At 39.8% G+C, this 72,089-nt stretch overlaps 5 protein-coding genes, 1 non-coding gene and 1 pseudogene across 6 annotated transcripts; 3 read left to right on the top strand and 4 right to left on the bottom strand.

Moving 5' to 3' along the window:
- Positions 1–33,905: 33,905 nt before the first annotated feature.
- LOC139197770 (uncharacterized mitochondrial protein AtMg00810-like) lies at positions 33,906–34,442 on the bottom strand. Its single transcript, XM_070825731.1, has one exon. It carries the CDS (start codon positions 34,440–34,442, stop codon positions 33,906–33,908), a length of 537 nt encoding a protein of 178 aa, XP_070681832.1.
- A 4,184-nt stretch (positions 34,443–38,626) lies between these two features.
- Positions 38,627–46,553, top strand: LOC103410224 (conserved oligomeric Golgi complex subunit 4). The gene is given in 5 exon segments (XM_008348966.4): positions 38,627–38,990; positions 38,993–39,257; positions 39,259–39,925; positions 43,230–44,801; positions 45,758–46,553. Coding segments are annotated over 5 exon segments (3,483 nt in total). The 5' UTR covers positions 38,627–38,641; the 3' UTR covers positions 46,388–46,553.
- LOC103439440 (29 kDa ribonucleoprotein A, chloroplastic) lies at positions 40,505–42,038 on the bottom strand. Its single transcript, XM_008378003.4, has 3 exons — positions 41,465–42,038; positions 40,976–41,281; positions 40,505–40,885 (listed from the first exon to the last, which is right to left on the bottom strand). The coding sequence occupies exons 1-3, from the start codon at positions 41,933–41,935 to the stop codon at positions 40,817–40,819; spliced, it is 846 nt and encodes a 281-aa protein (XP_008376225.3). The 5' UTR covers positions 41,936–42,038; the 3' UTR covers positions 40,505–40,816.
- Positions 46,554–48,379: 1,826 nt separating the features above from the next.
- LOC103439433 (pyruvate dehydrogenase E1 component subunit alpha-3, chloroplastic) lies at positions 48,380–51,106 on the bottom strand. The gene is made up of 3 exons (XM_008377997.4): positions 50,509–51,106; positions 49,204–49,984; positions 48,380–48,827 (listed from the first exon to the last, which is right to left on the bottom strand). Exons 1-3 carry the CDS (start codon positions 50,746–50,748, stop codon positions 48,550–48,552), a joined length of 1,299 nt encoding a protein of 432 aa, XP_008376219.3. The 5' UTR covers positions 50,749–51,106; the 3' UTR covers positions 48,380–48,549.
- Positions 51,107–55,423: 4,317 nt separating this feature from the next.
- TRNAC-GCA (transfer RNA cysteine (anticodon GCA)) lies at positions 55,424–55,496 on the top strand. Its single transcript has one exon. It is a non-coding gene; the product is annotated as a tRNA-Cys (tRNA).
- Positions 55,497–55,560: 64 nt separating this feature from the next.
- Positions 55,561–57,880, top strand: LOC139197558 (mediator of RNA polymerase II transcription subunit 4-like; annotated as a pseudogene).
- A 10-nt stretch (positions 57,881–57,890) lies between these two features.
- LOC103439435 (uncharacterized) lies at positions 57,891–68,177 on the bottom strand. The gene is made up of 19 exons (XM_008377999.4): positions 66,398–68,177; positions 65,997–66,308; positions 65,631–65,870; positions 65,379–65,505; positions 65,150–65,307; positions 64,362–64,995; positions 62,985–63,049; positions 62,799–62,900; positions 62,556–62,698; positions 62,248–62,303; positions 61,307–61,956; positions 61,031–61,221; positions 60,610–60,901; positions 60,130–60,405; positions 59,909–60,018; positions 59,158–59,491; positions 58,600–59,004; positions 58,242–58,488; positions 57,891–58,154 (listed from the first exon to the last, which is right to left on the bottom strand). The coding sequence occupies exons 1-19, from the start codon at positions 67,823–67,825 to the stop codon at positions 58,129–58,131; spliced, it is 5,796 nt and encodes a 1,931-aa protein (XP_008376221.3). The 5' UTR covers positions 67,826–68,177; the 3' UTR covers positions 57,891–58,128.
- Between the last annotated feature and the right edge of the window lie 3,912 nt (positions 68,178–72,089).

Here is a 72,089-nt window from a genome sequence, read left to right as displayed (position 1 = left end):
TGTGTTTGGTCTTGTTGCCCTTGATGAATCCTTCCTTCATTTGGGCAACACAGGCTACATTATCTTCATGTATGACAGTTGGAGTGTCTGTCCTTGAAGGTAGACCACATGAATTTCGAATGGGATGGATCATTGATCTTAACCAAGAACATTCACAACTTGCTTCATGTAAAGCAATTATTTCGAGTGATTGGAAGATATAGCAACTAGCGTTTGCTTCGTTGATCGCCATGAAATTGCAGTATCTCCATTAGTGAACACATATCCATTTTGTGAGCGGGTTTTATGCGGATCGGAGAGAAAACCAGCATCTGCGTATCCAACAAGGATATGTTCATTTGTGGGCTTATCTGAGTAGAAGAGACCCATATCTGTTGTCCCACGAAGGTATCATAGAATATCTTTGACTCCCTTCCAATGACGAATTGTTGGAGCAGAGTTGTACCTGGCTAACAAGTTAACTGAAAAAGTTATATCTAGTCTAATACATTGTGCTAAATACAATAAAACACCTATTACGCTCAAATATGGTACTTTGAGACCAAGGACCAGTTCATCATCTTCTTTTGGACGGAATGGATCTTTCTTAATGTCTAAAAAATGAACGACCAATGGGGTGCTAAGCGGATAAGCCTTGTCCATGCCAAATCGCTTCAGTATTTTTTCAATATAAGCTGATTGATGGACCAAAATTTCATTAACACAATGCTCGATCTGTAGGTCGAGACAATATTTTGTTTTCCCAAGGTCTTTCATTTCAAATTCACTTTTCAGATATTCAGCAGTTTTATTGAGCTCTTCAGGGGTTCCAACTAGGTTCATATCATCGACATATACTGCCACTATAACAAATCCAGTATTTGATTTCTTAATGAACACACAAGGGCAGATGACATTGTTGGCATATCCTTCTTTAATCAAATACTCACTGAGACGATTATACCACATTCGCCCAGATTGTTTCAGCCCATATAGTGATCGCCTTAATTTGATTGAGAACATACCTCATGGTTTGTTAGTTGCTTCAGGCAACTTAAGTCCTTCTGGGACTTTCATATATATGTCAATACCTAATTCTCCATATAGATATGCGGTGATGACATCCATAAGTCGCATGTCAAGTTTTCCTGAAATCACCAAACTTATTAAGTAACGGAACGTAATTGCGTCCATTACAGGAGAGTATGTCTCTTCATCATCAATTCCAGGTCTTTATGAAAAACCTTGCGCAACGAGTCGTGCTTTATATCTTGCAATCTCGTTTTTCTCATTGCGTTTCCTTGTGAATACCCATTTGTAACCTACGGGGTTCACACCAGGCAGGGTTTAGACTATTGGTCCAAAAACACTTCGTTTTTCCAAGGAATTTAATTCTGCCTAGATTGCATCTTTCCACTTAGACCAATCTTGTCACTGTCTGCATTCATCAACAGAGCGGGGCTCAATATCATCACCTAATATAATTTCAATGGCTATTGCAAATGCAAACATGTCGTCGATGATTATTTCATTTCGATCCCACAATTCATTAGTACATGCATAATTTATGGATATTTCTTTGTTTTCTTGTACTTCTGTCTCTTCAAGGACATGTATCTCATCAAGGACATTTTCTTTTTCTGGAAATACAGAATCATGAATTGTTGATTTATCATTCATTTTCTTTTCTTGAATGATTTCATTTAGGTTCAACTTTGCCCTCATCTTTCTCTTTCGAGTGGCTGAATCTTTTGAACCTAGGGGTCTACCACGCTTTAGGCGTGCACTGGATGAATCACTCGTTGCCACTTTATTTTGTCCAACAGGGACATCAATTCTTGCAGGTGCGTGATGCGAAAATTGCTTAACACACAAATTAAACCCTCTTGTTGTCAAATTGTAGTAAAAATGCAAGTAGGGATCGTTCTAAACTGGGGATTAAGAGGGCTTATTAAAACCTCTAAACTAACTCAAAAACATAAAAACAAAGTTAAAAACGTTTGAATAGACTCAAAGGACTCAAAATAGATTCTAAAGACACAAAACAACTTTAAAACACTCAAAATTGCCTAAAAACACTTACTGGGCAGATTTGACTTTAACACAACTTTAGATGAATTTAGTGTTTTGGTTTGAATCAAAAACTCAAAAACACTAACGAAATAGATATTTAACACTTTGAAACAACAAAGTAAAAGGGAGATTTTAGTTTTGACGAATTCGAAATAAACAAACAACTTATAAAATTAGACAGATTGTAAAGCGAATTTAAGAAATGAGATGATGGATGGATTAGTTAGAGGTCCGTTCTTCGCACATGACACACTTGTACATGAATTGATTTACAATTGCTTTTCAATAAACTATGATGCTCAACACCCCAGATTAACCGTGATGCACAAATTAACCCTTAGATTTTCCTTTACTCATTGAGCTGGATGAATGCATGCAACAACCCAAATCATTCTTAAAAGTCCCCTATATGACTGCATAATAGAGATACAATCAGAGATCATTACATTCAATGAAAATCATAAGTGTTGACGAGGCAATTATAACTATGAATGCATGATACAATTGCCAAGAATTCAATTAACGCGATTGTGATAAACAACCTTCACTACTCATGAATATAAACGTGTAACGATTAGGTGAAACTCATTTATATTCTAGCATCTAATTCATACATGAAAACTAAGTATGCATCCTTAATAAACATACAAGAATCATTTATGAATAAAATAGATAGTTGAATTGCAATCACAACTTATCAAATCACAATTGGAAGAAATCAATTTATATCTCAAGCATGTTCATGGCTTCAAACTTCCCCCTAACTAAATAAGGGTTTAGCCACTCATAATTGCAACAAAATTAGAAAATAACAAAGTAGACATTGAAAGCAAGAACGAAGTACACCTAAAACGCTCCAAAGTTCCAAGCTTGAAACGCCAAGGACCTTTGTTTTCTCTTTGTTATGGCACAAGGTGTGGTTTGATGGATGAGTAGTAAATTATGGTGGTGGATAGATATAGGTGAGTTATGGTGAAGGGTGGATGGGTGGATTGTGTTCTATTTTTGGTTGGATGAGTGCCATGGCAAGGAAATGGAATTGTATGTGTTTGTGGGATGTGGGAATATATGGATGAATGTAAGGTCTTTTTAATGGATCCTTTTTTCTGATTTTCTCCTCCTTCTTTCTTTCTTTGTTATGGTGAAGGGTGGATGTATTTATAGGCTAGGGAGAGGAGTGTATAGAGTTATAATGAGTGGATGTAATGGGTATAGTGGGTGGATGAATGTGTAGGTCACGACAAGGGGAAGGGAATAATGGCTGATTTGTGTAAGTGAATGTGGGAATGAATGTGTGAATGTGGCTGTCCATGTTTCCCTTTACAAATGCACACACATGTTCTTCATCATTTCAGCCACAAATGCACCCATTTTCTGCCCTCCAAGCTATCAATGTCGTGTGTTTGCATGTGTGTTTGTTGTCATCTAATCATCATTTCCATATGTACAAGCTGTTACACTCACACACACACATGCTCTTCATCATTTCATCCACAAATCAACCCATTTTCTGCCCATGCCAAACTGTCCATACCGTGCCTTTCTCTTTGCCCATGTGTGTGCCTTTCCTTTGCCCATGTGTGTGTGTTTTTCCTTTTCATTTGCACACACATGTTCTTCATTATTTCAGCCAACAATCCACCCATTTTCTGCCCATGCCAATCCCTTCATGCTGTGCCTTTCTTGCTGTGTGTGTGTTGTCCATGTTTCTTCCATGTGCCTTGCTCATCTTCATCATTTTAGCTAGCAATCAACACATTTTCTGTCATCACATGGCAGCTATGATGTTTGTGGTTGTAGGTCAATACACTTGCACACACACATTCTGATTTCTAGCCTTCTAATCTTCAAAAACGTCCATCCTTATGTCTCCATTGTGCACTATCCAATCTTGGCTAAAAAATGCTCCAAAATGCACTTTCTTGCCAACTTTGTTATTAGGACCTACAAAAACACGAAAATAGCTTAAAATACATAAATAACAACATAAATGCACAAGAACAAGCTAACTAAGTCACATAAATATGCTCCTATCAAATTCCCCCACACTTAGCTTTTGCTAGTCCTCGAGCAAAACAAAAGAAACAAAACAAAACAAAACACAACCTAACCTTCCAACATTTGCCTCAGGGATTTTCAATGAAATATGACATGCCAAAGATCACCACTTACATAGATTTAAGCATTTCTTACCCTCGAGCATACTTAATCATAGTCACCATTCACTAGCTCACATTTAATCAATTAAAACAACATTTTGAATATAGTAACATGCCTTAGAGAATTTCCTCAATTCCTTACTAGATACACTCTTATTTTCACACAAGAATTTCTGACTACACTCCCTATACTAAGTATATGTGAGAAGATTGATGTAAACATGAAAGACTAGGACTCACATATGTTATAACAAAGAAAGCAATTTTCTGGAGTTATTAAGCATGTTTAGATATGATCTCATGAATGGAATGCTACTACTTAGATATGAAAACCAGTGACACCATATGCTCATACCAATTTCGAACTTCATAAATTCAAACACACAACACTCAAGATTGAAGTCAAGGGTTGTAACAGGGCTTGGGGGAAATGGCTAATAAAGAATGGATAGGAATAACAAATGTTCTTAAAGCGATAGCAAACAAAGCAATGAAATGGACACTTTGGAATTCACTTTAGAATGCAGAATCAACTTTTAAATACAAAGGGAAGAGTCATGCAACACTTAGGGCCGAATTCAATGTTTTGGACCCTTTTTTAACAAACTTTTTTTTTCTTTTCACTCTTTTTATTTTTCTCTTTTCTACCCGTGCCTTATTAAGGACTTTGGCGCACACACACACACACACACACACAAGAATCACTTCCTCCACACTTGCTTTCTGCAATACATTGATAAAAAAGGAGTTCATTTTAAGTCATGCTTTACTATGCTTCAAGAACAAGGGTATGGATGGTCCTAAAACTAGGCTAGGTAAGGATAGTGTGGGTAACAAAGAACATAGGCAACACAAGGCTCAACAGGGTTAAACTTAAACACATAATGAACGGGATAGGCTTTTTGGCTCTTGGCTCACTAAACAACTTCATCTTGAATATGTGCTATGCAAATCAATAACATGCTTTGAATGGAATAGGCATGAGTTCTAGCATTTGGAACTAAATGATGAAACGCCTTCTAAGTAGCAACCAAGCAAAGAATAATGAGATCATGCAACGACTTTAGAAAACAATATGCACAGATTATTAACTCTCCAAATAAACGTTTAGGCTCAAGTCTCACAAGGTTGTAGCATACATTTGAGTTCCTTCTTTCAAGCATGTTACAAAACTGATTTTTCCTTTATGATTGCATGTGAATTCATAAATTATAACCACAAACAAGCATACACCAAAGAGTAAATCAAATTTTCATCCATGTTTATAACTCTCTTTAACAGTCATGTAATTAAAAACCAAATCATCATCATTGTGTTGGAAGGTACCCTAAGACACAAATAAACAAACAAAAACAACTCTTTTTGGGTTTTTCAAAACAATTTTTCAAAATTTTATGAGAATTTCGGATTTTTATGTCAAAACACACTGAAACACTCCAAAAAAGCTTAAAACACTTAAAACAACAAGGAACAACACTAGAAGTAAGGGGTGATAAACTCCTATGAATTTCATACAAAACAATGGTTACCCCCCCCCCCCCACACTTAAATCAAACATTGTCCTCAATGTTTCAAGCATAAACTCACACAAAAAACAAGCAAACAAACAAACAACGAATAAACATGACAAGTATGGCAAAGTAAAAACTAAACAGAGTAGAGTTTAAGAACGCAAATATGGTTTTGGAGATAGATGATCTTGTTGTCTTTCCACAGCTTTGATCTCAAACTGGTTTGGAATTCTGAGCGAGGAATATGAGAGTTCCTTGGTTTCAAATCACACTCCTTCTGCTGGGTTGATTTGATTATGCAGTCTACATTCTTCTCTGCTTGTTTCTTCTGCATGGCAGGCAGGCACGAGGTAGAGGTGTTGGTCTGTTTCTTTCTTCAATCTTTCTAAGTGCCCACCTCTTGCTTTCTTTCTCCTTGTCCCTAGCTGAGGATGAATTGGCAAATTGTCTCCACATGCTTCGAGGTATCATTTTCACTTCCCTTATCTATTCCCCAAGCAGATGTGGTAGACGAAGAGGAAGCATAAAATGATGAAGATGAGTACTCGAGAGCAAGGCTAGGTAAGCAATCAGGAAGGGGTTCCAGGCAGTCGGTTCCAAATCGGAAGATTGATACCAAGTGCTGGCTGATTACTCTCTTCCTCCTTGTCCCAAAACAACGACAAGGAGAAAGACAGGGAGAAAGCATGATATGAGATACTCTTGCTTTCAACCTTCATGATATGAAATACTTTTTCTTTGGATGAGTTGTTTGCAGAGGTACCCCAAGGAATAAGGAACACTGAGTGACTCGAGAGGGTTTGTTGGAAAGGCATTCTCGGATAAGAAGAAGGGTTATGTATGTCTACCTTGCAATGGAGGGTGAAGGGTGACATTTATAGGAATTAATAACCGGTACTATTCTTTCACTCTTGTCAGCAACCGTTGGATGATTTAATAGTAAACTTCACGTGTTTTCTTCTTCACACGAGATCTTCGACAGATTGCCTGTAATTTTCGCAAGGCTGAGTATGTATGTGACAGGCGCTGATACGTCTGGAAAAGTAAGTGCCTCTTCGATATCTGGAATCGGCGCTTCGATAAACTGCCCGTGATTTCCGCAAAGCTAACTCTGCATGTGACAGATGCTGACACGTCTGGAAAAGAAAATGCCTCTCCAATATATGTGCTTGCCTCTTCGATCTCTGAAATCCTGTTGAGTGCAGAGGTTGCATGTGACAAGTGCAAACAAATCTGGAAAAGACGATTGGCTGTGGTTTTTGAGCAAGCCCAACTTTTGAGAAAGCTAGCGCCTCTTCGATTTTTGAGTTGGCCTCTTCGATTTTTAAGCTCGCCTCTTCGATCTCTGAAATCCCGTCGAGTGCTGATTTTTATAGAGGTACGCAGGACGTTCAAAGCACACTTGAATTTCTGCCTGTAGAAACTCCCTTCTTGCACTTCTACGATCCTGACTTGTCCGACCTCTTCTTTCTTTAACACCTCTGAAAATGTCTGGCCCCTCCGACTGTTGTTTTGACTTGAACCTTGGTGAAGAGGCAGTCTCGCCTTCTCCAGACAACATATGGCGCCCATCCTTCATATCCCCTACTGGTCCCCTTACCGTTGGGGATTCGGTGATGAAGAATGATATGACAGCTGCGGTGGTGGCCAAGAACCTTGTCACTCCCAAAGATAACAGACTACTTGCCAAACGATCTGATGAGTTGGCTATTAAGGATTCTTTGGCTCTCAATGTGCAATGCGCAGGTTCTGTGTCTAATATGGCCCAACGCCCATTTGCTCGAACCCGTCAAGTTGAATCATTGGCGGCTGAAGTGATGAGTCTCAAACAGGAAATTAGAGGGCTCAAGCATGAGAATAACCAGTTGCACAGGCTCGCACATAACTATGCTACAAACATGAAGAGGAAGATTGACCAGATGCAGGAATCTGATGGTCAAATTTTACTTGATCATCAGAGGTTTGTAGGTTTGTTCCAACAGCATTTGCTTTCGTCTTCTGGGGCTATACCGCGTAATAAAGCTCCAAATGATCAACCTCTGATGCTTCCTCCTTCTGGGGCTCTGCCAACTGCTGAGGCTCCGCCGACTACTGAGACTTCTCCTAAGTAGCCTTTGTGAAGGCTCCCTCTTGTATTTATCTGCTTAATGTTCCTTTCTTTTTTATGAATGTAAAAATATCTTGCATAACTGTCAGTGTTTCAAAAATAAACCCACACCCAAAACAATTAAACAAGCAACAAATAAAAATGACAATCATGGCAAAATAAAACTACAGAAAAGGGAAGGTTTTTAGGAAAGCAAAACCAATCATGGAGCAATTCAAAAATCTTCCTTATTTGAATACATGGGTTGCCTCTCAATAAGCAATTTCTTTAACGTCTTGCAGCCGAACGATACCTCTTTTTAAACTCCATTAGGGCTCACGGCATGGAGGGGTATTTCCTTCACCATATGCTTATCAAACAGGTCGTAATAGGGCTTCAAACGATGCCCATTCACCTTAAATTCATGACCGGTTTTTATGCTTTGGACTTGGACTACACCATGGGTAAAAACATTAGTAATAACAAATGGTCCAATCCACATAGAGCGTAACTTACCGGGGAATAACCGAAGGCGAGAATCAAATAGAAGCATTTTCTGCCCCTTGGAAAATGTCTTTGTACGAAGCATCTTGTCATGATACGCCTTGGTCTTATCTTTGTAAATCCGAGCATTCTCGTATGCCTCGTGCTTAATCTCCTCGAGTTCATTTAATTGGAGCTTTCTATACACCCCGGCGGCATCTATATCCATGTTGAAGGTCTTTACAGCCCAATGTGCCTTATGCTCTAACTCGATGGGCAAATGACATGGCTTACCATAAATGAGCCGAAAATGGGACATGCCAAGGGGAGTTTTGTAAGCCGTACGATAATCCCACAATGTATCGTCTAAGCACAAGCTCCAATCCTTCCTTGTTGGCCCCATAGTTTTCTCAAAGATTTGCTTGATCTCTCTGTTTGAAACCTCGGTTTGCCCATTGGTCTGAGGATGATAAGGTGTTGAAACCTTATGTGTAACGTTGTACTTTTTGAGCAAAGCCTCAATGGTTCGATTACAAAAGTGGGAGCCTCCATCACTAATGAGAACTCTAGGCATTCCAAACGTAGCAAAAACGTTAGTTTTCACAAAATCTGTAACAACCTTATAATCGTTAGTACGAGTGGCTTTTGCTTCCACCCATTTTGAAACGTAATCAACAGCTAGCAAGATATAAGTGAAACCATAAGATGGAGGGAAATGACCCATGAAATCAATACCCCAAACGTAAAAAATTTCAACAAATGATAGGGGTTGCTGCGGCATTTGATCCTTGGTACCTATGTTTCCCATTCTTTGGCACCGATCACACGTTAGACAATAAGTTCTAGCATCTTTAAACAACGTGGGCCAATAAAATCCACATTCAAGAACCTTTAATGTCGTTCTTTGAGTGCCAAAATGTCCACCACAAGCATAAGTGTGACAAAATCTTAGGATCGAAATAAATTCACAACCATGCACACATCTACGCAAAATCCGATCAGAGCAATACTTCCACAAATAGGGATCATCCCAAACATAGAAACGTGCATCTTTTCGAAGTTTATCACATTGGTGCTTAGTGAGAGTGCTAGGAACTTGTTTAGACACTAAGTAATTCACTAGATCGGCATACCATGGTTCACTCACCTCAATGGACAGTAGCTGCTCATCGGGGAAAGTTTCAGGGATAGGCACGTCATGCTCATGCTCCTCATGGACCATTTGGCTTAAGTGGTCAGCCACCACATTCTTGCTTCCTTTCTTGTCTCGGATTTCGATGTCAAACTCTTAAAGAATAAGCATCCAACGAATGAGCCTCGGTTTTGCTTCCTTTTTCGTTAGTAAGTACTTTAAAGCTGCACGATCAGTATAAACAATCATTTTAGTTCCAATTAAGAAAGATCAAAATTTATCTAAAGCAAATACAACATCTAGAAGTTCTTTTTCCGTTGTGGAGTTGTTCAATTGGGCATCATTGAGAGTCCGAGAGGCATAGTATATAACATGCGGCTGCTTATCTTTTCTTTGCCCCAAAACAGCACCTAATGCATAGTTGGATGCATCGCACATAAGCTCAAAAGAAAGGCTCCAATTGGGAGGAGCAATGATAGGGGCCGAAGTGAGCTTCTCCTTGAGCTGCTTGAATGCTGATTCACACTCCTCATCAAACTGGAAGGGCACATCTTTTTGAAGTAATCGGCAAAGGGGGTTGGACATCTTGGAAAAATCCTTAATGAAACGCCTATAGAACCCTGCATGGCCAAGAAATGAACGAACCTCTCTAACCAAAGTAGGAGAGGGTAAGTGATGTACAAGGTCTATTTTTGATTTATCTACTTCAATTCCTTTTTCTGAAACAATATGGCCTAAAACTATACCTTGTTTAACCATAAAGTGGCACTTTTCCCAATTCAACACAAGGTTAGTTTTAACACATCGTTTCAAGATCAAGGTCAGATTATCCAAACAATTATCAAAAGACTCCCCAAATACACTGAAATCATCCATAAATACCTCAATTATATTCTCAACATAATCTGAGAATATACTTACCATACACCTTTGAAAAGTGGCAGGTGCGTTGCATAGGCCGAATGGCATGCGACGATAGGCAAAAGTTTCAAAGGGACATGTGAATGTGGTCTTCTCTTGGTCATTCGGTGCTATCACAATTTGGTTATATCCAGAATATCCATCAAGAAAACAATAAAACGCACGACCGGTTAACCTTTCAAGCATTTGGTCGATAAATGGCAAAGGAAAGTGATCTTTCCTTGTTGTAGCGTTTAGCTTCCTATAGTCCATACAAACACGCCATCCGGTTTGAATTCGTGTAAGTACCAACTCGTTCTCATCATTCTTGACAACGGTAACTCCAAACTTCTTGGGAACGACTTGAACTGGTGAAACCCAATGGCTATCAGAGATAGGATAGATCACGCCACAATCTAAGAGCTTGATTATTTCCTTCTTCACAACTTCCATCATAGGAGGGTTGAGACGGCGTTGAGCCTCTCGGGATGGTTTAGTCCCCTCTTCAAGAAGTATGCGGTGCATGCAAGTGGTGGGGCTAATTCCCCTAATGTCGGCCAAGGTCCACCCTATGGCTGTTTTGTACTCTCGTAGCACCCTCATAAGCTTTTCTTCCTCATGTTCTGTGAGACTTGAAGAAACAATGACGGGTAATGTCTCGTCATCTCCCAAAAACACATACTTCAAATGGTCCGACAACAGCTTAAGTTCAAGAGTAGGTGCCTGAACAATAAAAGGTAACATCTTAGTAGAAACTGAACTTGAAATTGAGAGGGGAACCTTACCATATTGTCGTGGAAGTGACTCAAGGGCAGGCACAACCTCCATAACTTCCTCATTAAAGGGCACGGCATTAGTATCCTAAATCTGGCCGTGGGTTTGCATTGCCCCAAGTTCTTGGTTTTTGAGTTTTATGCCCTTTGTAATGGCTATTTCAAGGGCATCCTTGTTCAATTCCTCCAGATACTCCTGCGCTAAAGAATCAACATCAATAGAAAAGCAAGAGTGATCATCAACGGGATATCTCATAGTTTCAGAAATATTAAAATCGATAACTTCCCCATCGAATTCCATCATCAAAGTTCCCTTGAATACATCAATCTTTGTACGGGCTGTCTTCATGAATGGCCTACCAAGGAGAATCGACAAAGAGGTGGAATGGACTAAATCTTCCATGTCTAAAACGTAAAAATCAGTCGGAAAGATCAAATGGTTCACCTGCACTAAAACATCTTCCAAAACACCTTTTGGGTATGCATTAGAACGATCAGCCAATTGTATAATCACACCATCATTTTTCAATTCACCCAAGTTCATAGATGCATAAATAGAGTAAGGCATGACATTTATAGATGCACCTAAATCTAGCATTGCATTTTCAAATCGAGTATTGCCAATCACACAGGGAATCATAAAACTTCCTGGGTCTTTGCATTTAGTGGGCAGTTTACATTGTAATACGGCTGAAACATTTTCACTTACCTTAACTACCTCTTTGTTTGACATTCTTCTCTTGGTTGTGCACAACTCTTTGAGAAATTTGGCATATTTTGGGACTTGTTTAATTGCCTCAAAGAGTGGAATGTTTACTTGCACTTTCCAGAATGTTTTAAGAATGTCCTTTTCACTCTCGTCCTTCTTCAATTGCATGAACCTACGAGGAAAAGCAACATGGGTCAAATTAGTATTAAGTGAATTTGAACTCAACTTACCTTGTTTGGCCGATTTAGGAATGATAAGGGCCTGGGGCAACGGTTGATTCACCCTTTCCGTGGGTGTGCTAGTGTTCTCCTCCTCATTTTGCAGCTTTTCATCCTCTTTTTGGGCAGATTTGGGAGTGTCGGACTCACTTCCAACTTCTTTTCCACTACGCAACATGATGGCTTTGGCAGATTCGAATCCGCCCTTCAGATTCACAACGGTTAAACTAGGTAACTTACCTTGCTCTCTAAATTGTCCTACAAACTCCGCAATCTGCCCAATTTGCTTCTCTATTTGGTCCACCCTTTTGTCTTGGTTTTGCATTGCTTTAGCTTGATTTTCTTGCCCATGAGACAAATTGGTGAGTAACTTAAGAAGTGTCTCATTATCTAAAGATGTACCTGAGGTATTTTGGGCAGGTTGTTATGGGGCTTGTGTTGGTGCGTATTGCTTGGTATAGAAGCCCAGAGGTTGCTGCCTAAAGCCTCCTTGTTGTTGGGGTTGTTGGGGCTCCCTCCACATAAAATTTGGATGGTCTCTCCAACCTGGATTGTACGTATTAGAATATGGATCGTTCATTGGCTGGTTTTGGCCTTGAAATCCAATTGCATTGGCACTTTCCCATCCACCATTTTCAATCAATTACGGGCACTTTTCAGAGGCATGTCCTTGGATAGAACACATACCACATACACTTGGTTCTTTCATCCTCATTCCTTTGGCCATCTGAGACACAATGAAAGTAAGATTAGCTAATTGCGATTGAATGTCGGATGTGGAACTTACCTCATTCACTTGCTGTCGTGGGGTGTCCCTTTGACCAACGCCTTCATATTGTTGAGCATTCAATGCTCGGTTAGCAATTAAGGTCTTGGCAGCCATGGGTGTTTTGTCCACCAAAGCTCCTCCAGCTGAGGCGTCTAGCATTTGACGTTCAATTGGTAGAAGCCTTTCGTAGAAATATTGAAGAAGAAGCTCCTCATTCATCTGGTGTTGTGGACATGAAGCAACAAGGGTTTTAAAACGCTCATAGTAAGTGGGAAATGATTCATCTTGGTTTTGCTGAATGCCACTAATCCTTTTGCGTAGTAGAATGACTCGAGAAGTTGGGAAAAACTTCTCCAAAAATGCTCGTTTCATACTTTCCCATGATGTGACAGTTCCGGGGGCTAGCTCATACAACCAATCTTTAGCCTTCTCTAAGAGAGAAAAAGGAAAAGCCTTCATTTTCAGAATGCTCCCATCAACGTTTACAGGGGTCATGCTCGAGCAAACAACCTCGAACTCTTTCAAGTGTTTATTAGGATCTTCCATAGACATCCCATGAAACTTAGGAATGTGATGCAACAAACTTGATTTCAATTCGAACTCGTCCGTCTTCCCTAGGGCAGTTATGGGGTATTGGATGCATAGGGGAGCGGCATTGTCCAATCCTGAAGTGGAAAGCTCCTTGATTGTTCGATTGTCCGCTGCCATGTTGGGATCTTCCTCTACAACCTGTGCCGTGAGCTCCTCTTGCCCTTCTACTTTGTCTTCTCCAAGATCTGGTGTAGGTTGAGATGGTTGGGGTTCTTGTTGATTCCTTGCTCGTCTCAAAGTTCATTCAAAATCGTCGTCAAAGTCACGGATGTGCTTATGAATAGGTTGAGAACTTCGAGTCATAAACCACCTAAAACAAGAAAACAAGTAAAGTCATCAACTAGGAACAAAAACACATGAAAATAAACAAAAACAAATAACAAGGGATTAGCAAAATTGCTAATCCCCGGCAACGGCGCCAAAATTTGATGCGAAAATTGCTTAACACACAAATTAAACCCTCTTGTTGTCAAATTGTAGTAAAAAAGCAAGTAGGGATCTTTCTAAACCGGGGATTAAGAGGGCTTGCTAAAACCTCTAAACTAACTCAAAAACATAAAAACAAAGTTAAAAACGTTTGAATAGACTCAAATGACTCAAAACAGATTCTAAAGAGGCAAAACAACTTTAAAACACTCAAAATTGCCTAAAAACACTTACTGGGCAGATTTGACTCCAACACAACTTTGGATGAATTTAGTGTTTTGGTTTGAATCAAAACACTCAAAAACACTAACGAAATAGATATTTAACACTTTGAAACAACAAAGTAAAAGGGGGATTTTGGTTTTGACGAATTCGAAACAAACAAACAACTTATAAAATTAGACAGATTGTAAAGCGAATTTAAGAAATGAGATGATGGATGGATTAGTTAGAGGTCCGTTCTTCGCACATGACACACTTGTACATGAATTGATTTCCAATTGCTTTTCAATAAACTATGATGCTCAATGCCCCAGATTAACCGTGATGTACAACTTAACCCTTAGATTTTCCTTTACTCATTGAGCTGGATGAATGCATGCAACAACCCAAATCATTCTCTAAAAGTCCCCTATATGAATGCATAATAGAGATACAATCAGAGATCATTACGTTCAATGAAAATCATAAGTGTTGACGAGGCAATTATAACTATGAATGCATGATACAATTGCCAAGAATTCAATTAACGCGATTGTGATAAACAACCTTCACTACTCATGAATATAAACGTGTAATGATTAGGTGAAACTCATTTATATTCTAGCATCTAATTCATGCATGAAAACTAAGTATGCATCCTTAATAAACATACAAGAATCATTTATGAATAAAATAGATAATTGAATTACAATCACAACTTATCAAATCACAATTGGAAGAAATCAATTCATATCTCAAGCATGTTCATGGCTTCAAACTTCCCCCTAACTAAATAAGGGTTTAGCCACTCATAATTGCAACAAAATTAGAAAATAACAAAGTAGACATTGAAAGCAAGAACGAAGTACACCTAAAACGCTCCAAAGTTCCAAGCTTGAAACGCCAAGGACCTTTGTTTTCTCTTTGTTGCGGCACAAGGTGTGGTTTGATGGATAAGTGGTAAATTATGGTGGTGGATAGATATAGGTGAGTTATGGTGAAGGGTGGATGGGTGGATTGTGTTCTATTTTTGGTTGGATGAGTGCCACGGCAAGGAAATGGAATTGTATGTGTTTGTGGGATGTGGGAATATATGGATGAATGTAAGGTCTTTTTAATGGATCATTTTTCTGATTTTCTCCTCCTTCTTTCTTTCTTTGTTATGGTGAATGGTGGATGTATTTATAGGCTAGGGAAAGGAGTGTATGGAATTGTAATGAGTGGATGTAATGGGTGTAGTGGGTGAGTGTTGTGGTAATGAGTGGATGTAATAGGTATAGTGGGTGAGTGTTGTGGTAATGAGTGGATGTAATAGGTATAGTGGGTGGATGAATGTGTAGGTCACGACAAGGGGAAGGGAATAATGGCTGATTTGTGTAAGTGAATGTGGGAATGAATGTGTGAATGTGGCTGTCGATGTTTCCCTTTACAAATGCACACACATATTGTTCATCATTTCAGCCACAAATCCACCCATTTTCTGCCCTCCAAGCTGTCCATGTCGTGTGTTTGTATGTGTGTTTGTTGTCATCTAATCATCATTTCCATATGTACAAGCTGTTACACTCACACACACACACATGTTCTTCATCATTTCAGCCACAAATCAACCCATTTTCTACCCATGCTAAACTGTCTATGTCGTGCCTTTCTCTTTGCCCATGTATGTGTCTTTCCTTTGCCCATGTGTGTGTGTTTTTCCTTTTCATTTGCACACACATGTTCTTCATTATTTCAGCCAACAATCCACCCATTTTCTGCCCATGCCAAGCCCTCCATGTCGTGCCTTTCTTGCTGTGTGTGTGTTGTCCATGTTTCTTCCATGTGCCTTGTTCATCTTCATCATTTTAGCTAGCAATCAACACATTTTCTGTCATCACATGGCAGCTATGATGTTTGTGGTTGTAGGTCAATACACTTGCACACACACATGCTGATTTCTAGCCTTCTAATCTTCAAAAACGTCCATCCTCATGTCTCCATGCTTGCACTATCCAATCTTGGCTCAAAAATGCTTCAAAATGCACCAAAATGCACTTTCTTGCCAACTTTGTTATTAGGACCTACAAACACACGAAAATAGCTTAAAATACATAATTAACTAAGAAATAACAACATAAATGCACAAGAACAAGCTAACTAAGTCGCATAAATATGCTCCTATCAATGCGTTTGCAGCTGGTATATATGACTTTGTCATTTTCGAAGCATCATTAAATGCATCTGGCTTTTGATTAGCAATACCTTGAAGATGAACGATCCTTTTCACTTCATTTTCACATTCAGTGCTTCGTGGATCAAAATGAGATAAGGTGGGAACAACCCATGTCAGCTCTTGCCATTCTTCTAGAATGGTCTTTTCTCCCCCTAATAACGGGAAGAATGTCTCATCAAAATGACAATCAGCAAAACGAGCTTAAAAATATCACCAGTCAAAGGTTCCAAATATCTAATGATAGATGGTGAATAAAAACCCACATAAATTCCCAGTTTGCATTGAGGTCCCATTTTAGTTCATTGTGGCAGTGCAATAGGCATATAAACAGAACAACCAAAAACTCGTAAATGTGAAATGTTTGGCTGATGTCCAAACACGAGTTGTATTAATGAGTATTAGTGGTTGGCTATGGGTCTTAGTCGAACCAATGATTCTGCATGTAAGATGGCATGTCCCTATGCAGAGACTGGCAATTTCATTTTCATGAGCAAAGTGTGGGCTATTAATTGAAGCCACTTGATAAATGCCTCTGCTAAACCATTTTGAGTATGGACATGAGGAACAGGATGTTCAAAATCAATGCCCAGTGCCATGCAGTAATCATCAAAGGTTTGAGACGTAAATTCACCAGCGTTATCAAGTCGAATTGACTTAATGGGATGATCCAGGAACTGTGCTCGCAACTTAATTATCTAAGCAAGAAGTCTCGCAAAAGCTTCATTTCGAGTAGACAATAGGCAAACATGTGACCATCGGGTAGATGCATCAACCAAAACCATAAAATATCGAAATGGTCCATAAGTTGGTTGAATGGGTCCACAAATATCCCCTTGAATTCTTTGCAAAAATGATGGGGATTCATCCTCAACCTTTAGTTGTAATGGTCTAATTACCAACTTCCCTTGGGAACAAGCCTTGCAAGGGTTATCATTTGAGACATCAATGTGTCTGCTCAATAATGGATGTTTATTAGAGTTGGTAATGATTCTACGCATCATGGTAGATCCTAGATGACCAGACGGTCATGCCAAAGCATGTAAACCTTTGAATCCATGAACTTCTGATTCATGACAGCATGTGTCTCAACTGTCTTTATGTATGTATAATACAATCCACTCGATAAACCATACAACTTCTCCAATATACGCTTCTGGGTATCATTGGAGGTAATGCATAAATAATTCCACATTTTCTACACTTTTAGTTTCAATGTGGTATCCATTTAGACATATGTCTTTAAAACTTAACAAATTTTGAATGGATCGAGTAGCGTATAATGCATTATGTATGGACAATATTGTTCCATTTGGTAACATAATCTGGGCTTTTCCTGAGCCTTCAATTACATCTGATTGCCTTGATATTATTGTTACCTTTACTTTTGCAAGTACGAAATTCGAGAAATACTTTTGATCTCGAAGTATTGAATGCGTGGTTGCGCTGTCTGCAAGATAAAAGTCTCTACCATTGCTCTTGTTCTGAGAATAACCATAATTTTTATCCATGTTCTCTGAGTAAAGAAATTACAGTTAAAAAGCAGTTTATTCATACTGGAATACTGCTTTTATTGAATTGAAAATGCGAGCATTAAACGACAAGTACAAATAACAAGAGTACATTAAACATAAATGATTCAATTGGACTCATAAACTTCATTCCCTCTTTTAATAATAAAGTATGAAGCATCCAGGTGAGTTATGTTCAACTGTCCTGATAAATTGGTCACTGGATCAAGTGTTTCCATTGGTTAAGCCTGGTCGAGGAAATTGATCTCGACACCCTTTTCCTTGAAGGATGCTTGATACAGATCCACCAGATGCTTTGGGGTGCGACAAGTACGCGCCCAATGTCCGTTGCCACCACACCTATGGCAAGCTCTTGCAGGATTTCTATGAGTGTTCATATGAGCTTTGCTTTTTTAGCGATTTGCATTTTTAAAGCTCGGGTCTGGATTATACTTGGAACCTGGTTGTGAAACTAGACACCATGGTTCTTGCCTTTCCCATTCCACCGGCCTCGTTTGTGACCACGTCCTCGTTTGTAAGTATTGCCTCGAGAGGATATGGTATTCCCTTCAAGGGAAGCAGCATTCACTTCTGGGAATGGTGCTGATCTGGTAGGTCGGGACTGATGATTTTTCATCAGGAGCTCATTGTTTTGTTCAGCTACCAAGAGCACATATATCAGCTAGTTGTATTCAATGAAGCCTCGCACTCTATACTGCTACTGCAGGAGCACATTAGAGGCATGAAATGTGTTGAAAGTCTTTTCCAGCATATCTTCCTCAGTAATGGTATCCCCACTGAGCTTCATCTGAGAGGTAATTCTGAACAACGCAGAATTGTACTCAGCCACTGATTTGAAATCCTGGATCCTTAGGTGAGTCCACTCATAGCGAGCCCTTGGAAGAATCATCCTTGTCTGGTGATTGTATCTGTTTCTCAATGCCTTCTAGAGAGCTAACGGATCTTCAACCGTTAAGTACTCACTCTTTAGTCCCTCATCAAAATGGTGACGAATAAAGATCATAGCCTTCGCCCGATCTTGAGAGGATGAGATGTTTTCTTCCCTAATGGTATCTCCAAGATTCGCTGCTTCCAGATGGATCTTGGTATCCAATACCCAGGTAAGGTAATTCTTCGCAGTAATGTCCAAGGCAGCAAAATCAAGTTTTGCCAAGTTTGCCATTTTCTTTTCTGAAAGAAAAATGAGGTGTGTAAGAACTTGCAATAATATGTGTTCTTGAGGAATATATTGTTAGAACTTCTGGTTTTTACAAATTTTGATCTTCATGCCAAAATGATAAGTACTCGAAACTTCAGGCTCAAGATTTACATGATTAATGAGAAGAGTGATTGTACCATACCATTCTCATCGAAACAAGTAAAGGATGGGCGATTATTCCGCACCACTTTAAACAGCAAGAAAATTTAAATATACATAGCAGGGTGGACAATTATACCGCACCACCTAAAAATTGCGATAAAATTTAAATATGCAGAGCAGGGTGGACGATTATACTGCACCACCTAAAATTGCGATAAAATTTAAATATGCAGAGTAGGGTGGACGATTATACCGCACCACCTAAAATTGCTATAAAATTAGATATGCAGTTCAAGATAGGTGATGATACCACACTATCTTGGATTGCATAAATAAACACTGGGTTAGTAGTCAAGAGTTACACCAAACAAGAAATCAAAAATATAAGTAACTGTTAGGTTGAGAACTAGAAGTAAACATGGTGCAAATGGTTCTTCGCGAGGGTATATCCAACAATTGAGGCAGAGTAAGAAGAAGAACAATAAAAACCTTAGAGGAAATATTTTTTTTCTTTTTTCGATGAAGGGAAATGAGAAATGATTAGAGAGTCGTGCTGATAACGTGTTATAAATAGGCAAAATTTAGAGAGATAACATTTACTATGGACAGGAGCGAAACAGTTGCAAAATATTATACCAACACAATCTATTGCAGAGGAAGTGATGTATATTATAGTTATTAGTTGTTTCTTCCAAGTCTAATTTGATCAAATGTAGTGCTCTATTTATAATCTCATAGAAAACAAACAAATGACACTATTAAACTGGTGAAAAAGTTATTATATACATGTGGGCAAATATACCCACTATTTTACAACAAATTGCAACCAACTTGAATTATTAGTGAGGCATTTAGATTGAGATGCCTCATTTACTATTTCTTTTATTAAACATTTGGGTCTTTTAGACCTTTGATCAAACTACCTCCTTAAAATATGGCGCCATTTAGATTATCAGAGCCCATTTTTCTTTATAAAATTACGTTAGATGCCATTGCATTTAAATAAAGGAAACTTTAACAAAAAGCTCGGTACTATTCACTTTAACGAAAAATCATATTTTTACACTAGAAAGTCAATCTTGGTACTATTCATTTTACCCTTTATTTTGTCCTTATTGTTAAAACTCAAAGTTTTCAAGCTTTTTTCATTAGTTTTCCTATAAATAAATGGACCACAATTCTTGAAAAACAGTGATTGATATTTCTATGTTTCTGGAAATTAACTGTTTAAGTCATCGATATTTTTTAAGGAAAACTAATGAAAATGGCTTGAAAACTTTGAGTTTTAATGATAAGGACAAAATAAAGGGTAAAGTGAATAGTACCAGGATTGACTTTTTAGTGTAAAAATGTGGTTTTTCGTTAAAGTGAACAGTACCGGGTGCTTTTCGTTAAAGTTCCCTATTTTTTAATGTTGTGTTTGGTTTTGTACGTACATGTTAATAATTGTTCATGCAATTTTCTCTCTATTTTTTTTTTCAATTTTATTCTCACATCTTACCATATAAATCAATGTAAAAATGTCAACAAAATTATGAAAATGTACCCATAGTACCTGTAAAGCAAATGTACATAATTTATTTGTAATACCCTATGTACTTTTAGATGTATGATTTGGTTATTCATTTTTGTATGATTATGTGGAACTCGTTGGAAAACAAATAAGATGGTGGGTAATTTCATCTTTTGTGGGACGTTCGAGTTCAAGTGACACACCCCGACCTAGATCAAGGCTTTCTAGCCATCACGTGAGGGTGACGTAGCCATGTGCACAGTGCGGAAGCAATAAAGATATAAAGAATTACGGATAAACAAAAACCAAATCAACTAGAGTACTAGCTAAGTGTGAAATACACAACCAAAGCATAAATATCCTAAGTGCAGTCAAGCAGGACAAGTACTAATTATTCAACATCCAAAGGTGATCCTACATTAATGATATTTTGTCAGAACCCCTGCCGAAATCCTCATGATCCACCAAGCACTTCTACCTAAAACTTGGAGGGACGCAAAACAGAAAGTGTGAGTGGGCAAACACAAAGCTTTTCAAATCATTTCATTTCTCAAAAGTTCTAACCCCTCGCTGTAAAACTTGTATAATTTCCCAGAAAATAATAGTAATAATAACCTGTATCATAAATCATACTCAAGATGAAAATCCATAAAAGTATACCATGTCAAAGTATCTCAATGCAATGCCATAAGAAATCCAGACAAATATATCAATGCCTGATATCGCATTAGCCAAATCCCTCTAACTCAATCTGCACGGCTGAATATATATATAGCTCATAACCAATCTTAATCATATCAAATCAAATCCTGCACACGAGTCAGAACCACCTAAAGTGGTATGTATGACAAGACTAGGTGTAAAGTAAATATGTTTTAGTGCTACGATCACATGAAGGCAGTGCGAATAATCGTGGTCACCTACGAGTCGGAACCACCTAAAGTGGAATGTACGACAAGCGTATGCACCTAACTTGGATCCAAGGTGAGCATATGGTGTGGGAGGTGAACATCACGTGAAGGACTGTACCCTAACTCTGGGCGGGAGCACTAACACCGGGTGCAAGTTTATGAGCCCTCAATACATCACATCATATCTCACATAAATGAAGTAACCTCAACCGTTAATTTATTAACTTACCTGTGCGTCCCCAGCACTAATCATAAATATATGCAACTACTAATGCATAAATAAAATAGGCAGATACTTTGCATGGCATTTCAAAACGTATAATCATTTAATTTTATTTTTCTGGGAAAAATCTCAAGTATATTTATACGGAAAATCAAAAGCCCACTCACTGACATGTTGAAGGGTCATAGCCCCCGAGCCTCGATTAATGGGGCTCGTCCTCAGGATAGGTCTCACCTATATGCGAAATAATTGAATAAACGTTATTTAAAGCACATACACAAAACTAGGAAATAACTTCTCATACAACGCTCAAATGGGGTATTTGAATATACCACATTGATCTACTCAACCTCAGGAACATCCCTATATTTTAGAAAAATATTTCATGACCCCACTTGTCATCATACGCCGGCCAAGGCACAGCCAGACACGTGGCCCACTCACAGGCACGTGCCTGGAACACCAAACGGATTCCCTAACGGCGGTAGGGAATATTCCGTTAAAAATCAGAATATGCCGTTAAAGTTACCTGACGGCGTTAGAATATTCCGTCAACTTTGACGGAATATTCTCCTCTTTCTTCCTTGGTTCGCCGGAGTCCGGCGCCGGTAACCGCTGCACTCGCCAGTTTCTGGAAAAATTTAAAATCTTCATATCTCCTTCAATTCTTCACCAAAATTCATGAAATTTGAACCAAATTGAAGCTTAGAACTAGAAGAAAAAAATCTTACCACTTTCAAGCCTTGAAATCCACAGAATTTCATAAGAGAACCCTTGATAATCCGGCCAAAATTTGAAACTCACGAACTGGGACTTCCCGACGTCCAAAACATTTCAACTTTCTTCCCCGAGCTTCGTGAAGATGTTTTAAGGCTTCTTACAACCTTAAAACTCCATGAAAACTTCTAAATCACGAGTGCATGAACAGTACACAAAATCGGGGTTCTTGGGTTTTCGAGGGTTTCACGTCCAAAACCTCGATCCGTGACTGGAAGTGAAGGTTCGAAGGTTCTCCATACCGTTGTACGGAAATGGAAGAAAATCCAAGAGAGGGAGGAGAGAGAAAGGTCAACGGGAGTTTGGTTGTGTGTGTGTGTGGTCCAGTTTTAAGTCACTAATCACAACCAAAGCCACTAACGTTAAGTTCCAAAAACTTAGGAACTAACTAATTTAGTTTAAAACCCAAACTCAAGCCCCAACACCACATAACGTACTCGACATCCAAAGGCAAATTAATCATTTCACGCCATTGATAACAATAATTTGGGACGGGCTGTGACAACCTACCCCCTTAAGAAAATTTCATCTCTGAAATTCACACACAATAATTTCAATCCACTAATAATCATAAAACAACCTTGGATGCATCTTTTTCATACGCTCATCCGTCTCTCAGGTGGCTTCTTCCACCGAGTGATTTATCCACAAAACCTTCACTAGGCGTAATGTCTTATTTCTCATAACCTTATCTTTCCAATCCAAAATAGTCACTAGCTCCTTATCATAAGTCAAATCTGAATTAATTTCTAGCGGTTGAGAAGGTATCACATGAAAAGGATCTGAGACATAATGACGAAGCGTAGAGACATGAAAAACATCGTGCACTTTGGATAACTCTGGAGGTAACTCAAGCCTGTAAGCAACCTCATCGACTCGCTCGATGATCATATATGGTCCAATGTACCTAGGACTCAGCTTGCCTCTCTTTCCAAACCACACAACACCTTTCCATGCTGATAATTTCATAAATACCCAATTACCTACATTATACATCCGGTCAGTGCCATGTCTATCTGCTAGACTCTTCTGTCAATCTTAGGCCGCTTTTAGGTTAGACTTAATCACCTAAACATTCTGCATAGTCTCATCCACGACCTCAGGGCCCACCAAAACTCTTTCGCCCACCTCTGACCAACATAGAGGTGTACGACAAGATTTGCCATAAAGAGCCTCGAAAGGTGACAAACCAATACTGGAATGAAAGCTATTGTTGTAGGCAAATTCCATTAAATCCAACCATTTATGCCAAACGTCACCAAACTGCAATATGGAAGATCTCATCATATCTTCCAACGTCTGAATAGTCCTCTCTGATTGTCCATCTGTCTGACGAGGATATGTTATACTATAAAGTAATCTCGAACCAAGAGCTTCCTGAAATGCTATCCAAAATTTGGAAGTGAATCTAGGATCCGGATCCGAGATAATACAGACTGGAATCCCATGGTACTTCATGATCTTCGATATAAATAATTCAGCTAATCAGCTTAAATGATATTTCTCCCTCACATGAATAACATATGCTGACTTAGTAAGCCGATCAACTATCACCCAAATCTCATCGTAACCATTCTATGTACGAGAAAGCTTATACACAAAATCCATAGAAATATTTTCCTATTTCCACTGTGGAACGGGAAGTGGCTGCATCAATCCAAAAGGCTTCTTTCTTTCAGCTTTGACTTGCTGACAAATGACACACCTATTCACATATTCAGCAATTTCTCTTTTCATACCCGACCAATAATAAAATGGTCGAATGGTATGATACATTTTAGTACCTCCTGGATGTATTGCATAAGCTGAAATATGTGTTTCATCAAGAATTTCCTTCTTTAATTCCATATTATTTGGCACATACATTCTACTCTCCTGCATAAGCATGTCATCAGTTTCTCGAATTCTGAAGTATTTCTTCTTCCCCCGATTCCTTGCTTGAATTATTTCCTGTGACTCTTCATCATTCATCTGGGCTTCGAGTACACGATCAATTAAGATTGGCCTGACTTGAAAATTAGCAAGTAAGGCTTCCTCTCAATCTTCCACTCCTAACTCCACTTCAGTGGACCTTAAATTCGCAAGAAAAGGAACATGGCAATCATAAATGGCATTCAGTCTAGCTGGAGTCTTTCTATTAAGAGCATCCGCCATTGCATTTGCACGACCAAGGTGATACTCAATCGTGTAATCATAATCACTAAGCAACTCAATCCACATTCGCTGCCGAAGATTAAGATCCCTCTGAGTAAAAAGATACTGAAGACTCTTATGATCTGTGAAGATCTTACATTTCTCACCATAAAGATAATGTCTCCAAATCTTCAAAGCAAAGATGATAGCTGCTAACTCCAGATCATGAGTAGGGTAATTCTTCTCATGAGGTTTTAATTGTCTTGAAGCATAAGCAATCACCCTACCATGCTGCATCAACACACAATCCAGGCCATTCAAGGAAGCGTCACTATAAACCTCAAAATTACCACTATCATCTGGGAATGCTAAAACAAGTGCATGAGTGAGATAATACTTTAACTGATGAAACCTTTACTCACAATTATCATCCCACTCAAACTTAACTTCCTTTCTAGTCAACCTCGTTAATGGCAAAGCAATGACCAAAAAATCCTTAACAAATCGTCTATAATAGCCTGCAAGACCAAGAAAACTCTGTACCTCAGTAACGGTTCAAGGTTACTCCCAATTCTCCACAACTGCTACATTTTGAGAATCCACCTGAATACCTTGAGCAGAAATGACGTGTCCCAAAAGTGCCACTTGATTCAACCAAAATTGACATTTACTAAACTTAGCATACAACTAATGTTCCCTTAATTTCTTCAACAACAAAGTAAGATGTCGAACATGTTCTGCTTTAGACTTAGAGTATACCAAAATGTCATCAATAATAAAAACAATGACAAACCTGTCTATATATGGCTGAAATACTCGATTCATCAAATCCATGAAAGCTGCTAGTGTATTCGTTAATCCGAATGGCATCACTAGAAACTCATAATGATCATAACGAGTCCTGAAAGCAGTCTTAGGGACATCCTCACTGCTGATCTTCAACTAGTAATACTGGACCTCAAATCAATCTTAGAAAACACACAGGCACCTCGAAGTTGATCAAACAAATCATCTATACGTCGTAACGGATAACGGTTTTTAATTGTTACCTGATTGAATTGCCTATAATCAATACATAGCCTCAAAGTCCCATCTTTCTTCCTTACAAACAAAACTGGATCTCCCCAGGGTGAAGTACTAGGCTGAATAAAACCCTTATCGACTAATTCCTGCAACTAGACTTTCAATTCCCTTAATTCAGCAAGAGCCATTCTATATGAGGTCCAAGATATAAGATATGTACCTGGAAGCAAATCAATAATGAACTCCACATCTCGGTCTGGCGGTAATCCAGGTAAATCATCAGGGAATACATCAGGAAAATGTCTGACTACTCGAACATCCTCCACACTACTAGGAGCAACATCATTCAACACTACATGAGCTAAATATCCCTGGCAACCTTTCGATAACAACCTTTTTGCTCTTACAGCAGAAATAACACCATGCCTCACCCCACTACAATCTTCCATGAAAGTAACTTCAGATAATCCAAGACGATGGAAAGTAACTGTTTTCCCGTAGCAATCTATATTGGCACGATTATAATGCAACCAATATGTGCCTAAGATCACATCAAAATCAACAATATCTAACGGGATAAGATTAACTGGCATAATTACCTCATCCACCATCACTGGACACCCTGGATATACACAATCAACATAACATATCTCCCCTCTAGGCATAGCAAACTCTAAATCATACCCTAGAGGTGTAGGATGAGGTTGTGTCACTTGAGCAAATGTATGAGAAATGACAGAATGCATAGCTCCACAATTAATTAAAACTCTAGCAAAGTGACCAAGAATGTTTAACGTACCCATGATCAAGTTTGGATGATTCTAAGCATCTTGTAGAGAGATATTATTAATACGTCCCTGGGCTTACTGTCGTCTCCCATGACCTCTACTAGCTTGATTTCTTCGCCCCTGCACACCTCGCCCTTGATTCGGCTGACCAGATTGCCTAGAAGATCCTGCACTAGTGGAAGCAATCTCTACCTGTTGGGCCTGTCCTCCCTGATACCACTGAGATCCACTAACTGGAATGGAAGGATACGGTGTATACCCTCCAAGATACTGAGAATACCCACTCTGGTAATAGGTATCATGCGAATACTGATACTACCCTGAAGCATAAGGAGCATTATCACCCTAATAATGACAAGCACCATCTCGGCCTATCTGATCATAACTACCAGACCCCGAAACTTGCTGGATCGGTGCTAGTAGTGGCATAGAAGGTTATTAGGGCCTCAGCTGACTCTGGGGACAATTTATAGCTTTATATCCCATCTTCCCACAAGTAAAACATCCACTGCTGCCTCTCCTACACTTTCCAAAATGCCGATTATTACATCTGCGACACAAATGAGCACTTCCTCTTTCGATATCTCCTTGCCTCTGGAATCTAAGACCTCCTGAAAATCTACCACCTCTCATCTGACTAGTGGCACTAAACCCTCTGCTAGAAAAGCTGGAACTAGTTCCACTCTTCTTAAAGCTCTGAATCTTACGAGGTCCTTGGGAAGACTGACCTTTACCTTTATCATCTCGCATCTGATTCTCATTCTTTTCTTCTTCTTCTTCACTCTCACTAGGCATATTTTCTAAGTCCTCAATTCTCAACAAAATCTCATAAAACTCTTAGTATGGAGTCGAGGTAGCTATAGAACGCCATTGCTTCTTGGTACCTAATCTAAAGCGATGGAGCATCTTAACCGGATTAGCAGCAACCTTCGGATGATAACGAGACAAGTCAGTGAATCTCCTATAATACTCATTTGTCTTCATCTTCCCCTACTTTAACTAAGTAAACTCTTGCTTTTTGCGATCAATATACTCAGGGGGAATAAACCTTTTCTGAAACAACTGTTTAAACACTTCCCAGTCCGCAATTTCCTCTAGGGTCAATTGATAAGACTCTTGTCTCCACCAAGATGCAGGTTATAGACCCAGGAACTAGGTAGTCATCTCGACCCACTAATCAGGAGGAAGATTCCCTTGATTCTGCATTACATGGAAAGTCTTCTCAATATGATTGATCCATTTCTCTGCTCCTTCATGTCCTTCATTCCCCATAAAATGATTCAGCTTCAGATTATACACAGTCTCAAGAGGTGTCCTCTGGGGAGGACGGAGGGAAGACTAAATAGCATTAGCAATAGCTTCCCCTAACTGAGCGATATCGGGGAAACTAGGCTCAACAGAATGACATGGATCTCTGCGAAGCGGCATAGTTCTCATAGAATACATCAAAATAATTAGAAATTCTCAAGATATGAAGGACTGCAAACCTAAGGCTCTGATACCAAACTGACACACCCCGACCTAGATCAAGGCATGCTGGCTATCACCTTAGGGTGACGTAGCCATGTGCACAGTGCGGAAGCAATAGAGACATAAGGAATTACGGATAAACAAAAACCAAATCAACTAAAGTACTAGCTAAGATAGAGTGCTAGTGCGAGATTAAGTGTGAAATACACAACCAAAGCATATATATCCTAAGGGGAGTCAAGCAGGACAAGTACTAATTATTCAGCACCCAAAGGTGATCCTACATTAATGATATTTTGTCAGAACCCCTGCCGAAATCCTCGTGATCCACCAAGCACTTCTACCTAAAACCTGGAAAGGCGCAAAACAGAAAGTGTGAGTGGGCAAAAACAAAGCTTTTCCAATCATTTCATTTCTCAAAAGTTCTAACCCTTCGCCATAAAACCTGTATAATTTCCCAAAAAATAATAGTAATAATAAGTTGTATCATAAATCATACTCAAGATGAAAATCCATAAAAGTATACCATGCCAAAGTAACTCAATGCAATGCCATAAGAAATCCAGACAAATATATCAATGCCTAATATCGCATTAGCCAAATCCCTTTAACTCAATCTGCATGGTTGAATATATATATATATATATATATATAGCTCATAACTAATCTCAATCATATCAAATCAAATCCTACATACGAGTCAGAACCACCTAAAGTGGTCTGTACGACACGACTAGGTGTAAAGTAAATATGCTCTAGTGCTACGATCACGTAAAGGTTGTGCGAATAATCGCGGGTCACCTACGAATCGAAACCACCTAAAGTGGTCTGTACGGCAAGCCTATGCACCTAACTTGGATCCAAGGTGAGCATATGGTGCAGGAGGTGAACATCACGTGAAGGACTGTGCCCTAACTTTGGCCGAGAGCACTAACACCGGGTGCAAGTTTATGAGCCCTCAATACATCACATCATATCTCACATAACTAAAGTAACCTCGACCATTAATTTATGAACTTACCTGGCACTTACCTGTGCATCCGCAGCACACATCATAAATATATGCAACTACTAATGCATAAATAAAATAGGCAGATACTTTGCATGGCATTTCAAAACGTATAATCATTCAATTTCATTTTCTGGGAAAAATCTCAAGTATATAGGTATATACGGAAAATCAAAAGCTCACTCACTGATATGTCGAAGGGTCGTAGCCCTTGAGCCTCAATTGATGGCACTCGTCCTCAGGATAGGTCTCACCTATATACGAAATAACTGAATAAACTTTATTTTAAGCACATACACAAAACTAGAAAATAATTTCTCATACAATGCTCAAATGGGGTATTTGAATGTACCACCATGATCTATTCAACCTCAGGAACATCCCCATATTTTTAGAAAAATATTTCATGACCCCACGCACCCTCACGGGCCGACCAACGCACGGCCAGACGTGCGGCCCATGTGCAGGCACGTGCCTTGCACACCAAATGGATTCCCTAACGGTGTTAGGGAATATTCCGTTAAAAATCAGAATATGCCATTTAAGTTACATGACGGCGTCAGAATATTCCATCAACTTTGATGGAATATTCTCCACCTTCTTCCTTAGTTCGCCAGAGTTCGGCGCCGGTAGTCGCTGTACTCGTCGGTTTCTGGAAAAATTTAAAATCTTCATATCTTATTCGATTCTTCACCAAAATTCATGAAATTTGAACCAAATTGAAGCTTAAGACCACTTTCAAAACACTCCAACTTTCTTCCCCAAACTTTGTGAAGATGTTTTAAGGCTTCCTACAACCTTAAAACTCCATGAAAACTTCTAAATCACAAGTGCATGAACAGTACACAAAATCGGGGTTCTTAGGTTCTCGAGTTTTCGAGGGTTTCACGTCCAACCAAAGGTATAGATGAGTTCTTGGACTTACAAGGAACACAAAAATAGCTTCCAAAACCTCGATCCATGACTGGAAGTGAAGGTTCGAAGGTTGTCCGTACGGTTGTACGGAAATGGAAGAAAATCTGACAGAGGGAAGAGAGAGAAAGGTCAACGGGAGTTTGGATGTGTGTGTGTGTGAGTGTGGTCCAGTTTTGGGTCACTAATCACAACCAAAACCAAAACCACTAACTTTAAGTTCCAAAAACATAGGAACTAACTAATTTAGTTTAAAACCCAAACTCAAGCCCCAACACGGCATAAAGTACTCGACGTCCAAGGGCAAATTAGTCATTTCACACCATTGATAACAATAATTTGGGACGGGCTGTGACATCAAGCCTCTTGGTGAATATTTTATTTCAATAATACTTATCATAATGAACACGTGGCCACAAACGGATGTGAATTTGAAGTTAGAACGACTAAGTTACGAATTTTTAAAGTTAGAGGGCAAAATGGTAATTTTGGTAAGGAGTATTCTAGAAGGCAAAGGCTTCCTTTTTTTTTCTTTCCCTGCAGTAAGGATGTTGTTGTGTGCTTCTCCCCCTTAATTCTTCTTCACTCTAAAAATGATAACTTTCTCATAGGGCAACGAAATCATGCATGGTCGAAGGCTATGTATTCATAGCGAAGCCCTCTTCAATTTGATACCAAACCCATATGCTGGAACCAAGAATGCTCATATATTGAAGCCTAGAAGTTTCAACGGTTTTAATGTTTTTTTGGCCGATTCCCGCCAACCTCGCTGGAAATGGGTCTCGACCCAAGAGAGAAAAATACCCATTTCATCATGCACTTCCATGATATGTAAGTGGATCTTTTGAATTCCAAGTCTCATTTTCGAACAAGTTTGAGATTTAAGGGTGCGTTTGTTACATCCAACTATCTCAGACTAGACTAGTTTCAGGGACTAAGCTGGACTGGCTTAGACTATACTAACTTGGTGAAGCATTTGGTGCAGTGTCAGACTAAAAAGATGGATAAAATAACAAATTCTAATATTATATTATTTAATATATATCTAATTATATTTTATTATTAATTCAACCTTTTTCCCCCCAAAAATTTGAACACACACTTCTACCTCTCTCTAGAGTTCTTTACTTTTGTTCCTCTTTGATTTCGTCCCCAATACTTCATTTCCTCCCATATTTTTCCTACAAAACACTTCAAAACCAAGTTTTTTTGCAAAATCATCCCCAAAGCTACTGTCTTATCCCTCTCTGCCTCGTAATCTCTCTTTGTCCCCAACTCTCCCCCCTTCTCTATCCATTTCTCTCCAGAATTTTTTGGGAAAAAAGGAACCTTTATGGGAATTTTCTGGGATTTTCGGAAATAAGGTAGAATTTTTCTATTGAGATTGTTGTTGTTATTGTTTTGCTTCTTTTTTTTCGGATTTTGGTGGTTAGATTTTGAGATTTAGGTTGTGAGTGGGATTGGGTTTCAGATCTGGGCATGGGAAGGCAAATGGAGTTGCCCAGAAACATGCTTGCAGACTTGCAGCTTTCATACGACATGCAGACAGTTTTGAAACGGGACTAGCAATCCCATGGTTTTTTAGGGGTTTCGCTAAGACCGATTAATCCCATGGTTAGTCGAGACAAGTGAAGGTTAGTGCCATTAAAGTTAGTCCTAACGGGTATGAAACACGAGACTGGACTAACCCTTAGTTCGGTCCAATCTAGTGAGAGTTAGCAAAGGCAAACAAATGCCCCCTAAGTGTTTAACTCGAAATTTCTAGGTTCTTGTTGAGGATTCGTGGTGATGAAGTTGATTTAAGAGCGTAGTAGTGAAGTGGCAGATTGGTGAACAACTTTGGAGAAGTTTAGAGGTGAGAACCCAAAAAACCTATCATATTTTCTTCTTGGTTCTAATAGATGAGTTAATTTATGTTGAGTTCTTGGTGTAAGTTGGATGAATTTGTGTGGATTTTTAAACTTGCAACTAAAGTGGTAAAGAATTCGGTTAAGTTGATGAGTAGGCTTGCCGTGTGCCTCACCTTGGATTTTGGGTGATCTTTGGCTAATTTTATTCATGTTGGACTTGATGGAGGAATTATAAGAAAGTTGTGGAATCTGGTTATGTATATATAATTCTTTGTTGAGTATTAATCCATTATTTTATTAATTTTCTTATGGGTTTTTGTGTCCCGTGGGACCTACCCACGTGGGTCTTCACCTTTCCATGTGCTCTTACTCCTTTCTGCATTCCATCAAGCTTTCGTCTCCCTCATTCACACAATCCTCTCTCTCACTAACTTTCTCTCTCGACTTCTTCCGACCTTTGTCTGTCATCTCCCTCACCATCTTTGTGCTCACTGCACAGAAAACCACGGCATCCATCTTCACCTCACTCGCCACTCTGGCAAACCACCACCCAAACAGTACATTGCCACCCTTACTTTCTCACAATCCTTCTGTCTCTCCCTCTCGACTTCTTCCTTGACACAGAGAATCACATAAGTAATGACGGCGATAGAGCTACCGATCTCCGACGAGGCAACCACCAGCCTCACATTCCTCTCCTCACTGCAAACTCCCCATTACCTTTTGCTTTCTAGAAACCAAAACTGACACGACGAATTGACAAGCTTCATCGCAGCTTGACTCCCCGGTGAGATTTTTAGTCAAATCCAGTATGGGTGAATCTCGAAAACACCTTTGTTAGGTTCTTTAAGTTGTTTAAAGATGTTTTCATGCACTACATGTCTGATTTGGTTAAGGTTGGATGCAGTTTCAACTCAGGGGACAAATTCCCTAGATTTCTGGTGAGGGCTACGATTTTGAGGCTAATTTTAGGCTATCACCAGCCACCCAATGGCCCTAAAGAAGCTAAATTTCGAATACTTACTTTTGTAGTTTTGTTTTAGCTTTTAAATTGTTGAAAATGGTTGTGTTTTGAACCAAAACGGACTATGAAACCCTTGGTGTGGCTGCAGGTTACACTGTCACTGCATGTGGTACTGTTGTGGATGGCATGTGAAGTCCAAGACTTATTAGAAGAAATAAATGTAGGCATGACCAATTATCCATGACCTCTTTTTATTAGCTCATTGTTACCTTGGCCCATAAAGGACGAGCTTTGTAAATTACTTATTGAATTCAAAGATTTCTTTGCTTGGAGTTATCACAGATGCCTGTCCTAAATAGGTCTTTGGTTAAACATGAACTTAAAATAATAAAAAAAAGGATTGTAAGCCATTTCGCCAACCTCCACGCTGATTCTTGATCGAAGTACAACTTGACATCAAAGATGAGATTGTTCGTCTACTGAATGCCAACTTTATTTAAAAAGCTCGGTATGTGAAATGGCTTGCAAATACAACCATAAAAAAAAAGGCATCCTTCGAATTTGTATTGGATTTCGCGATTTTAATTTGGCAACACCTAAAGATGAATATCTAGTGCCAATATAATTTACACTTAGTGTTTCTATTTCGAATTAAACATATTTTGCATATACGTTTGGAATTGAAATGATAAGCATACCAGGTATATCCATTCTTGATAAGTAAAAACATGTTCAAAGTGAACATGTAGATAAAACTATAAGATAATAGGTTTAATCGTTATATTATTCTTCTCCCTCTAGGAGGCATTATATATGAAATATATCTTGTGATACAAGGAATAATAAAGGACTCCTAAGTAAATTAGGAAACACAATTATATTCCTAATAAAAAATTATTCTCCTAACTTGTTGGGGTTGACTCACGTCCACACTCCCCCTCAAGTTGGTGCATAGATATCCCCTAAGCCTAACTTGTCAAGTGAGTCTTGAAACCTGCTAGGAGAAATTGCGTGTGTTAGAACATTTGCCAACTGTTCTTCTATCTTCACAAATGGAATGTCAACCAACTTAATGCCAAGTTTCTCCTTTATGAAGTGTCTATTCACCTCCACATGTTTGGTCCTATCATGTTGCACCGGATTATTAGTTATCTCCCGAGCTGCTTGATTATCATAGTACAACAACATAGACCCCTTAGGTTTAAAGCCAATCTCAGTAAGAAGAATATGAATCCACAGAATTTCATAAATACCATGCGTCATTCCCCTGTATTCAACTTATGCTGATGACCTCGCCACTACATTCTGTTTTTTACTTCTCCAAGTCACAAGATTACCGGCTACGAATGTAAAATAACCTGATGTAGACCGCCTATCAGTAATATTCTCAGCCCAATCTGCATTAGTATACCCTTTTAACTCTGTGTGTCCATGCTTTCTGTACATTAGACCCTTTCCTGGAGCTCCTTTTAAATAGCTTAGGATTCGCATTACTGCTGCCATGTGATCTTTACTCGATGCATGCATAAACTGACTCACCACACTTACTGCATAAGCAATGTCTGGTCTAGTGAGGGACAAGTAAATCAATCTTCTCACTAACCTTTGATATCTCTCCTTGTTTATTGGAACTTGATCTTGATAGATCCCAAGTTGATGATTCTGCATAATTGGAGTATATGCCGGTTTACATGCAATCATACGTATTTCAGATAACAAGTCCAACACATACTTACGTTGTGACAAATATATCCCTTCTCGAGATCTAGCAACCTCAATACCTAGGAAGTACTTGAGTCCCCCTAGATCTTTCATTTTAAACTCAGAAGCCAAGTACCCTTATAGCAGTTCAATTTCCTTCGTATCATCCCCTATGACAATCATATCGTCCACATATATAATGAGTAAAGTAACTTTATCATCCTTGCGTTTAAAGAATAAAGTATGATATGAGTTCCCTTGTTTGTATCAGTACTTTTTCATGGCCTGAGTGAATCTTCCAAACCATGCTCTAGGCGACTGCTTGAGACCATCCAACGTCTTCTAAAGTCTACACATTTTCCCACTGGAGTTTGCAGCGCCATATCCTGGTGGAATATCCATGTAGACCTCTTCTTTTAAATCCCCATGCAAAAAAGCATTCTTTACGTCAAATTGTCTTAGAGGCCAATCAAAATTAGCAGCAAGAGATAACAAGATTCCAATGGTATTCATTTTTGCAACAGGAGCAAAAGTTTCCTGATAGTCAACATCGAAAGTCTGTATGCACCCGTTGGCCACTAGTCTCACCTTGTAACTATCAATTGATCTGTCAGCCTTCTGTTTGATAGTAAACACCCATTTGCATCCCAATGATTTTTTCCCTTTATGAAGTGTAACCACACTCCACATATTACTCTTTTGTAATGCCTCTATCTCAATTTGCATTGCCTCTGTCCATTTTGGATCTTTCAAGGCTTCTTCCACTCTGGTAGGTATTTTGATGGTGTCCATCTGTTGAACAAGTGCACAATATTTCGGTGAAAGTCAATGAATGGAGACACAATTCGCAATAAGGTATCGTACCTTCCTTTCTGGAGAGTACCTTTCTGGCGGCTTTCCTTGATTTTGTTTAGGAGGTAACACATAAAGTGGTTGAATAATTTCGGAGTGAGCACTTACCTCGAGGATATCCGTTGGATCATAGACCCATACTGGAGGAATGTGAGGAAAATTGTTTCTTGAGATGGTACTCGGGCAAGTGGCAGAATGCCCATTTGGGTAGGTGTCAATAGCAGGAAACCCATCTGGGGCTGGCGTCAGCAGCAGCAGAGCCTCCAGCAATTCGAAAGAGCCCACGTTCACATGGGCAGGTACCATTATGCTGCCCAGATGTCGCTATTTCTATTAGCAGCCCATCATCGTGCTTATCAGTATATATTGTTGTCATTGTCCGGCCATCATCATGCAGCCCATATGCCGCTGGCCCATTTGTCAGCCTATCATCAGCCTTATCAACAGACCCATCATTTGTCCCATTTGTCTCCATATGCATATGCCCACTTTCACGATCTTCAACACACCCATTATTTGGGTAGTCAACAGGTACATCAAACCAGCCATAATCTTCGTCTAAAGTTGTCTCCTCTAAGGTGTATGGCTGGGAAGAAAAAAATAATTCATCTTCGGAGAAGGTAACATCCATTGTGATGTAAACATGTCGGGTAGGTGGATGATAACATCGGTAACCTTTTTGTTGGGACTAAAGCTAATGAAAACACATCGGACTGCACATGGATCAAGTTTGCTTCTTTGGTTTTTGTGAAGATGGACGTAGGCCACACAACCAAAAACTTGTGGTTCGAGATGAAGAGTAGAGGAAATGGAAACATGTTCACCAAGCACGACCAACGAAGTGTGAAAAGAAAGAACATGTGATGGCATTCGGTTCATTAGATTTATGGCATAGGTCATTACATCAGCCCAATAAGTCTTTGGCTCGTAAACACCAATGAGAAGGGCCCGAGTAATCTCAAGTATGTGTCTATTTTTTTGTTCGGCTACTCCATTCTGCTGTGGGGTCTGAGGACAAGTAGTTTCATGGAGAATACCCTTGTCCTAGAAAAACTGAGAAAGGTCCTGATTAATGTATTCACGACCATTATCAGACTGAATTACCTTAACTGGAAATGAATATTGTGTGTGGACCATATGATAAAACCTTTTGACAATTTCACCCACATCACTCTTATGTTTCATGAGATATAACCAAGTCATTCTGGTGCAGTCATCAACAAATGTTATAAACCAACACACACCATGTTGAGTAGAAACTAGAGATGGCCCCCATACATCAGAGTGAACCAACTTAAAAGAAACTGCTCTTTTATTAAAACTTGGAGGATACGAAGCTCGATGACTTTTAGCTAATGTGCATACATTGCACTTTAGAGAAGAATCTTAAACATTGTTAAATAATGACGGAAGTAATTTCTGCAAATAACCAAAGCAGGCATGACCTAGGCGACGGTGCCACAATTGAACAGTCTTTACCCTTCCATTATCACAACTTTGAACTTGGTGAACCCGGCCTTGTGTAACATCGTCGACATAGAACAATCCCCTCCTCTTAGTACCATGCCCAATAATTGCCTGAGTTCGGATATCTTGAAGTAAACAGAAAGACGGAAATATTAGCACAACACAGTCTAATTGCTCGATGACTTGTCCCACTGATAACAAATGGTTAGAGAGTGTGGGAACAAGTAAGCAACTATGTAATGAGAGAGTAAGAGTGAGTGCTACTTAACCCACCCATGTAACCGGGGCAACACCTCCATTAGCAGTGATAATATTATCCTGTGGTAATGGTGTTGTAGATTTAAATAAAGTACGATCATAAGTCATATGATCAGTGGCTCCGGAGTCAATAATCCAACGTATAGGCTTTGCTTGTGTTACATGGATCATCGGATTGCTCTTGGGAAGTGATCAAATTTAAAAGGGAAAGCTGTGGGCCCAACAACTCTCGGTCCGAGTTCAATTCTGATTTGGTGGCTGCTGATGGGCTAAGCCGTCCCATGCCCACATGGCTACTGCTGTATGTGACTGCTCTCTGCCACGTTGGACATTGGGCTTCAAGCTTGGCAAGCCCATCTCGCTGGAATTCACTGCTACAAGGCCCACATGACGCACCATTGCAGGTCATTGAACCCACGATGGGAATCATGGTTTTGATTGTCTGCTTCTACGGTTTTGCTGAGGATTGTTTTTGGATTTTTGTTGAAACACTGGCCAGTGGTTTTGTGATCTAGGTTTGTAGGTTTTTTTTCTTTTTTTCAGTGGGTGGTTCTCTTGCTTTGAGACCAAGATTGGGTTTGTGATTTAGGTTTCTACGTTTTTTTTTTCCCCCTTCTTTCAATAGGTGGTTCTCTTGCTTCGAGACCACGGTAGGATTTTTCTGGGTTTACAGAGATCGGCAGCTAGGGTAAAAGATAGGAAAAAGAGACAGGTTAAAACCAGCTCTCATGTCAAGATAAAACTATAAGATAAAAGGTTTAATCGTTATATTATTCTTCTCCCTCTAGAAGACATTATATATGAAATATATCTTGTGATACAAGGAATAATAAGGGACTCTTAACTAAATTAGGAAACACAATTATATTCCTAATAAATAATTATTCTCCTAACCTGTCAGGGTTGATTCACGTCCACACATGTGACATGTTCAAGTGACGACAACACAAAATGACTCACTATGGATGGGTAGCTCTCTAATCACAACAATAATTAATACCTCAATCATGAAAATCTAGAATCAAAAGCGTCATCAAATGATGCACGAGACGTTAGTAAAAGAAGAATAAAAGGAAACATAAAACCCACAAAAGTGTCCTTAAACCTATCTCCCAAAATTTCAAGCGTTTCCAACACTCATATAAACAACTAGCTAGCCAAGCACACACTGATGCAATGAGTCTCGGCAATAAAGTTTCTCAAACAAAATTACTTTGGATGGAAAAAGCCCGTCACATATGTTACAAACTCCAAGTGAGAAATCAAATGCACCCCGATACTCTCCATGTTATCAACAACATCGAAAAGCTTGAAGCATCCAAACGTACATAAAAAATGCTTCGTATGAGAATTAGGGCTAGTTTGGTATTACTGTGCTTTGAAAAAAAAAATTACTTCTGTTGTGATGTGAGAATAAGCAACTGTGAAATAAAGCAACAAAGTGTTTGGTAAACTTTGTAGTAAAAGTGTTTTTGAAAAAAAAAACAGTATTATAGTATTTGATAAACTTTTATGTAAAACAAATATGGAAAAAAAGCTGGTTTTTCAAAGTTGGGTTTTGCATCTTTGTGTTTTTGGCTTTTTTCATCCAAAAATGTGAAAAAAAAAAACTAAAGTTGAATGTTTACTAAACATAAAAAAAGCTCCTAACTTTTTTTTGTAAACACTTTTTTTCAGAATGCCTCAGTACCAAACCAGAGCTTACAAACACGTGAAGGAACTTTGAAGAGGCAAAAATGCATCTACTCTTTCGGCGCTCAACAAAAACCGCCACTCGCTCCTTCGCCCTCCTGCCAAAAACCCCACCCTCCTCCTCCTCCTCCCACTCCACCAAACCCCATCACGATATCGGCTCTCCTTCCAGAGTCCAAAAGCTCATCGCCTCCCAATCCGACCCTCTCCTCGCCAAAGAGATCTTCGACTACGCCGCCCGCCACTCCTACGCCTCCTACTTCACTCTCATCCTCAAGCTTGGCCGGTCCAAGTACTTCTCCCTCGTCGACGACCTCCTTCTTCTCTTCGAGTCCCAAAACTACACTGTTTCCCCGACCCTATTTTCCTACCTGATCAGAATCTACGGCGAAGCGATCAGCCCCAGAAGCCCCTTCGAGTGTTCTATACTATGGTGGAGTTCGACTGCAGGCCTTCCGTCAAACACCTGAACCGCATTCTTCATATTCTCGTTTCTCACCGGAACTTTCTCCGGCCGGCGTTCGACGTCTTCAAGGACGCTCATCGTCATGGGCTGACGGCCAATACGGAATCATACAATATATTAATGCGTGCCTTTTGTTTGCACGGGTATCTCAGCATTGCCTACCAACTGTTCAAGAAAATGTTTGAGAGAGACCTTGTGTAGGAATGGGCAGGTGAATACCGCGGTCGATTTCTTGGAGGACATGTTGAACAAAGGGTTCGTGCCGGATACGCTGAGTTACACGACATTGTTGAATAGTTTGTGTAGGAAGAAGAAGCTTCGTGAGGCGTATAGGCTGCTTTGTAGGATGAAGGTTAAGGGTTGCAATCCTGATATTGTGCATTATAACACTGTTATATTGGGGTTCTGTAGAGAGGGGCGTCCGGGGGATGCTTGTAAGGTTCTCGAGGACATGGCGTCAAATGGGTGCTTGCCAAATTTGGTATCTTATCGGACCTTGGTTAGTGGGTTATGCGATCATGGGATGCTTGACGAGGCTAAGAGTTTGGAGACAATGGTATCAAAGGGGTTTTCTCCGCATTTCTCAGTTATTCATGCTTTGGTTAAAGGGTTCTGTAATGTGGGTACGTTTGAGGAAGCTTGTGGAGTTTTGGAGGAGGTGCTAAACCACGGGGAAGTTCCTCATATGGATATTTGGATTACGGTAGTTCCTGGGATATGCGAAGAGATAGAGCTGGTGAGAATGGAGGAAATTCTGAGAGAGGTAATGAAGGTGGAAATTAGGCCAAACACTAGAATTGTGGAGGCAGCGTTTGGTTTGGAGGATTACTTGATCATAAAGATACAGGCTAACCCTAGGAGAGTTTACTAAATGCTTTTTGGCACTTGGCTCCCTGGTTTTTATTACTTCTTGGGATCTGTTAGATTTTGGTCGAGTTGCTAGCTCCAGTTTTTTCTGTGTTTCACGAAATCCAGTCATAAATGTGATAAGTGCTCTTCCCAACGATGCATCTTGCTCCAAGCAACTGAAGTTAGTCGCTACAGGTTTAATTTTGTTTCAATTGGGAAGTTGCCGGGGCCATGGAGAACCGGATTGTGCTTATGGTTCACAGCTAGTATGATCGTAATGCTACTGAAACAGATCTCTTTCTGGGATTGTGTAGAAGCTGTATGCTTTTGTGTTATTTATCGGCAAAGATCAGCCTACTCGCATAGTTTGAGCATTGACGTTGTTGTTGTTGTCTGAGTTTGTCTGAATTTTAGACATCCTACCTTGAATTCGCCTACGTTTTACAAGAAGCTTTCTTAGTTCTGATTCTAAGAACAAACATTCAAGAAATTCTGGAGGTCAGCTTGTTGTGTACAGCATTGTTTTCTCTTCATTTTCGTGATATTTACTCGTTAATTGTGGTCCCAGTGTTCAGTGCAGCAAAGAAATTGATTTTCTGGTAGAAATAACATCATTTCTCTGCATGTATATGAAAAGTTAACAAGTATTCTTACTGTATCATCAACTAGCCTCTTCACTTTCTCTTGCTCTCTAAATACACGATACACAAATCTATGAAACAACTCACCGCTGTCCGCCAATGTTTGTATTGCACAAAACTATGAAGACTAGGCACATTGTTGCGATGCAAATGTATAAGTTTTATAATCCGGCAGGCATTCGGATGGATAACTGGTTGCGCTGCGTATCTGATTTGCCAAGAATGATGCTTAGTAGCCATTACCAAAGCATGTGAGTGACTGATCAAGTCTTTGCTGCAGTGTAAGTCGTTTCTGGAAGTCCTCTAACCACTATTCTCCGACCGCAGAACTCCTGCCAGTGCAATTGATTAAGTCACAAGGAGAACGGATATGGAACAGGAAATCGAAGGACCAAATCTCACGTTGGAGTTCAAGTATTTACCGTTCCATTTAACGACATTGCTGCATCGCGTTCTGCAGCCGAAGAGAAAGAAAGGAACCCATAAGCGCGATTCTTCCCTGCCTTGCGGTCGTGCAACACTTTTGCGCTAGCTACAGTCCCAAACTGGCTAAAATGGCTTCTCAAAACATGAGGCTGGACAGCCCGCGCAAGGTTGCCGACGTAGAGTTTGTGAGGGCTCTCATACACCATGTTTTTCACCGGTGATGAATTCAATGCCTCGGTGTTCTTCCTCTTCGGATTCATATGAACCGAAAATCTCACCCGCATTTCCCTCCCTCCAACATCCTTCAAACACAAATTTAACATTAAGTTATATTACGAGCGATATTCTACTTTAAACTAATCCAAACTACGTATAGGGGGATTTGAACCCGGACTCACCGGGGAGCTCATCCGATTTGGTACTAGCATTCAGTTAAACTAAGAATATAATGAAGCACTAAAAGGGTGGATAAGTTTAGTACTAACGGATCGATCCAATGCAGCAATGGCGGTTTTCGCAGCGTCCATGGATCCCATGGTGACGTAGCCACATCCGCGGCTGAGCCCAGTATCCGGGCTCCTGCAAATCTCGACGGAGAAAACAGTCCCGTGAGGGTTGAACATTTCCATCAGGTCCGGAACATCAATGCTTCTCGGAATATTGCACACGTACAGCTCACAGGGTCTTGACTGCTCTTGCTTGTCGTCCAATCCCCCATCCGAATCGTCGTCGTTTCGACTGTCGTACTCGTACTCCGCCACTCCTCCGTCGTCAGTGACTAGGCCTCCCTCCCGCTCTTCCATCACAGCCAACGCCGTGAAAACCCCAGCCTTCAAATTGGGGTACTTAATCTTCTGCTGCAATAAAGGCGACGAGACCCAATTTGAAACGGTGCGTTTTGGTGTAATCCAAGAGGAAGATAGAGTGGGTGTTAGGTTTAAGCAAGTGGCCGCCATAGCCAGAGCTGATCAGTAGCTACACAACTTGGATTTTTTTTTTTTTTTTTTTTCAGTCTCCATATTTGTGTTATTGGTGATGTGGATAAGATAATGAGATCACGGCTCTCCGAGTCCGGGCATCCAAAGGCTCCATAATCCGTTAGATTACCCGGCCCAGATTTATTTAAAGCCCAAACTAGGTTTCGGAGAAGCAAGACACTGTCGCTTCCTACGTGTTGGACCTAAATGAAATGTTACGTAATCAAATTTGAAAGTAGAGCAGGTTTCAAACAATATATCAAATCTATGTGATATGAGTTTTCATATGTCAAATTTGATATATGAGAAAATGAGATGTCAAATAATTTTTAATTATTTTATTGTGTCCATTAATGCACCAATTATAAATCTTGAAAATTTATTTTAATTGATTTCTTTTTAAAACATACCGGTTGAAAAAAAGAGAAAATCTGACATTGTCACATCAGCTATCAAATTAACATTTGACATTTATCTTTTGACATCTCTTTGAAGATGCTCTTACATGACGTAGTATTCATAGCACTGTTCTAAAAATCTCCGTCTAGTCTCACTTAGGAGCTAAGTGATTGGCTCGCCCTGATTAATTGCTATGTGTTTGAAAATTAAGAAAGAGCGCCTAGAATGCCTAGGGGCCCACCTAGCCTGTCCAAACCCGCCTAGATCGCGACTCTCACTTAGACAGAAACTATAAAACTTTTGTTTTGCATTTTGTTTTGTTAAAATAATTGTAAGAGACCTATTGAATATTGATGAACACACATGATACAAGTGTTCCCCATATTTTCATTATGTTCTAATATTATATAATCTCTATGTCATTTTTATTTTCTAATTTATGTGTTCTTATGAAATCATGTATTTATTAAGTATAATTAGACACTTATTTGTACGATATATAATATATTTACTTAAATTCATTGAATCCATCTAGGCCCCTATCTAAGCGCTAGCCTAGGTTCCAACTCGCCATCCGATTAGCACCTAACGTCTTTTAAAACCTTAATTCATAGGCATGATGCCAAAATTAAGGATGTTTTTAGAATAAATATGGTGAACTTAATAAAAAGTTTAAATTAAAATTTTTATAGGGGTAAAAATAGAAATTGTGTAAACCGAGATGAGTTGTTTAAATACAAAAAGTTTTTGTTTTTTCTCTCGGCATTTTTTTGGCTTCGTCTTCTCTTCTTCTGCAACAGTCCAACCGACACATCTGAGACCCGAGCACGCAGATCACAACCAAAACGTCGTCGCCCAGAGACACCGGATCAAGGCAATGGAATCGGATCAACCATCCATTAAGTTCGGGACCCAAGAGGCCCTCTCTCACGTGCGAGCCCTGACGGACGTCGGCGCCATGACGCGCCTCCTCCACGAGTGCATCGCCTACCAGCGATCCCTAGATCTGGACCTCGACAACCTCCTCTCCCAGCGCTCCGACCTCGACAAGCAGCTCCTCGCCCTCCGCAAGTCCTCCCAGGTTCTCGACATCGTAAAGGCCGACTCCGACCACGTCCTCTCCAACGTCACCTCCACCTGCGACCTCGCCGACAACGTCAGCGCCAAGGTCCGCGAGCTCGATCTCGCCCAGTCCCGCGTCAAATCCACGCTCCTCCGCCTAGACGCCATCGTCGAGCGCGGCAACTGTATCGATGGCGTGAAGCAGGCCCTCGACGCCCAGGACTACGAGGCAGCCGCCAATTACGTCCAGCGCTTCCTCCAGATCGACTCCGAGTACCGGGATTCCGGCGCCGACCAGCGGGAGCAGCTCATGGAATCGAAGCGGCAGCTCGAATCCATCGTCAGGAAGAAGCTCTCGGCGGCGGTTGACCAGAGGGAGCATTCCAATGTATTGAGATTCATCAGGCTCTACACTCCGTTAGGGTTAGAAACGGAGGGTTTGCAGGTTTACGTTGGGTACTTGCGGAAAGTGATTGGGATGCGATCCCGGCTCGAATTCGAGCACTTGGTGGAGCTAATGGAGCAGAACAATCCGACCCAGGCGGTCAATTTTGTTGGGTGTTTGACCAATTTGTTCAAGGACATAGTTTTGGCGGTGGAAGAGAACGATGAAATTCTGAGAGGGCTTTGTGGTGAAGACGGAGTTGTTTACGCCATTTGTGAGCTTCAAGAGGAGTGCGATACGAGGGGTAGTTTGATCTTGAAGAAGTACATGGACTATAGGAAATTGCCTAAGTTAAGCTCCGAGATCAATGCCCAGAACAAGAATTTGCTCAATGTGGGTGGCGTTGGTGTTGGGTCAGAGGGACCCGACCCGAGAGAGGTTGAACTGTTCTTGGAGGAGATATTGTCTTTGATGCAGTTGGGTGAGGATTACACTGAGTTCATGGTGTCTAAGATCAAGGGCTTGACGAATGTTGACCCGGATTTAGGTCCACGAGCCACTAAGGCTTTTAGGAGTGGAAGTTTTAACAAGGTGGTTCAGGACATTACCGGGTTTTATGTCATATTAGAAGGTTTCTTTATGGTGGAGAATGTGAGGAAGGCTATAAGGATCGATGAACATGTGCCTGACAGTCTCACGACTTCAATGGTGGACGACGTGTTCTATGTTTTGCAGAGTTGCTTGCGGAGGGCAATATCCACTTTGAATATCAGCTCAGTGATTGCTGTGTTGAGTGGTGCGAGTAGTTTGTTGAGCAATGAGTATCACGAGGCTTTGCAAGAGAGGATGAGAGAGCCAAATCTTGGCGCAAAGCTGTTCCTAGGTGGTGTTGGGGTGCAAAAAACTGGGACGGAGATTGCCACGGTTTTGAATAATATGGATGTCAGTAGCGAGTACGTCCTCAAACTAAAGCACGAGATTGAGGAGCAATGCTTAGAGGTAATTGAAATGATTTGCTTTACTCTGTGCTTTAATTATCAGGATTTGTGACATGAATAATAACTACATTGTTTGGGCAAGTCTTTGGCTTGCATTTCGCTTTGTATTAGGTTAGAATCCCCAAATCACTATAATTATGCATGCTTAGGTTTAGTCAAACCTGCATTTGATGTATCCAATTTCCTGTAGTTGGAGTTTCCAATGGCCTTGACAATGTTTGCGAACATAATAGAATGCCACATACTTGAGCACTTCACAGAATTTCCTGCTAATACAAATGGGAAATGGAGTTTGATGGTACAGTGTTAATTGTGAAAGAGTGATGTGTGGTTGCCCACTAATTGTGCATGATGGATCACTGCTGCTATCGTAGACTTGGTTACATGAGTCTTCATAGTTAAGATTTCTTATTTGTTGTCTTTTAAGTCGATAAGGACAGTCAGTCAACAAGGAAAAAAGAATACGGGCTTGTGTGCTGTTGTTTTATAGATGGCGTATGGTTTGTTCATGTAGCTGTTGCCTTTACCTCCTTAAGCCTTTACCTCCTTAAGCCTTTGGAGGTTTCAGTTTTATGGTTAATTGTTTCCATGTTTTTTACTGAAATTTTGTCCATAGAAATGAAGAGTCAAGAGAGCATTGTAACTCAGTAAGACAATTTGGCCTTTTGCAAATCGCCCATTTGCTAATTGCTTTCACCCACCTTCTTGCCTGTACTGGAACTCTAAGTATTGAAATCTAGATCGGTTTGACATTTGTCACACACTCGCAAAATTGTGCAAGTAGTCTTTTGGCTTCTTTTATATCCTTCTCGCTTGTCTTAAGTTCATGTTTGATGTTATCATCTGATGTGATCATTCGTTTGGTTGGATTTAAATGTTTGCGCTACATATTATTTCCTTCTATATCAAAGTAATTCCAATATCGTGGATTAAACGGGAACGTATCATGTTTATCAGGTGTTTCCTGCACCAGTTGATAGAGAAAAGGTCAAGTCTTGCCTGTCCGAGCTAGGGGATATGAGCAACACATTCAAGCAAGCGTTGAATGCTGGCTTGGAACAACTTGTGGCTACTGTGACACCCCGTATCCGTCCAGTGCTAGATAATGTGGCAACGATCAGCTATGAGCTATCAGAGGCTGAATACGCAGATAATGAGGTTAACGACCCATGGGTTCAAAGACTTCTTCATGCTGTTGAGACGAATGTAGCATGGCTCCAGCCGCTAATGACTGCCAACAACTACGACTCATTTGTGCATTTTGTCATCGAGTTCATTGTGAAGAGGCTTGAAGTGATTATGATGCAGAAGAGATTCAGCCAACTTGGAGGCCTTCAGCTCGACAGAGATGCCAGGGCATTGGTAAGCCACTTCTCTGGTATGACTCAAAGGACCGTCAGAGACAAATTTGCGCGTCTCACACAAATGGCGACAATCCTGAACTTGGAAAAGGTCTCGGAGATTCTTGATTTCTGGGGCGAGAACTCGGGACCTATGACCTGGAGACTGACCCCAGCCGAGGTCAGGCGAGTCCTGGGTCTGAGAGTTGATTTTAAACCAGAAGCAATTTCCGCTCTTAAGTTGTAATCCCCATCCCAATCGACACTTAAACCTTCACATTCTTTTGTTTTCTTCTTCATAAATATTATTCTTCATTCATATTATTACCAGTTTTTGTACTAATTTACCTTCAAACTCATACAGTGTAGAAGAATACTTGGATTATGAATTTATAGATTTTTTCATACTAGAATTGCTATATATAAAAATAAAATAAATAATGAGTACGCATTTTCGCTTCTCTGGCATTAGTCTTAAAAAAGGAGTTCTTGAATTCAAATCTCAATGAACGATACTCGTTGATTAAGAAAACAACTCCGTTTAATTGGGTGCCCCTTTTTAGCATTCTGGAGTCAACAAAGAGACGTTTGGCAACATTGTTGAAAAAGTTCTACGTTGGCTTTCTACTTGGAAGAGCAGTACCCTTTCTATGGAGAAATTTTTCATTGTGACAGGAACATGAATGGTACATCACGTGTTTTTCTATAAGTGGTGGGACATTTTATTTTTTTAAGCTATTAATTTTTTAGCACACATATCATACAATTTGTATAGTGACATGTGATGTATCACTCCATGTTCCCGTCACATTGAAAAATCTCTCTTCCCTATGGCAGGTAGGCTTGTTTATCTCCATTCAGTCGCCTCAAGCCCTTTTGATATACTCAATGCAATCTACTCGCCTCCCAGTTTCTATAGTGATGGAGAGTCGGATCTGGAAGCCATATTAATCTTTGGAAAGACAAATGGCTTGAGTGTGGTGTGCTTGAAGAGTTTGCTACCATCCCCTTTTCAGATGACGTGCTTGAATGGATTGTTGAAGACTTCCTTATTGATTTTGGTTGGAATATGGATTTGTTGTACTCTTGCCTTCCTCCAAATATTGTGGAACAAATTTTCAGTTTACATATTGGTATTGCAAATAATAGGGAAGATAAATTAATTTGGAGCCTCACCAAATCTGGAACATTTTCTGTGAAAACTGTATCTCTTTCTCTTTGGCGATGATGATATCATTCCCTGGAAATGGAATTTCATTTGGAATCTTAAGCTCCCACCCAAATTGGTGACTTTCCTCTGGACTATTGGTCATGGAAAGTCTTCGCTAACGTGTGTAGAGAGCTAGAAGAGGACCCTTGTTGTCCAATCCGCTCTAATGTAGAGGAATCAATGGATTGTATTTTCAGGTTTTGTAGGCTGAAAATAATTTGGGCAAATGAATCATCATGGAAGCTAAGCTTTGGAGTGTTTTCATAGGTCTTTCTATAGCTTGGGATGAGGGTTGTAGGGATGTAATTCTTGTACTGTTGTTATTTTGATCCAACAACCTATTTTGGTTTCGCACCCGCTCTACAATCTCATTATTAACTGCAAAGAAGCTATTGAAAGAAATTGAAGATGCGAAGTCACTATATCTATAGAGAAAAGCATGTCTCAAGTGATCACATGGCTGACTTGGATCATAGGTTATCTCTTGGTCTACATGTTTTTGCTTCTCCTCCTACCACTGTCACAGCCCTTCTAAGGGAAAAGGATCCTCGCCGAATCCCTTTCCTAAGGATCCAGGAGATCCCGTAATCGTGTTCGTTCATCGTACATCGTACGGTCAGTTTTTGTTAAGTACTATTTATATTTAATTTTAAATTTTAAATTTAAAATAATTTCTGACCACACGATATACGATGAATGAACATGATTACTGGATCCTCCGAATCCCCAAGAAAAGGATCCGGCCCTTCCTAAGGCTGTTGTTGCCTGGCTTTTTTGTTTTGCTTGCTGGGCTTTGCCCTCCTCTGTACCAAAAAAAAATAAGAAAAAAGGAACCGTCGAGTACTAGGCTCTGTATTTTGGGAGTGTAAGCAATGCATGAGCTCCAGTTAACTCGTTAAAACGCGAAATGGGTCGAGTTAAGACACGAAACAAGTCGGATCCAACGAATGCAAAATTTTGTAAATGTGACCCTGCGTAAAGCGGGAGCCTTGTGCACTGGGTACGACCTTTTTTGTAGATGTAATAAAATTGGAAACAGCGAACCAACATCACTATAGGGTTTTGCTTGCCAATCCAAAACCAATGAAATTTTAAAAAGATAACCAAAATTGAAAAGATTTAGCAGGACATAAAGCTGATACAATCTTCTTAATAGTTGATTGTATAAGTCGATTGCTTGAGGCTCCAACCGGCAGAGATTAGACATGAGCAGTGCCCTGAGTGAATTTAGGATCCTCGCATCTGTAACTGCCATCAGGCCCGATTCCAAAACCCTTGGGATCGGCAAACACGTTCTCGAGCAGCTGGCTGCGAGGTGGAAGGGGGCTCTCATCTGCAAACTCAACGGCATCCTCAACCAACTCATCGATCTTCTTATGGATGGCCTTCAAGTCTTGTTCAGTCGCCAAATTGTTCTCAAGTAAGTATTCCTTGAGGGCAGTGATGGGATCTCTGGCAGCGTAGTGTGCCTTCTCAGCTGCCAAATGGAACATAACATAGCGGTTAATACACAGCTATAAACTCCGTCAATAACTAATTTTATAAGCTCGTTAGATATGCTAAGAAATAAGAAACTCCATATATGCCTCAACAATGACAGACACAGAACCATCTAGTTCATACTAGTGGTTTAAGTCCATAATCCAACAAGTAAACTATACCAGGATATTAGATATGAAAAGGCAAAAAACCAATCGCAGAAGAAACCATCGACTTCCTAGTGCATATAGCGGTTCAAGTCCATGATCGAATAAAACATATACGAATCAGGATTTTATAATCAAAAGTTAAATCCCAACATGTTGAATACAAGTACACATCTAAAAGAGGAAAGACATAATTCAAACACTCACCAGGGTCACGAAGCTCATCAGGATCTGCCAATGAGTGTCCTCTGAACCTGTATGTTTCACATTCTACCAAAGTTGGCCCTTCTCCTCTCCTGGCCCTTCCAATCGCCTCCTTTGCCACCTCCCTCACCTTCAACACATCCATACCATCCACATGAACACCTGGCATAACAAATGCAGGCCCCTTCTTCCAAATTTCGGGATCAGAAGTAGCCCTCAAATGCGACATTCCAATGGCCCACAAATTGTTCTCCACAACGAAAATAATCGGCAATTTCCACAACGCTGCCATGTTCAAACACTCAAAGAACTGGCCGTTATTAGCAGTTCCATCTCCAAAAAATGCCAAAGTCACGTGATCACAGTCTGCCTGTTTCATCACTTCCCTCCTGTACTTAGAGGAGAATGCTGCACCTGTTGCCACTGGTATACCTTCACCAATAAATGCGAACCCACCAAGCACATTGTACTCTTTCGAAAACATGTGCATAGAACCACCTTGGCCTCGGCAACAACCAGTAGCCTTTCCAAAGAGCTCACTCATCACCTCACGAGCAGGGACACCCTTACTCAACGAGTGCACGTGATCACGGTATGTGCTCACCACAGAATCCTCCTTCTTTGTAAGCTTGATAAACCCAGTTGACACGGCTTCTTGGCCATTGTAAAGGTGAACGAACCCGAACATTTTGCCTCTGTAATACATCTGAGCACACATGTCCTCGAAAGAGCGACCCAATACCATGTCTTCATACAGCTCCAATCCTTCCTCTTTTGTTATTAGCTAAATGCACAAAAATTCAAAAACCATAGTCTTAGATGGGAATCATCTCATAAGAAAATGAAAATTTTCGAAAAACAAAGCTCAGATGTGTTCAAAAATTCAAAAACCATATAGTCTTAGACGGGAATCATCTCATAAGAAAATGAAAATTTTCGAAAAACAAAGCTCAGATGTGTTCTTCTACATCTCTTTAAACTTAATTGCATCGATTCGATGAAGTTGCATGAACTTGAAACATACTAGACAAGTCAAATTGGATTCAATCCATCCAGAAACAAAACTGAAAGCTATAAGCTTTGGATTGATCTGTTCTGGGTTTTCAATTTTTGGATCAAACAACTTAAATTACGATTGATTTGAGTAAATTCGATCGTAAAGCTCAGCTACCCAGCACTAAAAAACCCAAGATTGATATAATTGAAAATCCATTTCTCTAATCCTTCAGTTGGATTACCATGCATGAGAAAAACAAAGCAAACCCAGAAAACCCAATCAAGCAATGAAATCCAGAACAAAAGCATTACCAGATTGCAGGAAGCCTGGACCTTCTTCTCCTTAACAGCTTCGGAGACGGCAACGACGGCGGATCGGCGGTGAGCACTGGAATGAGAGAGGGAAGCGGGTCGGAACTTGCGGGTAGATCCGAGAAAAGAGGATGCCTTGGGGGGGAGCAGGAGGGAGGGCTTGTCATTGGATCTGGGGCTGGCGGCGGCAGAATTGAGCTGGAGGGGCTGGGCCAAATTGGTGGCGGAGGTGAAGGACATGGCTGCTCCCTGTTTCCACTGCCTCCGTCTGTTTGGCAAGTGAGAAAATTTGAGAGAGAGAGAGAGAGAGAGAGAGAGGGAGGCGGAGAGAGAAAGGATGGGGGGAGATGGAATGGGGGATTGAGGGAGAGAAAGTATCAGAGGTGAAGAAGGGACGGAGGAAACAAAGGAAGGAGGCTTGGAAATAACCGCCGGAAATAAAGAAGTGGGGAAGCCAACCAACAACTTAACCAACTATTACTACTTCTAGTCGGTGTTCTTCAATTTACTTGTTTTGGTTTTGGTTTGGTTTAGCGACACTCAATTTTAATATAGTGGAAAAACGTCTCGTGTGTGTTTATTTATTATCATATAAATAATAAGGGAGGAGAAATCAAATCTACATTCTCTGATGCAGAGATAAATGTTCTTAATCACTTAAGATATAAGTTGGAAGGTTTCCAATTCAATTTACAGGATATGAATGATGTGTATTTGAAATGATTTCGATACTAGATTGTGCTCTACTCATAAGTGTGATGACAACTTATCAAATGTACATAGAGTTTCTTTGTGTATGTTAAAGGGAAGATTGGGGATTAATCATTTTCTCTATAGAGACTCCCTCTTGAGCAATGCTTGACTCCTCAAGAAGACCCCCAAGCAATGCTTGAGCATTTTTGAGTTTTGTCGGGCAATGCACGTAGTATGATTAAAATTATGTAAGATAAAAAGGATAAAATATTAACACATCTACATTTTCTTAAGTATATATTTGTATAACATGAAGATCGATGATAATTACTCATTCAAGAAACTTATTCAGTCTAAGGGGGCTCAAAATGAAAAACGTTTCCTTTCTATTTAATTCCTTTTTAATTTTCTCCAAATAAAAAGTCATTCACATTATCTTAAATATAATGAACATTTATAAATCAACCTATTCGTGCGTATCAAAAGAGGTCAATGTTTATTATTCCAAGAACTTAAAAGACCAACTATTATGCATGCATTACATGCTAGGTGGAATGCCAATTTGTGTGATATATTATTAAAGATAGAATACAATTTTCTTTTGACTACTTTTTTATTTTACTAAATTTTAATATTTAATATTTATTACTTTGTATATATATATTTTTAAAATAAAATATTATCAATCTGGTTATATTCAAATTACATATTAAAATAACTCTTTCTTTTAAAGCCTCACCTAAAGGTATCCTAGCATCCTCTAATCTCAAACATAAAAAATAAAAGGTCAAATCGGATAAATGATCCTTGTGGTCATAAGGTATTCGGAAGATAGGCCTTGCACTAAAAAAAACTCAGATTTAAACCCATGTGATGTACTCCGTTAGCAAATTTAGTCCAAAAGTGATTTTTCCGTTAACTATATGTTAATACATAGGTAAAATTGTACTTTGACGTGTGCACCTTCTTCTTCCTGCATCTCCCCTACGCAACCCTCAAACTGTTGGAAGTATGCCCACAAAGCCACTCATTTGATGTAATAGCTTTTGGAATACTTAATGTATTAAACTATTAAATGTTTAATGAAGGGCAAAGCTTATTGTTAATCACTATTTATTGTATCATGTGTTTAAGCAATAAGGGAATCCAAGGAATGTATTTGATCTAAGAGAGAAGTGATTTAAGTAAGTTAGATTAACGAGACATTTCTCTTATGTTCATTCCTAAAACGTTCCTAGCCATAGGATTGCCAATTGGGCATTGACAATCCGCTAAGGTTAGTATGTGTTATGTCAACTCAAGCGCGAGTATGACTAGTCTCAAGTCATTTAGTGTTTGACACTAAGACAAACACATAGGTGCTCGAAAGAGTAATCGAGTACACTGAACAACGATCAAAATAGAGTTCGAACATACATGTCATGTAAGAACTCGTAAGTTGCAATATGCAAAGTAGTCCTTTGACCTGAGGCATCATAGATGTCTAATGGTTAGGTCCTTGATCTTTGATCATGTCAAAGACATTCCATTGAGAGTGTCCACGGCATTGTTAGCTATCTAGTCATGTAGGCATATGAATGCACAACAAGGGATCTCTAACCTTCCATGGTGGAAGGAGAATACTCTAAGATATGATTCGAGAGTCTTTGGCCAAAGCATATGAATATGACTTAGGAAATTTGTTCCAAATCATATTCAATTGAATCATATAGAGAAGTATCACATTGGATAGTAGACATGAAACAAACTATCATTCAAACAATGTGATTAAGAGTATTGTATTAGAGAATGGCCGTATTGCGTTGTAGTTGTAACTGGATAGGTTCTCCAACAAATTTTACTTAGCTTGGGTAACCATGACATGCTGCTAGGTGTCACTCATGGTTTGTGGAAGCCCTGAAGATTAACAAACACTAATCTTAATCAAAGGGAGAATTGAAATGTAGTTTCAATTCATAATCGATCGTTAAGAGTAACAATCGCCCACTGCCTCGCTAATTGGAACCTAATGGATCGTACACCGAGTAAGGATGAAAGTGAAGAAATATAAATGAAATGGATATGCAATTAAATGGTTTAATTGAAAAATGGTCAAGATTAATTAATTAGTTAATTAATTTAACGAAAGGTTCGTATTGGGCTTTTAAGTTGGTTTTGGGTTTCGGGGCCCAAAAGTGTTTTGGTCCACAAGGCCCATTATGTTCAAGTTGTATGACAACTAAAACAAAATGGGCAATAAGCCCAATCATTTAAGTAAGGCCGGCCATAAGGGTGATGATTGCAAACTTGGATTAATTACAAGTTTGCCACTCACTTGAAATGAAGTATAAAATCAACTTTATAGCTTTATTTCTCATTTAGGGTTTTCTTTGAGGTAAAGAGGTGAAACATTTTATCTCTTTCTCTACAAGGAGGCCGGCCACATAGGGAAGAAAGAGCTAGCAATCTTTTTCTTCTCTAAGTCATCCATTTCATCTTCACACCTCATCCTTGGTGTGGAGACTTAGAGACACCAAACCTTTGGTGTTTTGGAGATCATTTCCTCACATCCTCAAGGAGCAAAGGAGCATCAAAAGGAAGGAAATCACCCAAGGAAGATCCAAGGAGCTAGGAGGTGACTTGAAGGCCCTCCACTTGGGTGAATCCCTTGTGTAAACAAGGATGAGCTTCAAGGGTAATGAATCTCTAAAATCTTACCTTCTCTTTAATGTTGTTAAAGAGTCTTATGGTTCACCATTCACTAGGCTTTGAAAGTCATGGGTTTTAGAATTGTTTTTGAATGCATGCCTATTTTAATGTGTTAATAGTTTGCATATGTGTTCAAATATTCTTATATGTTCTTGGCTAGGACAAATTTTTTCCTTCACAAACTCACTTTGTGAAAGAGAAAAAGGAGAGACCATTTTCAGTTTTCCACAGAGCTACCACCGCAACCATGGCGGCCACCGTGTCTCTCCCTTTTATTGCGTGAAGTGCGGAGGAGGAGGAGGAGGAGGAGGTCTCGCCGAAGTTCTCTCTTGCTCGGGAACCATGGGTACCACTCAAACCCCTCCCCCCCTCTCTTTCTCTCTCTCTCTCTCTCTCTCTCTCTCTCTCTCTCTCTCTCTATCTATGTGTATGTGTGTCATTGGTTTTGTATATGTGATAATATGCAGGTATCTCACGTGACTCGATGCACAAGCACCGTGCTATTGGAGGCAAGAAGAAGGCATGGAGGAAGAAAAGAAAGTAATGCTTTCTACCTTCAACCCCATCTATCTCTCTCTGCTTTACTCTTTGATTACTTGTTAATTTTCCTTCATTTTCTATTAGTTCCCCTTTGTAATATTTTTTAATTGATTTGTTATGTTGCAATTAGGCGACATATCTGTTATTAATCGTAAATTATTTTTGGGTTTTTCATTGTGAATAAAAGGTGAGGTCTCATCGTATCTTCTTTTTCTTGAACATGGTCTCTCCTTTTTCTCTTGCGCGAAGTGAGTTTAGGGGTTGCGTAGGGGAGATGCAAGAAGAAGAAGGTGCACATGTCAAAGTACAATTTTACCAATATTAACATATAGTTAATAGAAAGATCAGTTTTAGATTAAATTTGCTAACGGAGTACACCACAAGGGTTTAAATCCGAGTTTTTTTTACCACATTGGTTATCTTCCGAATACCTTATGACCACATGGATCATTTATCCAATTTGGCCAAAATAAAAAGGAAAACTTCTCTATCCAATTTGATGTTCCTTTTTTCTCCCTTTCTCCTTCCCATTTTAAAACAAAAATAAAAATATTTCCACAATCAAAGTGTGTAACATATGTTAGTATATTTTATACAAAACAATTAGTTGTTAGGAAGAAGAGAAGCGATAAAAATTGAAGGTGCACCAAGGCAAATAAGCACAATCACTTTCAGTCACTGCTGTAATACGTCATATGAATCAAACTCATTGTATAAGTGAATAAGAATATCACTATACAAGCAATTATTTAATTATTTTCTTTAATAAGACTACATTATTTTGTGTTGTCAAATTGTTTCCGAGTTTATTAGTTGAATTGAAACCAAAACAATTAAAAAAGAATATAGTATGTCGTCATCCAAATCTTATGACCATGTGGACAAGGATGACTTCCAACGTGTCATTGGAAGAGATCTACAAAAGCAAAATCCATTTTCTAATTTCAAATATTCATATTTTATAATTATATTTACACTGCAAACAAACAACAATGGGTCCATAGCTCAGTGGTAGAGCATTTGACTGCAGATCAAGAGGTCACCGGTTCGAACCCGGTTGGGGCCCTTTTCCCTCTTTTTTTTTCACGTCAATATAAAGCTGGGCCCTTAAAATCCGCTCCAAGCCCATACCCGGATTCGGAGCACCCGCAAAGCCATATGTGGGTCCTCTTCTTCTCGTTGCAACTGCGAAAGCATTCGCTCCAGTTCCGATTTCAGCCACCCTGTCACTCTCTCACTAAACCAGGCGAGGTTTGCTTCTCTCCCCCTCTCTCTCTGATTCGTTGATTCTTCGTCCTTAGCCGATTGAGCTCTTTATCTTTCTCTCAATTTTGTTTGATTTATGATGAAAATCGTGGGTTAGCTTTAATTTTGTCTGAATTCTGCCTTGAATGGTTTTCATTTTTAGGGTTTATCAAGAAAAGTTTCCCCAATTTAGAATTTAATTTGATCGTGGCATCCTTTAATCTTTCCAGTGTTTTTGAGTTGGGTTAATTTTAGATTGGCAGGTTAATCGATGCATTCAATTCTACATTGTTATCAGGGAGTTTTGGTTTCAAGTTTATATTTTTGCTCTAATTTGCTGCTTTTCCAAGCGTCATTGTTAATTTTTGTCCAGAATTTGATATTAGCAACCCAAATTCATTGGAGAAATATCCGGAAAGATTATTGTTCCAAGCACTTGAATTGGCCTGCATTTTTCAAGTATTTGAACTCTTGGATTTTGCTGCTTATCAGCAAATCAACATTGGTGCTCCTCCACGCCTAAGCTGCTAGCTCACTATTCTTGTTTTCGAATCTGTTGGTGAGAGTCAGTTTTCAAGTATTTGAACTCTTGGATTTTGCTGCTTATGCAGAGCTGAAAACAAGGGAAAGGGAAGCCCCGTAGCATTAGCAAATCAACATTGGGAGAGTCGGTTTTCTTTTGATTAGTTCTAGCTCTGCTACGAGCCTTACCCGTTTAGCTTATGTGGTATTGCTGTTTTTTGTCGTCAAATATTTAATTTCTTCAATTTCTTGTTGGTAGGATATTTGAAGAAACAAGTGAATCACAAAATGCTGCAACCCCAAATTGTTCAATCCCCAGCTAGGCTAGCCCTAGCAAACCCCACTTCGCCCTCTCTTCCGAACCCTACGCCTCCAAAAGTCCCTTCACTGCCGCAACCCAATCTCTCCCCAACCCTTGTCTCCCTCCTCCCGCCGCTCCCTAGAGCCCAATCCCTTCTCGTCCAAATGGCCTCCCTTGCCTCTAAACTCTTCCAAGTCTCTCCCAATCGGTCACTCTGGCTCAACGCATTTCGGGGGTCCTTCCCGACTTTTCTTCCCAAACTCAGTCACTTCCCCCAACTGCGCTTGAATCTTCTCCTTCCTCCACCAAAGAGATGCTCTCCCAATTCACTGCCCTGCAAACCCAACTCTTTGAGGCTGAACTCCAAGAAATTCTTCATCTTCAGGATGCTAAGCTGAAAATTGCATGCGAAGTGAAGTCCAAGGATGCTGCACTTCTGTCCTTTTACAAGAAACTCAGGGATGTTGAGCAGGTCCTTGATAATCTTGTTGATGATTACTCTGATTTTACCCCCCCCCCCCAAACGAACAAAACATGAAGATGGTGCAGATGATGATTCTTTGTGCACCACTACGGTTTCATCTCAATTGAATTTGTCAAATATACTGTCGTATGCCCACCGGATAAGCTACACAACCTTTGCACCTCCAGAATTTGGGGCTGGACAAGCTCCTCTTCGTGGGGTACTCCCACCTGCCCCACAGGACGAGCAAATGCGCGCTTCTCAGCTGTATGCTTTTGCAAATCTTGATGTGGACTTGCTAAAACAGTCGAGGGGAAGGAGGAAACGATGCAGGCAATGTTGGAGCCCACGCCTCCTGAACCAACAAATCAACTTCCCAACCTGGGTGCACTCCAAGGTCTGCTTCCTCCCAACATCACAGTCCCATCAGGTTGGAAGCCGGGGATGCCTGTGGAATTGCCAACCGAATTTCCTGTGCCCCCGCCCGGATGGAAGCCTGGGGACCCTGTGCCTCTTCCCGTTCCTAGGGTCGAGGACCAACAATTACGGCCTAATGCTCATCCAGCAGTACATAAACCACCAGCAACGATACAGGTCCAGCATGTTGAGCTGGATATTCTGGATCCAGACGACGATAGTGATTATAGCGCTGCAGATGGAAGCTCTGACGACGATGAGTAACAGCGAGCTACTACTGCGACGCTGGAGTTTTACGGGAATCCTTTACTGTCGCATGAAGCCGCTTGGATAGCAAATTTGTTTCAAGTTGCTAATTTTTGGTGTTTAAGCTTTAAAACTCAAATAGCAAACTTGTTAGTCGCGTGAAGCAGATTGCAACATGAATAATTACTTAGAGCACAAGTGATGTACTTTGTCAGAGCATGTTTACTTACAGAGAACACGAATCAGAATATTAGTAACCTTGTTTGCTACAAAATGTTAGCAACCTTTATAAAAAAAAAAAAATATGCAAAATTTATACCACTTTACAAATTGAGTAATTACAAGTTTACGACGGTTTCAAATACAAATACAGACACAAAATTGACACGGAAAGAATAACACGAGAAAAAAAAAGGTCGGGTCGGGGGTAAAAAAACTCTACTCTACAACATATGCAGAATTTCCAACTCTAGTATTGTTGTTAGTTGTGTACATGACAATAACGTCATCGCTTGCTGGTCTTCTCCTTGCCTGCAAAGTGTATCGACGCGTTACAAGTTAGAATTGGACACATTCACAAATTTAACAACTCTTACATAAGGCTAACGACGTACGTACCATTACCAAATATGTTTGATTTTAAGGGTAACCGGAGAGACGACCCCCTTACTTTTAGGTCCCTGAGTTGCTTGGTTTTACTTTGTTGCCCTACTCTCGAAAGATCAGTGCTGCTTTCCGCCGGTGAAAGAACAGTTCCTTTCTGAACCTTCTCATGATATACAGCCGGAGGTGCGAGCCTTAGTTGAGGCATGTTTTCAATCTCGACTAATCCTCGGTCTCTTTGCAAATTGGTCAAGATATCAAACTGTAGCATCCCGGTTCAGTTTTTCATTAGTTTGCAATGTAAGAACGGTGATCATAACAACAATGATAAAACAATCACTACAAGGACAACAATAATAAGATATTGCCATACCCGTGATATTTGCTGAAGCCCGTACGTATTCTCTGATGCACTGCTTTCGTGTGGGTGGGAAGTTGTTCCGTGTGTTTGTTGGGTTCTTGACAAAAACTCCTTCACCAAACTCTTCTCTGGAAGGACCGATTTGCTTCTAGACCTCTGAGACTTCTTCTTAGGCATACAAACAGGGCATCCAGAGGATGAGCTACTACTTGATGCGCCATTCTCTAAAGCTTCACATTGAAGATGCGTTGCATGACCGCAATTGAAAATGCGAATGTAGCTAGAAGAGTTCTTGTCAAGAAGACAATCACATAAACAACATATTTGACTCCGAGGGGCATACCCATGGGAGGCCCCTTTCTTGAGTATGCTCATAGTGTAGAATGTATCATCTTCTATCAGGGACTTGGCAGTATCCTACATACCAGAGTAAACAATTTCAACGCAATTGCAGAGAACAAAGAGGAAGAAGTATATTGGACGTTTTAACAACACGATTCCCTTAAACAAGTTAAATGAGAATACATCATGCAACATGACTAGCATAAAAGAGATAAAGAGATGGTATACCAGAATTCTTCTTTCGAAGCCATATGTGCTAAGCATCCCCAAAATTGTGAATTTAAAATCACCAAATTCTTGGTTGCCATTATCAGAGAGGAGTTTGGACATGATAGTCGGAAGGCGAACATATCCTATCATGCCCTCAACAATCTCCTTGATGAACCGAGAGAACAGTTTTCTTAAGATATGAAAGCCTTTATGGAGCTTTGAGATTCTCCACTTGATTATAAAAGCCATCTCATCCTCTTCTGAGTCCAACGACTTGGCCACCGTCGTTTTAACATCTTCTCCTTTAGATACCGTTCCAGCATCAAATGAATCTGTTAAAGGCTCACAAAACCTGTATTGAAATTTGGAGGATGATTAGTCTTCAGCAAATCCATGAACTTGTACTTTTAGAATACAACAAAATTTCTTCACAAATAATGAAGAGCATGGCAGCTCATTTAAGGGACAATGGAACAAGAATCACTCTAGTATTATTATTATTATTTTTCTTTTAAAACTAGTGTATGTCTTTGACCCAACTAATCACTATACCCCGTCTGACCCCACAACATTGGGGAGCGAGAAACTCTAGCATTTGCTAGGTGAGTAGCATGGGAGAGAGTTGAACCCCAGACCACTTGGGAGCAAACCAAGGACCTGACCGCTAGACCAACAAGGAATCCTGGGAAGACAAAAGGCTGAAACCTAGGACTGTAATAGCCAGATGCTCGTGGAAAACTCGGTAAGAAAAAATTGGCTTTGGACTTACGAGTCAAGTAATCTAAACCAGAGCGCCTCTGATTCATCAGGATTTAAGCGATGGGTGTTCCTTTGGCACAGCCCAATACAGGCATGCAAAATGCTGTTAATGTCGTTCACCTGTAAGAGATAAATTACAAATAATAAATAACAGTCCAGTGAATCTGTAGTAACATACAAACAAAAATCTACTCAAATGCTATGGGTAAAATAAATATGATATGTACGGACCTCTTCCAATTTTAAAGCATTGCTGAAATGCTCAGTACGAGCAGAATTACTTGATGCCAGACTTGCCACAGCAGTATCAAGCTTCATAAATTTGTCACTGAGGGTGGAAAGTGTTAGTAAAAGAGCACTGCCGACATCACCAACCCTTTCCAACAAGAAAGAAGCAGCATCTGTTATCCCATATTTCTGGCACAGGCGCAAACAGTGTTCCACGCGATAGCTATCGAATGTCTCTAAGAATTTGAGAACTGAATTGCGCTCGTACTGACATAACAGCTGAAAAGTGAAAATGAAACATTAAGAGGGCAACAACTAAGACAAGCTTTATGGTACAGAAACCAGGTGGCAAAGAAACACAATCACTCAACTCTTTCAAGCCCCGTATTTAAAATTTGGTCAAAATGAATATACTGACCTAATAAGAACATTATCATAGAAGGAAGAAATTCAACTGAACACCTAATTATTAAAAATGCTCACCTCCAGATAAAGTTCAATCATATCATCAGTCACATTAACAGGATTACTACGCAAAAGCTTTGGGAAATCGGAGATCCTTTCCAGATACGCCTCAACTGCTTTCGATTGATCCTTAACCCTCACAAGATCATCTTTTCTTAAACTTGAGAAGTCGAGCGTGCCGGATAAGTGGACCTCAATCACTGTTTTTAAGTAAAGGAACAGACTTTTTGGATGGGAACGAAGTTTAGAGAGGATATGAGAACCTTCTTCAATAGTAAAATGATCGATAACCAAGAAGAATGTGCCCTCTCTGCATTGGATAAATTTTTTTTTTTTTTTTTGAGGTGAATAATCAATAAGGAAGCTTTCACTGGAGAAGACAATCTACAAATGACTTAACATGTGACAAAGAAAAGATTCAAGATAACTAAGAGATAACCTGTTTAAGTAAAAAAGCTCTGGAATTCGAGAAATAATTTCTGATCGAAAAGCAGCGCATTCCTTGTCAGTCAGCTGTAATAATGTTTTGTTGATAAAGGAGAAGGCATGAATGGGTTCTTCTACATCTTTCATGTAGCAATCCAGAGCAGCAAGATACTGATGTCTGCTAGTATGAATTAGGCCACAAACCTAAATGTAGCCAAGAGACCTTGTAGTGAGCAATCTTAAACTGAATGAATTATGAGACAACATCGTATGGTATTGGTAAATATACCTGGTAAAATTGCGCTTTCTCGCATAGCTGTAACACATAAGATGAATCCCAATCGGTCTCAGGCACTACCTCAAGAAGTCCCAGAACCTGCTTTTCTCTTCTTTTTGAAGTTATGCTATCTCTGGAAACACATGGTGGAAAGTTATTATCTGAGGTCAAATACTCCAAAATCTGAGACAATACACTTTTCGAGACAGTGGCTCTTCCACATGCAACATAGTATGCAATAAACTCAAATAGATGATCTATGTCTTTCTTTGAAGGCCACACTACTACTGATCCAGTGTCATCATTGCTAGGAGATCCATCTGTTTGAGAACTGTCCTTACTAATAATGCGAATAAGAGTATCTACTGTGTTCTGAACCATTGAATTTTTATTTTGAGCCATTAAATTGTTCCCATCCTGCATATCTGAATCATGAGAAGAAAGGTCAGATTTTGAGATTTCATCTTCCACGAAAGCACATCTCAGAACGTCCAAAGTAGCTTCAGTATCTAGCTCTAACAGAAGATACAGGTTAATATATTCTCCTCCTGGCATTACACTTGAGACTGATCTTGAATTAGGGGCATCAGAACCCTCCAACAAAAATTGCAGAAGTTCTGTTCTCAGAGATGGCAAGCGTGAGGGGGGAATTGTTCCCTGTCCTGCAACCACAGATAATAAGTGCAAACTTTGTTGATCAGATTAGTTCATGTGAAATGCAGCAATAAATGAAGCTATACAAGTGAGTCAAACATGTATTCAAGTACAAAATAATGCTAGTTTTCCTTTGATTGCTTCATACTTATTCGGTAAGATTACTCTCTCTTTTTCGATGAATTACTTATTATTTCAAGATTACAAATCCATTTCTAGTTACAGATACGATTATCACACAGAGGGATATACTCCTGTGATATTCCAATTGAACAACTCCAATAAGTGTAAGTCCGTACCTGGTGGAAAAGCAAGGCCTGAAAAGCAGTACTTTAAATAAACCAGCATCCTGTAACTGTAAACAAGAAAAAAAAAAACAATAAGACCACTTGAAAGGCTCAAACAAAAACTAACAACATACAACCATAAAGTAACATGAAAAAAATGCTATACAACTGATTATATGCTTTCAGTAAGATAATAATAATAAAGGGTAAAGACAGCACAAAATGAAAGGAGAAGCAACTAAAGGAGCACGATAAACTACATATTGACCATTTAAACTCAACTAGAACACACAAAGGACTCATTATCAAGATAAACATACCCAAGGGCAGTAGCACCTTCTCTTTGACTATTTCGCAAGACCACCAACAGCTCCTCTAAGGGTGACCTGAAATCATCCAATCCTTTATTGAAGAGATACACCAGAGCACTATACAGCCCGTGCTCCCTGCATAACCTAACAACCTACAATACATAACAAATTATCTGCATGTCCAGGTGAAAAATATGACAGACAAATACAGCAACATGAAAAATTATAAGCAACAATCTGAGAGGCACAGACCTGATTGAAATCCAAGGACGAAATATCCATGTGAAGGACACATTGTTCAACGCGCTGTAACCACCCTGTGCGGCTGTAGTGCTCTACCAGTGCTTGCATAATCTTAGGAAAAGGGCAAATGAAATAACATTATTATGTATAACATACCTGCCAATACAGCCAAAATACTTGAACAGTATGCATTACCTCAGGTGGAAGAGAACCAAGCATGTCCTTCAATATATAAGGCTCCAACAGCTCCAAAAATGTGTCTAACAACATTTATAAAGAACATTTGATTGGTAACATGCAATGATGGAGGAAAATGATATATGCATGTTGTTGTACTTTTATGCGCAAATAGAAGCAAATTCTAACAAAATACCAAATATCAACGTCGTACACGAAATTGAAGAAACAAACAATCTCAAAATAAGAACACAAGATATTAACGTGGTTCGGCGTAAAGCCTACATCCACAGGTGAAGCACAGCGAGGAATTTCACCAAACAAACGGAGATTACAAAAGAGTGTTCAACTCTCATAACCCAAATCCCACAAATTACAAACCCTAAACCAAATGAGTAGAGAACTTGAACAAACAGAGAAGATTCTCCCAAATTGGTCTGTAACCCTCAAACCCACAAATTGACTCTCACCAAATCACAAAACGAATGAGCCATGAAATTGTCACATGGTCATGACTCCAAAGGGTGACCTCCACCCATAACAAAAGAGAAAAACTCTCTAAACTAATGGTGACAGCACACAAAATAAACTAACCCTAAGGTCCTATTTATAATGCATAGGTCTTAGGTTACAATGAGAATCCTAATCCTAATTGGAAGTAAATCTAAAACCTAATCAAATAGGTAATTAGGAAAATTTCTCCACCAAGCAAGGAATCCAACCAAAAAAGTCAAATTAAAGCCCAAATAGGACACCAAAACAAAATAGGTAACACAAACCTAATTTCTGCATTATCCTAATTTTGTGCCGTAAATCACAACACATGTAGCTACAAGCTATTGAACAATGCACATACTTAGAGCAAAGGCTGCAAAACTGCAGCCGAGACAAGCTAAAAAAAGATACACCATACTTAGAACTTAATTGCCATGTTCTATCATATGTCAAAGTACTAATCCAGTCACTGTCACATCATGATGAAAGTTGGAAAGTATGGTTCTGAGTACTTTCAATATTTATTTTAAAATAAGAAATATTTCAATCCCATAATACAGGACATCAACTGTTCACTTAATCCCCTTTCAAAAGAAGAAAATATGTTATTCACTCCAGATTGAGCATGACACTTTACGGTAAGATAATATGAGATGGCAAGTGTATTTTGTCTCGTTGATGTGACACAGTTGGACATTACAAAAAGCCATTCTAACTCAACCGTGCATGGATGGTAAAATGGACTTTCCCTCTATATAAGCATATGAAAACCAAAGGATGTTTCCCTTTTTGTTTCATTTCAATAGAGTAAAATGTAATCCAGATATCCAAACTTCAGCTTAAAGTTGATGAAGTTTACAAAAAACCATAAATGCAAAAAAAAAACTGAAATGAGAATACCTCTCTGTTGAACAGCTACGAACTTGGAGAATATTTCATCAAAAAGTATGTCAGTCCTTTTGATATGGACACAGAATTCAACTGCAACTCCACCAACACGGGTGTATTGCTCTTTTATTTCAGAGTGCATAGAACTGCTTTTGCTGTTTACGTCATCAGCTTGATCCCTTTTTCCAATTTGGTTGCAGAACGCTACTGAGATATATGAAAATACTTCCTCTACATATGACAATAGCAACTCAACCAGGTAGGACATTATGGTCTCCTGTACAGCAACCAGAGTTCTAGGAAGGTCAACAACACCATGAGCTTGACCATCATAAATTGTCATTGCCATGTTCAAGGCACCCATCCAATCACCTGCTCCCCGTAAAACCTGAATTCGTTCTTTCCATGGGAGAAGTCGGGAAACAATAAGATGCATCGGTCCGAGTACATATACTGAAGCTCCTCTTACAGCTACACAATTGTGATAAGCTTTTTCAGGATTTCCAAATATATTAATGAAGTGAGTATGATAAGCAATGAGATCATCGCCTCCAAAACCATCAACAGAAAAACTTGTTTGGTGAATCACAGTTCCATCCTTCGCAAACAAACAAAGTTGTCCGGTCACCGTGAGAACCACCAGCATCTGAAGCCACAAAACTTCAAATTAAGCTCATTCTTAAGTGATGTAAACTTGAACCATGTACAGAACTCTTCATAGGCAGAATAACATAAATTTCTTTGGTTAAAAGAATAAACATAAATTCAGCACGACAGAAAACAAATAAACAGGTGCATACCTGATCATCTAGCCAAGCCACACCTATGGCTGCACTTTCAAGAGACCATTTCCCATATACTTTCAGCTCTGATTTGACCAACTTTGCCACCAGAACTTTTCGATCCCAAGCAAGTGCAAGTAACGAAACTCTTTCAACTGCTTCAGCAGGCATATTTTCTACCAAAAATGAAGAACCTCATCTTAGGAAACCATCAACAGGAAACTTAACAAAGAAAGTCAATCCTTACCGCTACTAGCAGGTGAACTGTGTGATTGTATTGTACATTTCCAAGCAGTACAAGGCATAGAACCCTCCCGAACCCCATCTGGTTTGGAAAGTCGTGCATACACTTCCAAAGTGGGAGTTAGTCTTACCTACAACAAAGACGCATGGCATTTAGCACACTGAAAAAAAAAATAAACTTTTTATAAATAGGTAATCATCAAATCCCAAACCAAAAGGTACATGGAATTCACGCTATCATCTGAGGGCTTCATACCACCAGAACAGTGTGATGGGTGACAAACACGACCACACCTTCTTCGACCAAAGAAGATCCCTCATTGAAGAGTTTCCAACCTGCATCTCCACCAACCACACCCCCCATCATACCACCAATACTGCTGCCTGAAACCGCCCCACTTCCCTGAGAAGACAGTGAAGCCCCTCCACAGAATTCATCAAACAGGAGTGGTGAAGCTGACAGCACTGTGCCTGTATTTTGTCCATCAAGAAGGCACTGTTCCAATCAACATGCACAAGATCATCAAGTTTGATAGAATTACATTGTAAAAGATCACAGATTCACACATCAACCGCAAAGCAAGCATTTTTAAACATAATGCCAACAATGAAATTTTTTTACCTGTGTTTTAATCGAGAACCTATTAAGAAGGGGAACCACTGAGGAAGAATGTAATAATACCAGACCCTTACTATCACCGGTAACTGCCTTAAATTGACGTGTAACCTGAGAATCCTGCCCCAAAAACAACGTATGTACAACTGGAGCTGTATGTTCTCCGGTAATTATTTTGGCAGCCGATGCCCTCTGCACGTCCCAAACTGTAATGTGACCATCAGCATAACCAGCTAAGAGCAAGTCCCCTTGCTGATTGAAGCACATAGAAGTTACAGCAGCATAAGACCGTTCTCCTTGCAACCCAAGAATTAGCATCTGGTACGTATATAGCATAGTTTGTTAACATGAATTCCCTATATCTATATCATTGGAAGTTAAAAGTAAGTAAAGGAATGAAAGCTAACCTTTGCATCCATGCTGTCAGCAGTATGAGCAGAGTACTTGCTAGGAATAACAAGAATAGACCCTCTTCCCATTCCTATTGCAATGTAATTATTGTGAACCGCCAAGACTTGCGGTGAGCCATGATCACGCCTTAACGCCGGAGATGAAAGGGTCCGAGTAATGGGATTGTTAGCATCAACATTGAAGTATCCTAATGTGGTGGAGCCTCTCCGAACACCCTCAAGCCTCATGGGTTGAGCAGCGGCACCCTCTTCCCAATGCAAAGCATTAGAAGCTTGCTTCTTCTCTAGCTCTTCAGCGATTTCAAGTGGCTTGCGCAACTTCTTTTCAGATTTTTTACTAATCCTCCTGCTCTCTAATTCCCCAATTCTCTCCTCCACGAGTTGAGTGATTGAACTTCCCAATTCATCGTCATCACCAATATCGCTATCGTTACCAATATCGCCTTTGTTATCCTCGGACTCCTTACCACCACCATCATCACCATCATCCTTGCCACCACCGCCACCATCATTATCCTCGCTATCACTCTCTTTCGAACAAGGACTGTTATCATCTAAGTCTTGAATATCTTGTTTATATTCCTCTACGACCTCAACATTCTTACTAAATTCCGTATCTTTAACATCATTTGCGTCTAAATTTGTCAAATTCTCATCAAAACTACTTACATTCTTCTCTTCTTCCACAGCATTACCAGCACTCGCCTCATCAACTTGAGATCGATCAACTCGAAAAGTCTGCTCTAACTTGCTTTCGCTCTCCAAAACCCCGCCTTCTCTCAACAATTCACCCCCAAAATCCACTTGTAATTCATTTGAATTTGTCCTAAGCACTGCCGAACGAATTGCAGTCGTATCACCAGTAGAATTGGAACTCACCTCGGATTTTTCATCCAGTTCTGAACCTTCAAGAACCTTCTGGATAACTCCGCTCACGGCGCTCCTCCTCGACTTGATTGCCGCGGCGTGCGGCGTTGGCATCGACCTTGAGGCCGCCGCAGCCGCAGCCAGGGCCGCCCCGGGCTTCGCATTCGTTCTCATGCCTCCGAGCAACCATGGAGACGGCTTCGGAACCCTCCCGGCCGGATCCTCCGACAAATCCCCGGACTTGACCCGACTGTACAGATTGGACCTCGGCCGGACCACCCTTTCATCCTCGGACTTAACGACGGGGACCGATACGGCGTCGTTGGGAGGTTCCGGTGGTTTGGGATCGGAATTGAGGCGGTAGATAGTGGAGGAGGGCGGGGACGATGAGGCGGACGAATCGGTGTCGTTGAGAATTTCGTCAATCGTGCGGTGGGGGACGGAGCTAAGGTCGTCGTCGTCGTCTTCGTCGGAGAGGGAGAGGTGCGAATTGAGGAACGAGTCAAGGTCGAGTTCCATGGCGAGTTGCGGTTCGAAGCGAGTGAGCTTCTTGGTCATGCTGGTGCAGCCCAAGACGCCGCTGCTGCTGCTACTGCGACGTCGTATTGGTCATCTTCTTCTTTGTCATGACTGGTAAGTCTCTGGGAGTTTGTTTCCTTCCCACGTCATGTCGTTTGTTCTAATGAAATTGGGAAGTGAGTAAAACGGTCTGTCGTCTGATTGCGAAAAGGCGCGGCAGCTGCCTTGCGGTTGCCGGCACGCGTCACTTCGGTAGCGATGCGCAGTTATTGTCTTGGGTTGGCTTAAAGCCAGCTAGAATTGACAATAACCACAGGAGTTGCTTTGGGACCTGTGGTCGTTTTTTTTTTTTTTTTTTTTTTTTAATGTTTTGGCAGGATTACAAAATGTGAAAATTCTAAAATATCACCATGTTACCAGTGTTACGTATGATGAATGAATAAGATTTAAATTTTAAATTATTTTTGTCTACTTTGTAATATTTTGATGTACTTAGGCTCCATCTTAAGGTTTAAAATCTACAATTCCTCTTTTATTTTCCTCCGATCAATTCCAATCCAAGTTTTAATTTGGACCTAAAACCTGAAATCTAAACAAAAAAACAAATTTAGGCCAAAATTAGGCTTCCTCCAACCTTGAGCTAAAACCTAAATTCCCCCCCCCCCCCCAAAAAAAAACTCAACCCAACTCAACCCAAGTGCTAAACAAAACCTAAAACTCAACAGATGACCATATACCTACCCGTTTTTAGGCCAGAAATCATTGTGGGCCCCAGCTGGTGTTAGTGAACCACGGGCTGTGAAGCCCAGACGCCAAACCAACTCGCCCAGTGGGACCCACCCACGTGGGCATGTCCCCCGGCTGTCAGGCCATGTCGGTAGCCCAACGGCTACTTTTTCAATCCAACGGCTGGTTTTAAATGAGTCGTTGGTTAATCCAATGGTCCACGTTCAAATATTTTTTTTTGTTTTATATTTATATATTAATTGAATCCAACGATTTAGATCAAATATAATCAAATCTAATGGTAAAAAAAGATCTAACGTCCCAAATTTAAATCCAAAGGCTAAAATAATTAAAAAAATTATTTAACTCAAAATTCATCAAAAAACTCTATAAATACCTATGTATTTGTTCAAATGTCCACACAATACTCACTTTTCTCCTACAATTCTTCCAATTTTTCTTTCTACATTTCTTCTCATTTCCAAAATTTTGAAGATGGCAAAAGAGCATGTTAAAGGTCATAATTGGACCTTTGAGGAAGATATTGCCTTATGTTTGGCATGGATTTCCATTAGCGAAGATGGTGTCGTCGGCATGAATCAAAATAAAAAGGTTTTGTGGGGTAAAATCACTGATAAGTTCCATGAAAACTCCAACGCCGGCCGAAGGGAAGGTGGTGGTGTTTATGATCGGTGGAAGGTTATCAACAAAGCATGCACTTTGTGGAAGGAAAGCTTGGAGAGAGCCACAGTTGACATTCCTAATGGAAGGAGCTTCTCATAAATTGTGACTTTTTTTGTTGATATTTTATTTGTCATGCACATAATAGTATTTTTCAACTAATTGTTTTTACGTATTTGATGCATAGGGTGACAACACAATGACAATTTACAAGACAAGAACTACACCAAAAAATCAATCTTTTAAGTTGCATCATGCTTGGAACGTGGGGAATCGATGCGGACCAACAATGGGGAAGATTATTTCATAGTGAAGCCCCGTCCTAAATGATGTCAATGAAGGTGTGAATGAAGGTGTCAATGAAGGTGTCGAACAAATGACCCCAACTTCTTCTTTACAAGGCCCCCGGGAAGAGATAAGCAAAAGGAAGCAAAGAGAAAAAGGAAGTCCCAAGATACCATTAGTGAACAAATTGCTACCGAATTTGCAAGATTGACCAAAAGTCGTAGCTCTCGGGAGGACGAAGCAGTCCGAATACGTGTGGCTATGATGCAGCTAGGGGATAGGGAGCAAGAGAGGTTCATAAATATGATGGTGGAGGACCTCAACAAATACACTTCAGAGAGGAAGAAGTGGTCATGTGGTAAGGAAAGGGAAATTTTGCAGGGGGATGCCAGAAGGAGTATATTTCAAGATGATAATTTATCTCGAGGTTATATCCCAAATCCACCACCAAGTCCATCACCAAATCAAGATGGTGGATATCATTATTAAGTTTATGTAGTTTATGAATTTTGGATTGTATTAAGTTTATGTAGTTTATTAATTATCGTTTTTTTTTTACTTTATGTGGTTTATTAATTGTCCTTTGTATTAAGTTTATGTGGTTTATTAAATGTCATTTGTATTAAGTTTATGACTTATTAATTATTGTTTCATTAGTCTAGATGCCTTCAATAATTATTGTACTTATTGTCAGTTGAGTCTGTAAAGCACCCATTAATTATTGTGCTATAGATGCCTTCAATAATTTTGACAATGTACTAATGAAAAGACTTGTCACAAGAAGACAATTCAATTTATTACTAGAAAATACCAACATAGTACATGCAAAATTATTACATAACATAACACATTATTACACTTAAGATTATCCATCATCTACGTTCTCCTTTTCGGCGCCATATATGCTCAACCAAATCCTTACGGAGTGTGTCATGACCTTGAGGAGCTTGAATTCTATTTAAACGTCTCATATGCTCATTGAGTGTGACCCTATCATGTCGGGTCTTGTATGTGGTTATAGCGAGATATTCAACATCTCTTGTCAAAACTCTTGCATATGTTGGTTGGTCATTATCCACCTCTTCGTCAGAATCTTCCTCAATTTTGACATATTCATCTTCCACAATCATGTTGTGCAAAATTATGCACGTTATCATGATTGAATGGAGGTATTCGATATGCCAAAGTCGTGCAGGCCTTCTAACAATGGCCCATCGAGCTTGTAAGATCTTGAACGCTTTCTCCACACCCTTCATGTAAGATTCTTGTCTCTGCGAAAATAATTTCTTCTTTGCATTATTGGGATGAGAATAATTTTGACAACATCATCGAACAGAGGAGAAGACCAAAGAACGTTGATATCGTTGTTTGATCTAGGTGCACCGAATAATGCATGACAGATCCATGTGTCGTAAGACGCCACATCCTCTAGCACGATGGTTGGCTTATTGTGATAGCCCTTGAATTGGCCAGCTCAAGTAGTAGGACAATTCTTCCACTCCCAATGCATACAATCGAGACTTCCTATCATGCCAGGGAAGCCTCTTTTGTCTGCCTTGCATAGAAGCCGCTTCAAGTCTTCACGATTTGGCTTGCAGAGGTATGTGGCTCCATAGATGGCTTCAATTGCCTTACAAAAACGCTTCAGGTTCTCAATAGAAATACTCTCCACAAGTCGGCAATACTCGTTAGTTGAGTTTGCAGAGCACCCATTAGCTAGCATCCGAAATGCAAATATGAGCTTCTGATGAGGTGATAGGCTTTGTTGGCCTACGAAATCTATCTTCCTTGCAAAGTAGTGGTCATGATAGACAACTGTGTTCAAGATGCTTTCAAAAAGCTCTCTCCTCATCCGAAACCGCCTCCGAAAATCATGAGAATAATATCTCGAACTTTCAATGAAATAATCTTTCATCATTCAATCATGACATTCTTCTCTATCACGTTGCACAAATGAACGCTCCATGACAGAACCATGATGGCTAGATTTGGCATGGTGCTGATATTAAATAAGCGAGTTTGTAAATTCGGCTTCTTTTGCGTTCATTTCTGCATCGGCAGTTGCACGGCTTGCTTGGTATTATGCCATCTGCATTGCCAAGCTATGCCTTCTTCTATCACCCATTAATGAGATATTGATGATTTTTAGGAAACAAAAAAACTTTGAAAGTTGGAAGATTAGTGAATATAGAGGATTATTGAAGGTTTGAATGTTGTGTGATGGTTTGATATTCAACCTGTGTTTGTATAGAGAATGATTGAAGGTTTCAGTTTCATGTGTTTAGGTTTGTGTTTCATGTGTTTTGTATGTATGTTGGTATGTTTTTCGCGTGTGTCATGTGTTTCACATGTGTTATGTATGTGCTTCATCTCTATCATGTGTTTTGTATGTCCTTCACATGTGTTTTGTACATGCTTCACATATGTTATGTTTGTCTTGTGTGTTTCATGTCTTTTGTGTTTATACATCTCTACCATGATTTTCATATTCTTCCATAGTGTTTCGTGAGTTTCATGTATCGATTTAGTGATTTTTCAATATTTATCAGAATTTAAATATTTTTAGATTAAAATGTTCATAAAATTAATTTACAATAGTCTACATATTTTT

This window comes from Malus domestica, chromosome 07 (genome assembly GCF_042453785.1).
Source record: "Malus domestica chromosome 07, GDT2T_hap1".
Classification (NCBI taxonomy): Eukaryota; Viridiplantae; Streptophyta; class Magnoliopsida; order Rosales; family Rosaceae; genus Malus; species Malus domestica.
Note: the sequence above shows the minus strand (reverse complement) of the source record. Positions and strands in the feature narration are given on the sequence as shown.

What these genes read in the sequence shown, in the direction of transcription:
- LOC139197770 (XM_070825731.1), bottom strand. Translation starts at nt 34,442, where the DNA reads ATGAAAGATCTAGGGGGACTCAAGTACTTCCTAGGTATTGAGGTTGCT.
- LOC103439440 (XM_008378003.4), bottom strand. Translation starts at nt 41,935, where the DNA reads ATGGCGGCCACTTGCTTAAACCTAACACCCACTCTATCTTCCTCTTGG. An exon ending in TTGCTGCATTGGATCGATCC is followed by an intron (nt 41,282 to 41,464) that starts GTTAGTACTAAA and finishes TTGTGTTTGAAG; the next exon opens with GATGTTGGAGGGAGGGAAAT. An exon ending in CAATGTCGTTAAATGGAACG is followed by an intron (nt 40,886 to 40,975) that starts GTAAATACTTGA and finishes TTGCACTGGCAG; the next exon opens with GAGTTCTGCGGTCGGAGAAT.
- LOC103439435 (XM_008377999.4), bottom strand. Translation starts at nt 67,825, where the DNA reads ATGACCAAGAAGCTCACTCGCTTCGAACCGCAACTCGCCATGGAACTC. An exon ending in ATGCTTTAAAATTGGAAGAG is followed by an intron (nt 60,019 to 60,129) that starts GTCCGTACATAT and finishes TATCTCTTACAG; the next exon opens with GTGAACGACATTAACAGCAT. An exon ending in GGCTTCAGCAAATATCACGG is followed by an intron (nt 58,489 to 58,599) that starts GTATGGCAATAT and finishes GGGATGCTACAG; the next exon opens with TTTGATATCTTGACCAATTT.
- LOC103439433 (XM_008377997.4), bottom strand. Translation starts at nt 50,748, where the DNA reads ATGTCCTTCACCTCCGCCACCAATTTGGCCCAGCCCCTCCAGCTCAAT. An exon ending in TCCAGGCTTCCTGCAATCTG is followed by an intron (nt 49,985 to 50,508) that starts GTAATGCTTTTG and finishes TTGTGCATTTAG; the next exon opens with CTAATAACAAAAGAGGAAGG. An exon ending in TGATGAGCTTCGTGACCCTG is followed by an intron (nt 48,828 to 49,203) that starts GTGAGTGTTTGA and finishes TCCATTTGGCAG; the next exon opens with CTGAGAAGGCACACTACGCT.